Source organism: Ruditapes philippinarum, unplaced genomic scaffold (genome assembly GCF_026571515.1).
Source record: "Ruditapes philippinarum isolate M1 unplaced genomic scaffold, ASM2657151v2 ctg8288_1_1_1_1, whole genome shotgun sequence".
NCBI classification, from domain to species: domain Eukaryota; kingdom Metazoa; phylum Mollusca; class Bivalvia; order Venerida; family Veneridae; genus Ruditapes; species Ruditapes philippinarum.
Window position 1 is genome coordinate 1 of NW_026866372.1, and position 72,089 is coordinate 72,089.

Consider the following 72,089-nt stretch of genomic DNA (forward strand, 5'->3'; position numbering starts at 1 on the left):
ATAATAATAATAATAATAATAATAATGATGATGATGATGATGATGATGATGATGATGATGATGATGATGATGATGATGATGATAATAATTATAATTATAATAATAATAATAAAATATAATAATAATAATAATAATAATTATAATGTAATAATAATCATAAGAATCATAACATAGATATAATAATAATAACAATAATAGAAATTAAGATAATGATTAAAAACAATAATAAATAATAAAAACATATTAATAAAAATAAAAATTACAATAATAATTTTTACTACTACTACTAATAATAATAATAATAACAATCGTTAATAATAGAAAAATATATATTTATAATAATAATAATAATAATAATAATAATAATAATAATTATAATAAAAATAATAATAATAATTGTAATCATAATAATCATAATAATAATAATTGTAATACTAAAAACAAAAATAATCAATATAATAGTAACTATAATAATAATAATAATAATAATAATAATAATAATAATAATAATAATAATAATAATAATAATTATAATGATAATAATCCTTATAATAATAATTAAAGTAATGATTATATAAATTATAATCGCATCATGGAATTTAATTCTTCTTCCTTGTTTTCATTATTATTTTTATTATTATTATTAATATCTATTATTATTATTATTGTTATTTTTATAATTATTATAATTATTACTATTATTATTATGTATCATAAATAGTTATAAATAATTCGTAATCTCTTATTAAAAGAAAATTAAATGTATAACTGTAAAATAATTTGAAAATGAATCATTTGATGAAAATCCAGTTGGATTTTTTTCCAATAACTTTTATTGGAAAAAAAATCCAGTTGGAATTTTTTCCAACAAAAATAATTGGAAATAAATCCAATCGGATTTTCATTTTTTTCAAAGCACCTTATTGGTAATTCAGGGTGTATAATTATGTTAATTTCTATCGAAAACTATCATTTGCCTTTAATTATTATCGCTTTTATGCTTTTTTAAATTTTTCTGTAAAAATCCAGTCGGAATTTTTTCCAGCTTTTAAAATGGGATTTTTTTATTTTAGAGAATAAGTTCTTCAAAACTAGTCAGAAAGTCATTAAAGGATGTATGAATGGTTATTTTTATAGTTTAAGCATTGCTGGAAAAATTGAAATTCCCGTTGGAATAAATTATAATGTTGGAAAAAATTCCAATTGGAATATAAGTAAATTCCGGCCGGACAGCATAATTCCGGGCGGAATACATGAATTTCCGCCCGGATTTTTTTTTAAAATACAATTTTTGATAAGAAAAAAATTTAAAATAGATTAAAATGAAGTCAATTATTTATAATTAACATTAAATCTATCAGATGAAATGATTTTTAAGTGTTTAGGGCAATTATAAATGGTAGTGAAGTTTGCCACTATCCCGGTGGTGCAAAGATTTTCCGGTGGCTGTTGTAAGATAAGTTAACTATATTTTACCTGGTTGTTTTTGTAAAGGAGCTGACTCTATTCTGCGTGACTTTGGTGCTGGGACGGTCTGGTGTAAATGTTCTGATGGTACCTTGTGAGCACCAGCCAGGGGTGGCAAGGTACGGTTTAAATCATTTTTAAACTGTAATGGAAATTTTTAGTATCTTTTTAAGTACATGAAAAAAACATGGAGCACATAATACCTGAATATCAGTCATTTTGTAAAAGGCCGACATGAAGTTCACATAGTTTACTTGTACCTGCATAAATGTACTTGCATAAATGGTACATATGCTAGACAATGGTACACAATGAATAATAAAAATAGCGACTTTCTAGTATTACTAGTTTAGGCAGATACTCATTTCTGCATAATTTCAGGCAGTTTACTCCCAAGAAGAACCACAGCACTTCTGTAAACAATATCTTTAACAGAGATAGAATCACAACAACTTAAACAAAGAGAATTAAAACTTTAACAGAGATAGTTTCACAATAACTTAAACAAAGAGAATTAAAACTTTAACAGAGATAGTTTCACAATAACTTAAACAAAGAGAATTAAAACTTTAACAGAGATAGAATCACAACAACTTAAACAAAGAGAATTAAAACTTTAACAGAGATAGAATCACAACAACTTAAACAAAGAGAATTAAAACTTTAACAGAGATAGAATCACAACAACTTAAACAAAGAGAATTAAAACTATGTGTATGTACAACTAAAATGAAAAAGATTGAATAAACTTAAAACAAGATTATTTCATTTATACATTTATATTTCCCCAAATTTCTTATAAGACTCATTTAATTCTAAAATCTATGTTTAAAGCACATATAGAAAAAATACTTAAATCAGACAAATCTGAATATTCCGAAATAACAAAAATTTTCATGAACAAAAGTCTGAACTATAGAACATAAGCCTCCTAAGTGAAACATGAAGGGTAAACAATGGAAGCATTAGACAACACAAGGGAAACATTATGTTACACTTACAGATTCGTTGGTTTTTCTCCGCCTATCTCTTGCTGTAACACTGTTGTTAAGGTCTATAGAACCATCAGCTCGTAGACTATGATTGAGCATTCCATTTAACTTTGGTTCCCCTATCAATTCATCATCTGAACTAAACTGGTTATCATCCTCTCTATTTGGTTTGGCTAAACATATCATGTGACACCCTCCACACATTACCTGTGCATAGGAACAATATATATAAATCACCGACGCTATATACAAGGGCAGTAATTATTATACAAGTATATATCTAGCATATTACAACATATTTAAAGTACAGTGTAGTTTGCTAAAAAATATCTTGTAATTTTGTGCAGAACTGGATTTAGTTGCTAAATAATTAAGGGTAAAACAATGAATGATAAGTATAAGAAATGAAATGATATCTATGATATCTAGCAATGCAAAAGGTTACAATATATTGCATCAAACAGCGACTGCAGGAAAATAATAATAAGAATCAAAGATAGTACTAAAGAACTTTAGTACTTACTTTTTGTACAGTAAATTTTGAAAATCTTTTCACTCTAAGTGGTATAAATTGATTAGAAAAACTTTCTTGTCCTAACGCTAACTTCCCATGTCTTCCATCCCCGAATGTGTATAACTGACCTTTATCTGCAATATAGATATAAACATCATCAATATTATTTCATACTTAACATATATTACCTTCACATTAATGATACAAGTTGGAAAATCTAAAAAAAAAAAAAAAAAAATCATGTCATACCTATCCCTCTCATAGTATTATTTAGACTATCTGCTAACAAGACAGGTAAACCTGAGGGTTATTGAATATGAAAACGAGTTAAGAAATCTTTGGTTTTAAGTTGGAATAAAAATTATTTTGTCTCTGCTTGGTTCATTTTATATATCATCACCTTTGTGCAATAACTGGTTAACTCCTATTAAATTTAGAAAGACTTAACCCGTTACTGCACTCAGGTGACTATATTTCATATACATGATGTGAAAAATTAGCGCAAGTCTGTTTTAGTGTTTCCTTTACTTCTTAAAAGGTATCCAGACAAATACATTGTTATTCTACAATAAAAGTTCTGGCAGTACATATCTTTAGATTGTTTGATGCAAAAAGAAAAGAAAAACACTAAAACTAAGGAAATGTTAAAAACCAATGTAAAACTTCTTCTAAAATACCTTTATTAAAACATACAACACAACTGGACATAAAGAAACAGTTCACAAAATTGCAAGAGATACAAACAGATTTGAATTGTCCCGAATGTATACTTGAATTTCTGCTAATAAGCGTATGTTAAGGAACAAGTATAAGTTCCCCCGCACCTTATTGACAAACAGCACATGGCATTGTGAACATTGAACATAACAAATAAATTGACCAGTGACACTATTAAGACATAGACAATAATACAACTTACCTGATATAAGAGAAGAATGGCTTTCACCACATGATGCATATTTCACTTTAAAATTAATATTAAGTTTTCTTGGCGTAGATATTTGTAAAAAATGTGTTCCATGACCTAGCTGGCCACTTGCACCATCTCCAAATGTGTAGACATTGCCACTTTCTGAAATCACATAAATGTGTAACCTGTGTCAAAGATTACCTATACTTACTTATTAATGAAAGTTACATATTAAATTAGGTACAAATCTTAAAAATATCTTGATATATCCAAGCTCCCCGAATCATTTTTGTATAACATAATTATATAAGAAGCAATTACCAAATCATAACAAAAGTCATAGGGTAGAATAATAATTATATGTATCACTTTCCCACATCTAATAGACAAACATTTCAATCAGAATAACAACTGCAAAATCATTATTACCATTCGTGGAGCATTTTAAGGGATATGTCCATCCACATATTTAAGATCCAACTAAATGTGATTTTGTCAGATGTTGTCTGCTGTATGAATATTTACTTACACTGTAACGCTTCAACATTATGGATTGTCACCTTCTGACATCACATTAGACAAAATAGTAAACAAATCATATGACGTATCATAACATTACATGTCTTCTTCAGTGAATAAAAATTGTTCACTTTCCACTTTATAACCACTTATATCACTCACAAAACCAAGCTAATGAAAAATGTCTACATAACAAACTTAAACTTATGTGTATTTAATATTACCTGTGACAGCTAAAGTATGTGACCCACCACACGCCACTGATATGACTTTTTCAGGTATATCAACCTTTTGTGGAGTATCTGTTTCATCAGGGTCATCACCCAACCCTAGTTTACCACCCTCACTCTCTCCAAATGTGTATAAATCTCCTGATTCTATAATACACAATATATAAAATGATATCTTCTATATTAATAATTATAATACAAAGTATGATATAATGTCAAGGGCAAGTCACTTCATTGATCTTAAAAATATCAGAAGTGAAATATATTGATCATGTGCAATAATGATACATAAGACATATGATAGGCAGATTTAGTACCTTATTTATTTGACAGAAACAATTAATGATTAATGCTTAATATCTGTTTAAAGCATGGGTACAAGTTAAAAATGTCAGAAAGCCAGAAATTCCTAATCCAGCATTAATCTAATTGGTTTTATATAGAAGAAGAGTGCTTTAAGGTGAACTTCAGGCAAAGGCGTAAAAACATGTACCAATGCAGGGTTTTCAATTTTATTTCAGGCAACAGATGTGCCAGCAAAAACAACTATTTTGGACAATGGTCAAGAGGGATATTTTAGTCTACAGACTGAAATCACAACCGATTTTAACAGCATTTCAACCGATGATATGAATTGCCAATATGTTAATAATGAAAACCCTGCCAATAGTTTTAAGAAACACCCAAATTAAAGTAGGATATAATGACTTACCAGTGACAAGTGCTGTATGATAATAACCACATGATATACAAGTGACCACATCTTCTATTTGCAATTCTTCTGGGTCTGGACATTCTGTCTTACCCCCTAGACCAAGTTGTCCTTCACTTCCCCCACCCCACACAAATACTGCACCATCCTCTACAAAATATGAATATAAAGTGAGTGATTATTCCTAGAAGGTGTTTTATCTAGTTTAATCTACATCAATTGAATAAATAAACTTATCAAACATGTATTTGAGAAATATACAGGCAAATAACAAGCTGCATGATATGTATTGAAAGAAATTTGTGTAAATTTGAACAGTCAAATATCTTCAGAAAATACTGCTGAACCAAAAACTTTTATCTAAACAGATATTTTTAAGATGCCTGAAACCTTCAAGAGAAAATCCAGCCCCTTTGAGCGGCCCGGATTGCTTGCATGTGTTTAGATGTCCGAATTAGTACAATTTGTAGTACATCATAGTGCAATTCAAAGTGTGTAGCAGCAAACCTTGCATTAACAGACGAAAAACCAACTTTAAATTTAAGTTTAATATTTAAATTGCTGCCCACCTGTGAGAGCTACAGAGTGATCTGCCCCTGCTGCTAACATTCTATACTGTTGCTCTACTAGACTGTCAATACATTTAGGAACATTGCTAGCTGGAGAATCTTCTACACCCAGCTGACCCTCACCATTGGCACCAAATGAATAGAGCTTCCCTGATTCTGTAAACAATATATTTTCTTCGATGAATATGAAAGTACTTATATCAACAACAGTTGTTTGTAAGACAAAGGGTTGACTGTAAGTAAAGAGGCATAACTCTGTAAAAAGGTAACTCAGAGTTACGGGACCTGTTCCCATCATGGAAGATAATCATAGAGAACCAGTGAGTAAATTTCTACCCCACCAATTAAGTTGTTTTTCAGAATACTCAGATACAAATTAATTTGCACGCAAATCTTCCCAAAAGTGTGATGGTGACACTGGCCCAAGACTGAGTACAATAAGTTGAATAGCACGCTATAAATAAGCTAGTGTTTAAACTTCACAACACTGATGCCAAACTTCATCTTCACTAAAGATTATAAAGTCATAGCTGATACAGTATAATATTCTCATTCTATCTAAAAAACAAGGGGATATTTGTAGCTCTTGTCAAACTATAGTGATTATTTCCAGATATGCACTGAAGTATCTGTACACATACTTCAACAATGATAGCTGATGAAAATCACAATAAAAATTATAAGAGAAATTTTACTTTCTTTAAAAACATATTTTGTAAATATAAAAAGATAATATCAAAATAATAATGATACCATAGTAAAATTATGGCACTAAAATAGTTTAAAACAGAAAATGAAGTAGTTAAATGTAAACTTATAAAGACTAAAGATACTGCTTAGAAATGTTAAGAATTACAACTTACCTGTTGCAACAATTGTATGAACTCTTCCACATGCTACAAGCTTCACTTTCTCTGTCTTTAATGCTTTAAAATGCAAGCATTAGTCATTTAAAATATTACAAAATAAACATTAAACTAGACATACAATGTATGTTCATTGGACATCATAGGACATGGATGCCCCCATATTCCACTGTTTTGTAAGTATACAGATAGATATCATGACACACTGACACTGACAAGGGCAAATCTATATACCTCACCAAAACAATTAGGGCATAAACATGTGCTATAACTAGAATATATCAGTTTCAGTGTCATTTGTGGCTCAATATGTAAATTATGGTCGCAGAACCTACATGTTTAATAAATGGTAATGCCATAAAATACAAATACTGGTAATATTGCTGCTAAATTATCAGCTTACAAGTCAAGTCAAAAAAAAAGAAAAAAAGAATAGTATGCTTAGTCAAATTTAAAGAACAATTTACTGTCTGCAGTTTTTTTATAAAGATAAACTTCAAAGTTCAAACAGATTCTAAATTTCTTGTTAAGGAAATTAAAATTAAAAGCAACTTACATTTGATACAGCTTGGCCTATCAGCTGTTTTACTGGTTCCCAGACCAAGTTGACCCCAATCATTGGAACCAAATGTGAATACTCTCCCAGTCTCTGAAATATATATTAGTACACTCACCTTCTTTCTATTATATAATGCAGTAATGGGTATGGTAACAAGAGCTGTCCGTAAGACAGCGCGCTCGACTTTTTTATTGCTTGCCAATAAAAAAAGTTTTTGCAGTAAAAGGCAATACAAGAATCTCTGTATTTTTATAGTGAACAATGGCCATGAGCATTAAGATATTTAGTGAAGAATTATTTTACTGAATTGTGTGATACCCTTGAACACTGCAGCAAAGTTTGAAATGTTTAAGTCAAAAGAGGGCTGGTAAGAAAGAAAAAAAAACTGAGTTGAGCCTTAAATAAATTTAATAGTATTAAACCCACTTTGAGAGAATAAGGTATTTTTACGTCACTCAGAACACCTTGGTAAATGACATAATAACATAATTTTTCAAGAAATCTATGCCAAGGAAGCAGTATATTTTTGTACAATCAGCATAATATATAGATTTGACTTTGTATGTGAAAGTATTATAGTTACCTTATAATACAAGTAATAGATAAATTTTATCAAGCTTTTTTAGATGTTGTCAGTTGGTCACAAGTGGATCTCTTTCACACAGGCTGTTTATATGACATAATTTATGGTAAAGTGAACAAGTGGATAGGAATGAATTTTTTTAGATTTTTTAAGTTTTTTAGTGCTTGCCTATAATACAAAACATTGACAGTTAAGGGCCATAATTCAAATAAAATCTTTGACAGAATTACCTTCTCCTGGACATGTTTGGGAATCATGATTGTAAACAAGTATTCCAACTTTCAAATTAATATCTCAAACAGTTCAGTCAAAAAGTGGACTGGTACTAAAAACTTAACCAAGATTCTAAGTCGATAAAAGGCCTTAATTTTTAAAACAAATCCTTGACAGAGTTACCTTCTCTTGCGTACAGATGGGGGTAATGATGTGAAATAGCATTAAAAGTTTCAAAGCAATATCTCAAAGGGTTAAGGCAATAAGTGGATTTTACCCATATTCAATGTATTTTCTAAGTCAAAAAGGGGCATAATTCTGTCAAAAACCTTGACAGAGTTATGTCCTCTTGTCTGTTGATGAAGGTCGTGATGGTAAACAAGTATGGTCAGTTTCAAAGCAATACCTCCAATGGTTTTGAAATAAAGTGAGGTGGTACAAAAAACTTAACCAAGCTCAATACACTTTCTAAGTCAAAAAAAGGGCCATAATTCTGTCAAAAACCTTGACAGAGTTATGTACTCTTGTCTGTAGATGGAGGTTATGATGGTGAACAAGTATGGTAAGTTTCAAAGCCATACTTGTAATACTTCTGAAATAAAGTGGGGTGGTACGAAAAACTTAACCAAGGTGTGACGCCGACGCCGACGCCGGGGCGAGTAGGATAGCTCCCCTTTTCATAGAAAAGTCGAGCTAAAAATGCATATTTAGGTATTACTTCAACTAACCACTGCGATCTGTCAAAAGTAATATATATGAAATGAAGCATTAGTAGTTTCAATATTCTTAATGCTGCACAGTCCATTTGTAACATTTCAGATGATGCACAGGGTATATCCCGTTGAATCTGCACAAATGTAGTATCAATTTTTCACTCCTATCCTTGCACTTTTGCACAGACTGAACAGTTACTTCTGATCAATCCCACTGATAATTTGTATACAAGTAGGTCAGTATCTTTACATAAAGACTGTCAGGGTAGATATAATTCATACTGTCTATATTTGTATACCTGCAACCAATGCTGTGTGTTCATCTCCACATGCCACATCACGTACACGGTCATTCCTAACCCAGAACTTGTTCGGCAAATTGTCAGCAAACTTGCTTTTGCCAAATGTAAAGACAGCTCCAGAATCTACAAAAAAAAAAAAAAAAAAAAAAAAAAAAAATTATTTTTAATAAATAAACACTTCTATCAAGTAATACTACTTTAATCACAATGCACCTGTCATTTGTAACCTTTATCAAGAAATATAATAATATCATTACAATAATTACATATTTTATACTATTATCATTACTTTGTTAAAAGCTTATTTATTACTTTGTTAAAAGCACTTATTGCCATATACAGATTCCAAGGAAAGTTAGGATGTCTAACAGGTATGGTAGGTCTTTGGTATAGACTTAACAATCTGACTGTTTGAATGAAAAAGTACTTCAGATTTCCTGATTTCAATGAAAAGTTTTTGTTATTCCGCATAATCCACAAAGTGGGTAGTTATGCATGGTATCATAAATGATCGGTGTATAACTGATGATGTGATGTAGTATCATGTACAAGAGACTATCAAATAAAAATAAGATGTGTATTAATTTCAGTTTGGGCACAAATCATGTAAGGGTAATATGGTGTTTTTAGCAATCTTTTTTCTGCCTTTTAAGATTAAGCACCTTCATTACAGCCCCTACACCTTGTACATACAGTAATACTAATACAGATTTCGATTTTGGATGTCTGAGAAAATTTGCATCCAGGGTAGTGCTTTTGGGTAAAGTTAAGTACTACAGTGGTACTTAGTATTACCGTAAATCTGTTAGAATGAAAAGGGACTTAATAACACTCATTGACTTTTTACTAGTACTGACACTTAAAAGTGCACAGATATTTCCATCTTTAAGTCTATAACTAAAGGCAAAAACTTTTAAGCCAATTTGCAATGTTTATAGACCGAAGCTCAATGAGTTGACATGTTTGGAAACTGCAATATCTGCAGGATGTGGTACTGGCAAAGAGTACTATACAAAAACTTTAATAAAAAAAACTGATAACATATTTAATATTATGACTGATTTAAAAGGTGTATCTTTTTCAACTCAATTCATGCACAGCCTCCTATCCCTTAAAAAAAGACTCGAATTTTCAATTTTCAAACCCCTGGATGAATAACCCGATCATATTTACAATGGATACAGAAAACTACAGATGCAACAAGGTAAACAGGTTATGAAAGCGTTTGTAAAAGTGACCAACTCCAAAAAAGAGAGAAGTTTAGACATGAAAAAAATGGTCCACTTATCATTTCGTTGCAAATGCAAACTGGTTTGACATCAAAATGTAATGACTGATATTATTTATGAAATTTGTTCATATTCTTTTGACGCAGAGACGGTTAAATCGTGTTCATAAGGAAAGACATTGCATAAACTGAATAAAGTTTCACCAGGAATATCGGAATCGTCTTCCGCCGCCATATTTGTTACCAACAATAAAGCAGGTGCTCGTGACGTAAAGTGAATTCGTAATAATGATAGTTTGTGAAATATGAACAAGGGTTGTGAAAGACTAAATATCTATAAATATATTTCATTTTATACTCAGAAATAACTGATTTCCGCCCATTTTATATACACATTGAAGAATACTATTGACACATAAACCAATATAAAGGTTTGAAAATATAAATAAGGAACACAAAATAGCTTCATAAACATTTCTATATTTATTTAGTAGCTTTTAGCCTACTGAAAGTAAACAAATATGGCCGACATTGGAAAGAAAAAAATCTGGCTTCGATTAAAACGATTAGATACAGGTAAACAGAAAAAATAGGTGTTTGGATTCATAATCAACAGTCTTTTTAATTTACGCTGGCATATCTACATCATCTGTTTTCATATTACGTTTGGAACCGTCAGATTAAAACAATGTTATATCAACCGGCCCTAAGTCATTTCGACCCAGTAAAAGCCAATGTTAGTTCTGGCTTCCAAAACTATATAAGCCGCTTTTTAACATTTTTGTTTTTCATCAGATGCGGCAAGACCTTAAGCTAGTGACATGTATGCAAGGTGACTGTTATAAATCATGGAAGTGGCTAGCCGTACGGGCCCGTGAGTCACGTACGACTAGCTAGGACACACTGTATTGGCTAGCCGTACAGCACTTTTCAAAATTATATGGAAGTCGAAAATGCATATGTTATTTTTTGTCTTTAAATAGGATTTTAATCAAGTCTCCACATTAAGTGATTTGTCCTAGTGTGTTCACTTTAATAAAGATGCTCCCCCATTTTGTTACAAAAATGAATACGAACAAGCGTTGTATAATCTATCTTGATATAAGTGTCAATGATGCATGTTATAAGTTAAAACATCCTTGATTTTCATGCTTATGATTTGTTGTTTTATTTGTATGAAAGATGAATTGTTAAATCATTTTTGTTAATTTAAAGCACATGGATCGAATAAATAATGATTGAAGGGGAATAAATAAATAAATAAAAAAGAATATTGGAAAAAAAACACAAAAAAACCGGTGAAATCAAAAATAATTTAATAATTTTCAAATATAGATAAATATCAAACATAAAAGCACAATCAATTAATTAGCCTTAATTAAAGCCTACCCAGGGACTGGCAATAGAATTTTAGAATGTGTTTCACAGAACATGCAAACATTCCTTAATGATGGACAAACTTCTATACCGTGGGTAATTGACGCAATTATCAGAGCCTAACAACAATTATTTTCGGTGTTTTTTTTTTTTGTTTTGTTTTTTCAATTCAAAAATTAAACTTAATGAAACAAAAAAGGATTGTTATCAAAATTTTGTAAACTATTCCAATTGATGTTATTTAACTGCAACCAAACACTATTTTTTCTCGACGTCTTGAGATGACAAAGATAGATATTCATACTTTCTTTACTCAGTCTCACTGTAGCCAACAAGGCGAATAATCTCTAAATTTAAAAGTAAACATACGGAGACATTTGCTGTTTCTTGGTTAAAATCCTAGCTTAAAGTCATGAAATAACATATGCATTTTCGACTTCTATATAATTTTGAAAAGTGCCGTACGGGTAGCCAATACAGTGTGTCCTTGCTAGTCGTACGTGACTCACGTACAGCTAGAACTTTTGGCTAGCTCACTCTTAGTACCATTAGACATTTTAGCCATTTCTATCGCTTATTTTGCCTCAGAATTTTCAAACCCATGTTTTGCTATTTTGATAAAAAATTTGTATGAAATCCAGAGTTTTCCCTTATGCACTGCAGCAGGGAAAGTAGTGCATCTAAAACAAACCTTGATGTAGTATTTCCATTCCTTAATAGTAATTTGGTAACTTTTGTATAAATAAAATTTGATCTTCTGTATAATTTGGCACCTTTTCTATTCAAGATACCCAATTAACAAACTTTACAACTTATCCCTAATAGGGCTCTCCTTAAAAAAGAAGCCTACAACAATATATAATTGATTTCAGTAGCTAAAATTCTGTTTAGATATTATGGGCCGTATTTATTATATAGGGACCCCTTAAAAACTTCAGTGGACTCTTTATCTTAAGATCACACTGATTTTGCTAAAAGAAATCTTTGACCAGGTAAACCTAGAAAATGTTCGTCAACACGACAGTACACTCTAGAACAATCCTTGCTGCTGTTATGATGTAATTTGGACTCACCCTTAGAAATAGCCAGGAATATTTTTGTCTGTCACACTAGAAGTTCTGAGTATATCACTCAGATGAACAATCCTCAGTTGTATGTATGTTGATGATTTGACATTATCATCGGACGTCTTGACCAAGACTCAGGTCTCTAATGGTCCCTTACTGTGTACTGTCTCCACAATGTGCACCAGCTTCAATCATGATCCACCATTTGTCAGTTCCGTACAACCTTGGCATGTGAAAGATGTTTTTCTAAATTATGCTGGTTTTATGTCTTACAGATATCAACAATATGCTTTTCCACAGGTTTAGTTGACAAATATGTTTGCAATTGACTGCTTGGCCCCAAAAAAACCACTTTAAAATGAAGACTTTGGCCAGGCAAACAAACTACCCAACTGCAGCTCATGTCCTGAAACTTGTTAAAGACGTTTTCGGGAGTTTTAATATAGACATATAGGCAAAATTAAAACTGTTCAATAGAATTTCTTTAAACTTGCCATGTTGTTAGATTATGATAACAGAAACATTTTAAGCGAAAAAAAAAATTGGGGTCACCGTTCTAGTTTTTGAGTTATCTGCCATTGAATTTGACTTTTTTGTTAAATTCAAGGGCAGATAATTTACAATGAAGGGAAACAATACAATTTTTTTTCTTATTTTCATGAAGCTTACCTTCGTTTTAGTTGATATACAAAATTTCAAGAACAAATTTAAAGTGGGTAGTTTTTATTCCCACTTCTTCTTTTAACCTGTGGCCTTTTTCTTAAAAAAAAGGCTTATTTTTTAAGAATTTAAATATCCTTATTTTCATTGAAAAAAAATAACAGAAACGATGTAAGAAACTGCATGTTATTATGTATTGTATTCAACAGTAAAAAGAAAAACTTTATCCAGAATTAAAAACAAGAATTCTTTTACGTATGTATACGTATGTATAAGTTATCTGCCCTTTAAATGACCTCAAATAAGAAGAAAATTCTGATTCAGAGGCAGATTACTCATAAACGAGAACGGTGACCCCAATTTTTTTTCACTTAAAATGTTTCTGTTATCATATTCTAACAACATGCCAAGTTTAAAGAAATTCTATTGAACAGTTTTAATTTTGCCTATATGTCTATATGAAAACTCCCGAAAATGTCCTTAATGACCAATAGGGATACACAATTTACCAGTACAAAATTTCAAGCTTAAATTAATCAAATTAAACAAAACACGAACATTTTAAATTGTGCATCTATAGTTTCTTTTTTGTTAGTATATATATGCAGTTTTCATCTGTCTATTTTTTTGTTTCTTTTGAGGGTTCAGGGATCTCCCCTTTTCCAGAATTATTGAAAGAAGTCACTTTCCACATATTAGTTCTGGGGAATAACAACAGAGATTTATATATCCTGTTGGTTCAAACAAAAAATCTGACCAGGCTCTATACTATTTTGTGAGTCAGTTTTGTATTTTTATACTAAAATCCACTATCCCCTAAACATTAAACAGACTGCAGGGAATTTTCACCATATTGCCAGAGTCAGGAATATTAGGCCCCATTTCACATTATGAAATAAGATTTTTTTCCAAATTAAATAAATTCCTTACAACATTCTGAAAAGATCAGTTGGTTTCAACTTATAAAAAAATGAACTGTTATGACTTTTTTCTTAAAATAATTACATATTATATGATCATTATACTCTGGGACTATTAAAAACATTAAAAGTCGTGTTCATTGCATAAGGTGGTTTTTCAACTTTTTCAAAATATTCCGAAAATATTGAAAAATATTTCCTGCTTGACATTCCAAGGCCTTGTCCGGAAATAGCAGGATAAAAGCACTTAAGACTGCTCCCAATTCTTTTAAAGGCAAAATCCATTATACAAATACTGGAGGTTAAGGGGTAATAACTGTACCTAGAAACATAATGCTATGACATTCTCAGTAAATGGAATGTGTAACACTGGGGATCAGGAATAATTTATAACAACCTCAAGGTTCAGTATTAATGAGAGTTGTACAAGTGCAGATATTCTCATAGGAAAGTTATTTCTGCATCTTTATTGTGTTCATTATTGCACTGCAGGGTTTTATTATACTAGAAGGCAATTTTCAAATGCAGGGAATAAAATGTCAAAGAATAAAATATTGATGAATGTTGCATGTTTGTCAAACAAATGACTGCCAGCTATTGTAACATGTTTTTGTGCCTTGAATCATTAATGAATTTCGTAACAATTATTTCTATGAAACATAAGATAAGGATAAAAGGAAGGAAGCTGGAAAATGGAGCTAAACAGTTTTTGCACTGAAGCGTGTTATTGCAGGAATTGTTTTTGAAAACAGACTTTTTATATTGAAGAACAAAATAAAACAAATCTTTCAATTGTTTTTGTTCTTTTAGGTGAAGGCCTTGTTACGGATATCTCAGTAATCTGACAATGTTAAAGTTTTAATGACTGCAATTATTTTACAAGATAATGTAACAGTAAAAGCCTAGAAACATGATAACCTTTATGTTGTTGTTCTACTTATAAATCACTTTGAGATATGGTTCTGTAACAATGGCAGTTTGTAAGGGTATAATATTTAAGAAATGATTTATGTACATTGATCAATGCATTTTTCAATGGACATTTATTGAAATATGGCCAAAATTTAAATTAGAAGGGAAGTTTCTAACACAGATCTGGTATTTTTCCCTATTTTACTATTTTATACTAACCAGTGAAAAGGTTAGATAATTCTTTTTGATTTTCATTCTTTATTCCAGAAATAGGGTTTCTCAATATCAGGGCTCTTTTTCCTTCTGTAGCAAGAGCTGTTTAGTAGGGTGGCTTTCTCTCCCCCCCCCCCCCCCCCCCCCCATCATCAAGTTTTTTTTTCTCTCCAAATATACCATATAATAATTTCCCCCCAAAATTAAGGGAAGTGCTGCTTCCCCAACCTGTGAAAAAAGCCCAGCTTATTTATAAAATGTATTCTTAATAATGCATACAGTACTTCAATGTTTATTACAAGAATTTTATGTTCTTTCGAAACAGTAATGAAGATATTTCTTCTAAAAAGCATTATTTCTCATTTACACTTTTTTTGTGTATATTAATTTTAAAAGTGAGTTGATCACTATTTTCATGTTTATTGAACTTCCAATTTATGAGTGCATAAAGAAACAGGAATATTACAACGGAATGAAAAATTTGGAAACCAAGTTCTAAAACTAGTAATCTTGTCCAGGAATATAATGGATGTTTATACAACAACTTAATTGCTTTTAATTTCTTCTTTAGCTTCAACATAATTATGAATTTCATTTTTATATATCAAATAAAGCTATTTCAGTAACCAGTTTCGAATACTTGACCTATTTGAATTACAAATCATACAAAATGTACAATAGGTAGAAAAATAGAATGTAAAAAAAAACAGTTAGTTATTCTTTTAATTTTTATATTGTTGTACAAAGTATTATAATGTTATATTTCAGGAGATGATAATATTGTAATGGTAAAGTGTTGTATGTTGTATTCATGTAAAATTTAATGGTACATTTTAAAGGGACTCTGTAGAGGTTTCTTAACATGAGGGGACAAAAAATAATTTTTTGAGATTAATAGGCCGTTTTATATAGGTCTAGATTAATAACTTGTGTGCAAAATTACAGATCATTTGCTCACTCTGATTATTCTAATTATGAAAAATGACCCAAAATTGAAAAGCGTTTCAAGGTCTTTCACTGAAACTGGACCAAGAATGGCTCAAAAATACAATTTTCAGTTTATTTTTAGCTCACCTGACCACGAAGTGGTCAAGGTGAGGTATAGTGATGGGGCTATGTCCATCATTGTGAGTAATGTGTCGTTCGTCGTCAACAATTGGGTTGTTAACAGCTAGCAGTCACAGTTTTGATTGGATCATCATCAAACTTTGTCAGAATGTTTGTCTCTATGAAATACAGATCAAGTTCGAAGATGGGTTATCTCCGGTCAAAAACTACGTCACAGGAGCTAAAAATAGAAAAAGCTTGTTAACACTCTAGTGGCTGCAGTTTTGATCCAAATATTCTGAGATTAGTCAGGAACGTTGTTTTGATGATTTCTAGGTCAAGTTTGAAGATGGGTCATCTCCGGTCAAAAACTAGGTCACAGGAGCTAAAAATAGAAAAAGCTTGTTAACACTCTAGTGGCTGCAGTTTTGATCCAAATATTCTGGAAATTTGTCAGGAACGTTGTTTTGATGATTTCTAGGTCAAGTTTGGAGATGGGTCATCTCCGGTCAAAAACTAGGTCACAGGAGCTAAAAATAGAAAAAGCTTGTAAACACTCTAATTGCTGCAGTTTTGATCCAAATATTCTGGAAATTTGTCAGGAAGGTTGTTTTGATGATTTCTAGGTCAAGTTCAAAGATGGGTAATATCCGGTCAAAAACTACGTCACAGGAGCTAAAAATAGAAAAAGCTTGTTAACACTCTAGTGGCTGCAGTTTTGATCCAAATATTCTTGAAATTTGTCAAGAAGGTTGTTTTGATGATTTCTAGGTCAAGTTGGAAGATGGGTCATCTCAGATGAAAAACTAGGTCACAGGAACTAAAAATAGAAAAAGCTTGTTAACACTCTAGTGGCTGCAGTTTTGATTCAAATATTCTGGAAATTTGTCAAGAAATTTGTTTCGATGATTTCTAGGTCAAGTTCAAAGATAGGTCATGTCCAGTCAAAAAATAGGTCACATGAGCTAAAAATAGAAAAAAAATTGTTAACTCTCTAGTGGCTGCAGTTTTGATTCAAATTTTCTGGAAATTTGTCAGGAAGGTTGTTTTGTTGATTTCTAGGTCAAGTTTGGAGATGGGTCATTTCGGGTCAAAAACTATGTCACAGGAGCTTAAAATAGAAAAGGCTTGTTAACACTCTAATGGCTGAAGTTTTGATCCAAATTTCCTGGAAATCAGTCAGAAATGTTGTTTTGATGATTTTTAGGTGAAGTTTGAATATAGGTCACCTACGGTCAAAAACTAGGTTACAGGAGCTTAAAATAGAAAAAGCTTGTTAACACTCTAGTGGCTGCAGTTTTGATCCAAATATTCTGGAAATTTGTCAGGAAGGTTGTTTTGATGATTTCTAGGTCAAGTTTGAAGGTTGGTCATGTCCGGTCAAAAACTAGGTCACAGGAGCTAAAAAAAGAAAAATCTTGTTAACACTCTAGTGGCTGCAGTTTTGATCCAAATATTCAGGAAATTTGTCAGGAAGGTTGTTTTGATGATTTCTAGGTCAAGTTAGAAGATGGGTCATGTCGGGTCAAAAACTAGGTCACAGGAGCTAAAAATAGAAAAAGCTTGTCTTGTTAACACTCTAGTGGCTGCAGTTTTGATCCAAATTTCCTGGAAATTGGTCAGGAAGGTTGTTTTGATGATTTCTAGGTCAAATTTGAATATGGGTTTTTTCCGGTCAAAACTAGGTCACATTGCCCAAATATGGAAAAACCTTTTTAACACACTAGAGGTCACATTTTTGACTCAATTGTCATCAAACTTGGCCAGGATGCTTGTCTAAGACAATGCTTGGATGCAGTTGATTGGTCAGGGGAGCGACCCAGGGCCATCATGGCCCTCTTTTTTAATATATTTCTTATTTATCTTTTGTATATATCTTTCTATTTTAAGTACCCAAGCTGGTGTAAAAAAATCAAATTTTATGTTTTTAAGTTACCTCAGTAGAGAAATTATGGTACATTTTAATGTAATATATTGGTATTATATTACATTTTAATGTAATGTATTGATATAAGGGTACATTACAATGTATTTTATTGTATTGTATTGATGAAATAATATATATTTCAGGAGATGATGGTAATGGTATGGTACATTGTATTGATATAAGTGAAGACCAGTCTGGAAAACAAATCAAGGAAACCATTCTACAGTCATGTGACCTGTGTAATATCAAAAATATTGTTCTGAAGGTACTGCCATCATTTATCTTTTTTAATGTGACCTACTTGCATATTTCTGCTTTGAAGAAATGTGACATTTTCTAGCAGTGTAGCAGCCTTAGATAAGAGTTCTAGGGCCATAATGCCCCTCTTGTTGTAATATACAAGTTTTTCATCTTTGATATTTTGAATAAGTTATATTTCTCAGATATTTTCAAGACTAAAACAGTACTTATTATTATGATTATCTCTGTTATGAGAGGTCTGCTCATTGTTTAACTCTGTTTCAAAGTAAGTTTTATTTCAGTAAATGTTTGTAAACCTAAGGTCTTAGATCTGAAAAAAGTTAGAGAGATATGTATTCATGACTTGTAATGGAACACAGGAACCAATGATTGTATTTTTTCAGTTAAGGAATCAAAGAGGTTCATTAATACCTATAACATGGAATGTGTCAGCTAACTCAAGCTCAAGGTATGTTTTATATAGTATGAAGGTCTTTTTTCAAGTTATATTGTAACAGTATTGAAGTACATGTATATACAAAATGCATGTATGTTGTAGGTACTGCTTTAAAATATACAATATGTTATCACAAAACTGAAAAGAATCTTTACATTACAGTATAGTAATGATAACATTTAGTAACAGTTGAACCCTGTGATATCTCGCATAATTATGGTTTACCATGTGACTATGTCACATACATTTACGCTAATTTGTAAATCACTGTGTTTTAATGTTTTTGTCCACTTCTTACAAAATGTTTTTGTTTCAAAAAGAGAATAGAATGTATAAACCATTTTGAATCAAGCATCGTAATTTTGTAATTCATACGGTTATAATTTGCATACTGTTTTCTTTAAATTATTTATTTATCTATATTTTTAATTGGGCATGTCTGCTCTATTTACAGGCCTTATGTATTAGAGGTTGTTAAAGTACATCAGAATAGTAAGTTTATATATATTTGTATTTTTTCCAGATCAATTGACTATATTAATTATCACAGTATACAATCATACACAATTTGATAAAAGATTGTTTTTAATTTTTGTTTTAAAGAAAATTTACAGAAGTGAAAACTTACATTATACAGGTAACAGTTTAAGTATTTGGGATGTTTACACATTGCTTCATATTGTTATGGATTGTTATGGATCTGGTATTTAAACAATCTTATTAAATTTAGCTTCTTAATGATGATTGGTTGAGCTACATAATGTTGTACAAGTAATAGAAAGAGCATCGAAACATTAGGCTATCTGATTTGTACAAGGGGGCACAGCCCAAGTATAAGTTAGCTTCCCGATTGTTTTTATGTTCTTTCTATTTTGTATCATAAACAAAAATAAAAACATGTTCCCTTTTGTCACAATATGAAACCTCAGAAAAATTACTTTTTAGTGCAGGATTGCAAACACAATTAGAATTAAATTTTCAATGCAACTTAATCATTATAAGGGGCTTCCATGATCAAGTGGTTAAGGTGACTGACTTGTTCCTCATTGTTTGTTCCAATCTTTCAAGAAAATTATACATGTGAGCTAGCCAACCAGCTAAAAGGAGGTTAGTGGTTCTACTTGGTTACATGTGGGCTGAAATAAATGCTTGTCAGGGAACCAGAGAACCTTCATAACCAGTAAAGAATGGCCTTATCAGTGGCATAATGACTGTCATCTCCCAAGTTTAGAAAAACAATAATTACTAATAGAAACACACACTATTATATAAATCTGTCTCAAAACACTAAAAAGTTGTAACATAAATGCACCTGTTCAGAAATTTCTGAAATGTTTGAATAAACTTTGAATCTTGTTTATGTATATGTATTAACTTTATGTCTTCAGTTCAAGCCCAGCCAAGAAGTATAAAAATCAAAAATTATAATGAAACTACCAGAGAGAAGTTGACAGAAATAACCAAAAGGGTTAGTATACACTTTATCATATACTTGTAAATGAAATGTATTGATGAAATAAAATGTGTACAGTTAAATTTATTTCCTGTATTTTCACTGTAAAAAATTATTTTCACTGCTGTGAAACATATTTTCAGTATTTTCATTGGTACACAGATCTTGCCAGATACTGTTAACCTAAATTTTTATATCTTTAATGAAATCCCTAAACTCTCAGTACATAGTTCAAAATTCAATTCTATTTATTGCATACTTAGTAGTATTTTATTTTGTAGATTGAGAAACTAGAGGCAGCAGCACCAGACCTGAAACAAAGGAGAAATGACAAAATAAACAGGGTAAGCATATTTATTGTAGTAAAGTATTATGTATAATATACCATTGACAAGCTCTTTCTTGTTACTGATTCATGAAAATTGGCAATATTTTAAAAACCAAGCCGTTTACTCACACATCAAAGTTGAAAGTTTAACATAAATTTTTTTTTTACCCTATCTGTTTTTTTGTTTATTTTCCTTTGTTTTTTGTTGTCTTCGTGCAAAATTGTTAATGTAGCCAAATATTCAAAAAATTTAAAAAGTTATCAATATTAAACTTAAAATAATTGCTTATCATGACAAGGTGCAGTTGATGGATAAAAGGCATAATTCTGAAAGCTATATTTTTAGCTCACCTGTCACAGAGTGACAGGGTGAGCTTTTGTGATCGCTTTTCGTCCGGCGTCCGTCCGTCGTCCGTCCGTCCGTAAACTTTTACTTTAAATGACATCTCCTCATAAATCACTAAGCCAATTTCATCCAAACTTCACAGGAATGTTCCTTTGGTGGTCACCTTTAAAAATTGTTTAAAGAATTTAATTCCATGCAGAACTCTGGTTGCCATGGCAACCGAAAGAAAAAACTTTAAATATCTTCTTTTAAAAAACCCTAAGAGCTAGAGCTTAGATATTTGGCATGAAGCATATTCTAGTGAGTGTCTACCAAGTTTGTTCAAATAAAAGCCCTGGGGTCAAAATTGGCCACGCCCCAGGGGGTCATTGATTTTCCCTATATACATATAGTAAAAACTTAAAAAATCTTCTTTTAAAGAACCCAAAGAGCTAGAGCTAAGATATTTAGCATGAAACATCTTCTAATGAGTGTCTACCAAGTTTGTTCAAATAAAAGCCCTGGGGTCAAAATTGGCCACGCCCCAGGGGGTCATTGATTTTCCCTATATACATATAGTAAAAACTTAAAAAATCTTCTTTTAAAGAACCCAAAGAGCTAGAGCTAAGATATTTAGCATGAAACATCTTCTAATGAGTGTCTACCAAGTTTGTTCAAATAAAAGCCCTGGGGTCAAAATTGGCCCCGCCCCAGGGGGTTATTGATTTTCCCTATATGCATATAGTAAAAACTTAAAAAATCTTCTTTTAAAGAACTCAAAGAGCTAGAGCTAAGATATTTAGCATGAAACATGTTCAAATGGGTGTCTACCAAGTTTGTTCAAATAAACTCCCTGGGGTCAAAATTGGCCCCGTCCCGGGGGTCATTGATTTTCCTTATATGTATAGCAAAAACTTAAAAATCTTCTTTGAAAAAATCCAAATAGGTAGAGTTTAGATATTAAGCGTGAAGCATCTTCTAGTAAGTGTCTACAAAGTTTGTTCAAATAAAAGCCCTGGGGTCAAAACTGGCCCCGCCCCTGGGGTGTCAATGTTTTTAACTATATTTGTATAGTAAAAACATCAAAATCTTCTTTTAAAAAACCCAGTGAACTAGAGCTTAGATATTTAGCATGAAACATCTTCTTATGGTTGTCTACCAAGTTTGTTCAAATAAAAGCCCTTGGGTTAAAATTGGCCCTGGTGGGGGGGGGGGGGCTGGTCATTGTTCATTGTTTTACATTATATGTGTGTAGTAAAAACTAAACATCATGAAACATCTTCTAATGGGTGTCTTGTAAGTTTGTTCAAATAAAAGCCCTGGGGTTTAAACTGGCCCCGCTCCGGGGGCCTATATACAGGTGAGCGACCTCAGGGCCATCATGGCCCTCTTGTTTGGTGTTATCCTCTTTAACATAGAATATTTGTCATAATTGGTTGCACTCAACAGTTGATTGTTCACATTACATGGGGTTCTAGTTTTTCAAGAATTTGGACCTGATGTATAATTTACGAAAACAAAGAAGGAAAATTAATGATTGAATATATTTCTATGACAATTATTTTATATTCAGAAGTTAAGAATATAGTCAGATGATGTTCCTGCTAATGAAGTTTTAATAAAAGGCCGACTAAGCCCCAAAAAATGATTTAATTTCTAAAAAGTTTTTTTTATTTCCAGTGTATTGTTACAATTTACAGAATGGTACTCATTGGCCATATCCCTGTTCCTTGATTTTGCTAAATGTTTTTTCACCATTAGTAAATTATAATGATTTTGTACGAAGGTCAAAATACTAAATGTATTTTGTTAACATTTTGCTGCTTTAATGTCAAATTATTTCACATTTAGTGATTTTTCTTAATAAAAGTGAAAAGCATTAAACATGCTTAAATTTTATAATAAACTTGCTTTCCTTTTTTTTGAGACGAAATTTTGTTGTCATTACTGAAGCTACACATATATGTGGTTTTTACATAAAATCAATTTTTCATTCTAATGGGTATTATAATATATCAGCTGTTTCAAGTATGATAATCAATTATTTCATTGTACATTAATATTTACAGTAATGTGTTATTTATGAGTGCAAATCGATCTCTATTGATAATAATATACAATTTCTTATAACTGCATCATTGATCAGAGACTTGACTTTTAATCCGCAGAATTTGTGTGATGAATTTGTCCGCTTTTGAATATGAAACAGTCTCCCAGAACTGCTTTTAATTTTATTTCTCAAAAGCTTTTTACTTTTCTTTACTTTACTTCTACTCTATAGTTTTCAGAAAGTTACTCATTGGCAAATTATCTGAACCATCTTTTTCTTCTTTTTCTTTTCGGCAATTAGTACAGTTATAGTGATTGAGTATTTTATATGGGAGTCAAAATACTACTATGTTTATATTTTTCTACTTATATGACAAATTATTTTACATTCATTGCTACTTTTTTCAGGTAACAAGCATCTAATATTCTCTAAAACCATTATATTAAACATTATTAAATTCATGTTTGCCCTTTCTACAAAAGTAAAAATTTATTATACCCCCAAAAACGAAGTTTGGAGGGGTATATAGGAGTCACCCGGTGGTCGGTCGGTTAGTCGGTCCAGTGGTCCGTTGCATTTTCCTTGTCCAGAGAATAACTTGAAAACTAATGGTTGGAAGTCAATATAACTTCATACAATGGTCAAGCACATTGAGATGAAATGCAGTGAACAAGAAACATAACTCCATCTTGACTAATTACAGAGTTATTGCCCTTTGTTACTTTTCCTTGTCCGGAGCAGAACTTGAAAACTACTGGTTGGAATTCAAAACAACTTCATATAATTGTCAAGCACAATAAGGGAAAGTGCAGTGCACAAGAACCATAACTCTTTCTAAAGTAATTACAGAATTACAGAGTTATTGCCCTTTGTTACTTTTCCATTGCTTTCTTTTGTCCGGACCATAACTTGAAAACTAATGGTTGGAATTCAATATAATTTCATACAATGGTCAAGCACATTGAGAGGAAGTGCAGTGCACAATAACCATAACTCTATCTTGACTAATTACATAGTTACTGCCCTTTGTTACTTTTCCTTGTCCAGAGCATAACTTAAAATGTACTGGTTGGAATTCCAAAAAACTTCATACAATGATCAAGCACACTAAAAGGAAGTGCAGTGCACAAGAACTATAACTCTGTCCAGAGTAATTATAGAGTTATTGCCCTTTGTTACTTTTCCATTGCTTTTTTCTTGTCCAACTTGAAAACTACGAGTTGGAATTCAATACTATTTCATACAATATTCATTTATATTGAGAGGAAGCACAGTGTACAGAAATCATAACTCTTTCTGGACTCATTTAAAAGTTTTTGCCCTTTGTTACTTTTTATTGTCCAGTGCATAACTTGAAAAGTAATGGTTGGAATTCAATGAAACTTTATACAATGGTCAAGGGCAGTGAGATGAAGTGCAGTGCACAAGAACAATAACTCTACTTGGACTAATTAAAGTTATTGCCCTTTGTTACTTTTTTGTCCTGTGCATAACTTGAAAACTTGTAGTTGGAATTCAATACAACTTTATACAATTGTCAAGTGCAATGAGAGGAAGTGCAGTGTACAATAATCATAACTCCATCTTCAGTATTTATAAAGTTATTGCCCTTTGGAAAAGCCCTTTGTTCCTTTTCCTTGTCTTTCTGGACTTATTCATGTAATTCAATAAAACTTCATCAATGGCCAACCACATTGAAAGGAAATGCAACATACAAGAACCACAACTATCTTTAATTGCCCACAACCATAACTGTATTTCAATTGTTTTACAAGGTATTCTGTTACTAGTAACATCCTCATTTCCGAAGCAGTCTTGCGGGGGTATTAATCACATTTAGTGATAGTTCTAGTTTGATTTGGAGGCATAATGTGCATTTAAGGTATGACCATCCTAATGGGCACTGTTAGGAACTGAAAACTTGACAACATAGGTCAGATATATACCTTAAAGGACACCTGTACAAACTTTACCGTATGGAAATAAAGTTATGGCCACTTAAACTTAATTATTTTCAATATCAAAAATAAAAGTTAAGCTGCCAACAGCATAGGCCCTTGTCAATTTGCCTGGCTCTGTACTAGTTGCAAAGTAAAATCACTGTTTGTTCCAGCAGGCTTAGGGTTGAAGTGTTGTGTCTATTTTATGCTTGTAAGCTTTAGTTTTATATTTTGAATTCCATAAAATGCAGATCTTTTCTGCTGCAGTGACATGTTGTATTGATAAGAAGTATGAATGGATAGATAGCTAGTTTCCCTTTATAATAGGGGAAAACGAAGAAAAGAAAACAAAATTGTGCTTTAGATAGTAGATTAATTAATTTTTTTCTCAAATGTTCATTATACTCAGCTTCAAGGAAGAGTGGTGCCAGCCTGTTTGGTTCTCTGGGGAAAATTTATCTTTGACAATAGATCTCAGACATCAAGTTTAATGATTATTGGTCTCTCATTGCTGATTCAAAAAATATGTGGAATTAGTATTTAATTGCTGGTTAGTTATCCAGGAAAGCTGTGAGTGAACTGACAGCCGAGATATGTCCAAACAATGTGTTAAAATCGGGGTTAAAAACAAACCAACAAATAAGAAAACAAGAATACTTTAATACATTCAACTTACTTAATGTTAGGAATGACAATTGTATCATCACTATGTTTAATGTGTATATTTTTAGGAGATGAAGGAGGTAGAACAAATGTTAGAGTTTCTGGGAAAACGTTTAAAGGATGCTGAGAATGTCAACTGGAAGGGCATGTTTAAGAAGAATCCCCTGTGGTGACAGATCTTATTTTATAATATATATTATATTGGCTATACATATAGACCGGGTCCAAGGTTTTCTATTATATATGGAGAGCCATTTTAGAATCAAAAACTTTTTCTGGGCAAAGTATTTATATAAGCTAGCCAAATCTTTATTTAACAGGTTGTTCTTAGTAATTGAGTAGAAGTAATACATCTTGTATATTATCAAAAATAAACACATGACATCATAAAAATAATTATAATGATTGTGAACATATAGATATATCAGGGAATTATTATTGAGAAAAAATTACTTTAGCTAGAATATGATGCAGCATTCCAAACTTGGTTTTTATTGAACTTTTTAAGTTATGTTTCAATAAAACAGTATTTATTTATCATTTTTAGTATAGTTTGCTATGCCTCTGTTCATTTTTAAATTGTATTTTCGTAGCTTTGAATTGTAACCTTTTACTGAAAGTTACTAAAAAAAGGCAAACAAAGATTTATTTGAAAAATAAGGCATTTGAATACACTTTGTTATTTATTCACGTTACAGATATACTTAAAAAAACGTTGAAAACATGAAACCAAAATGGAATTTTTCATTGGAAAACAATTTTTTTTTAAACAGTATCAAATGATAAAATAAATGTCATGTAAGAATCACAGCAGATGATTTTATACTGACCTATTTTCTCTTATTGTGAATCAGTATCTTAAAGGTTGTGAGCAAAAATTTATGTCCTCACTTATAAAGAAAAAGGCATATTGTGATGGGGTGGTTTTTATGCACACATATGTCTGTTGTTCAATCATTTACTAGAATAGAAATAAGCCATGGTTTATGTTAATTTCTAGGAACATTTCCTATGACCAGTAGATGACCCCTTATGATTTAGAGGTAATTAGGTCAAAAGTCAAGGTCATGGTTACACTTTGTGTAAAATTCTTGTTTGATGAATAACTTTAAAAGAATAAGATTTGCTTTAATAAACTTGGTAAGGACATTGCCCATGGCTAGTAAGAGGTCCTTAATTAGGTCAAGGTCACAGTGACATGATGGGAAATGCTAGTGTAATCAATAACATGAATTTCCTTAATCTAATGTGTGGGAATAAAATAGTTGTAATACTATTACTATTTATATTGCCTATTAAAATTAACACTTGACCTTTATAAGATGTGTATAGGTATGTAAATATGCAAGTGCGGAAGGCAAATGAAGTGGGACCATCAGTGTGGTATGAACTCATTTCTACTTTATGCAAGAATTTACTTGGAGAGAAATTATGTATTATGAAGCATTATTTATTTAGAATAAATATTCAGGCATTTATTGTTTTTTGTATGCTGTGTTATAATGTACTGTGATGGCTGTTTTAATTATCATATTATTATGTATTATATTTGTTCATAGTAACTTTCTTTTGTGACTTTATATGGACTGGTATATTTATGTTGATTTAGTGACAATAGCGTTGGTGTTGTTATTTTTTAATAAAGTTAACATTGTGGCATTACGGTCTGTGATTGGAAATACATTTGGAATTTTAATTGAATTTATAATTCTGGGACATAGTGCTGATATATTTATATAATCATGGTCTTGTTTGCATATTCTGAAATAGTCTAGAAACAGTTTTAAAATATCATATCTTTTATTTATTGTTTAAGAGGTTAAAATGATCATGGTCTGAATTATCAAATAACAAAAACATTTTTTTTTTTTGTAACTTAAGATATAATTATGTTTTCTTGACTGTTACTTTTATATTTTGTAATGAATTCTTCATATAGATCTGTATTTACATAAACATGGTTGAAATCTTTTATATTTCTCATTTTTTATATCTTGGTAAATATATTATTCTTAATTATATTTATTTAGCTCCTATTTTATAATCTCTACCTCATTTATTTGTAAAAACTTGCTTTATAAAAGATCTGGTTTAATATTTCTTCCTTTTATAGACTTGTGAATTTTTGGTGTTCAAATTTTTTTTTTTTTCAAAGTTGGTTGTTTTCCCTTCAATTTCACTCACTTACTTGTCCACACATTGCTTTCATTAATTGACTGATACTAAATAAATTTGTCGAGATGATTCTTTCCAAGGACTTGCACTCTTTAGAAGGCTTTTAAGGTCAAAGACAATGTTGTTTATACTTCCCTCACACATACCTCGCGACCTTACTGCGTCCTTACTGCGACCTTGCTACGACACAGGACGCAGCACAGTCGCCATGGACGCAGCAAAACTGCAGGGACGCAGCGAGGTCGTAGCGAGGAACCCAAGGACGCACAAGGTCGCAGACCGTCGGCGACTATTTTGAACATGCACAAAACAGTCGCAGAAACTCTGCGTTCTTGTTGAGTCCTGGTTTGGTCGCAAGAACGTAGTAGGGTCGTCGTACAGTCGCAGGACAGTCGCCGGACAAACGCAATATTCGTCGTAGAGTCGCCGTAAGGACGCAGAGAACATGGCACAGTTGCAGCTGGGTCGCCGATGATCGCCGATGGGTCGCCTTTGGGACGCAATACAGTCGCAGTGGAAACGCCATGGACGTAGAAGGGTCGTATTGAGAACGTACTGAACACAAGACTGCAGAGCCCCGGACCGTCTGCGAGAGAAATTTTCTGCGAGAGAAATTTGGAAATTTGAAAGAAAACCAACGATTTTCGAAAGAAAAATGCTATTTTACTAGTTTTCAGGTCGCAGTAAGGTCGTGGTTTATGTGTGAGGGCAGCATAAGTCTAAAGTTTTATTTTCTTACTTTTCATTGTTGTAAAGTAAGGACGTGCTTTTGAGTTTATGAAGGGACTTTGAAGATCATGCATTGATGTTACAATACAAATATTCTTGATTGTATGCAATAAGTTTAAACATTGGATTGTATAATAATTTATTGTAATACATTACATATGCTGTACAATATTTCACGTGAATAGACTGAAATGGAAGATGTAATCAACAAACTAATGTTATCTTATATTGAATCTTATTTCCCAGAGAAAACAATTGAAAAAAATCTCATGCAAGTGTTACTTGAAAATTGAAATGTTATTACATTGGTCTGACATTGAAAATAGATTTCCCCATGGAATCTAGTTTCTGCTCAATAGATCAATATCCTAGTTAATTAAATTACTAGTATTTACTATGATCATGTGTTATATCAACAGCTGGAAAAAATTGTTTAACTTTTTTGTCAAGTTGATTTGATTGAGTTTCATACAGGATTTGAAAAATAAAAAAAATAAAAATATGAAATGAAAATACAATAATGATATTGAAATGTTCTGAGATATAGCAAAATAATTTTCATGTACTGCCCCTAGGTATTGAATGGGTATTACCCATTTCTTAATGTACAATCGTTAACAAGGCATTTATAAAACATTATGTTTCAATTTTATTTACTTCTGTTTTGTTACTGATACCAATCATTCAAACAGTTTTACATATAGTCAATTGTCAGGAATAGAGAGAGAAAGAGTGAGAAAATAATTGTTTTTAAAATATATGGGAACAGTAAGTTTTAAATTTAAGTCAACAGTACATTGATGTCGTAAATTACCCTCGTTATACAACAATTTCTGTGTTAGATGTTAGTATATATTCTTTGAAGTATGAACAACAAAAAAACACAATTTATATAGTTATATCAGACAATAATATAGCTAAAAGTACATACTTAAAAGCAAAGTGTAGACAAACATGATGTGAGGATATTTTTATTCATTAGAACTGTCGATCATTAGATACACACTTGTTTATAAGGCTATATACTTGGTAGAAATGTTGATAATGCCTGAAATCATGAAACCTGTAATTAGCAGTATGTACACAGTTATATAAGCAGTTTACCCTGTAATTGTCTATTGTACTGTGTTAATTACTAGTCAATAAGTACACACTAATGTTACAATTTCTACTAAACTCTTTTATGTTCTTGCACTTCCCTGACTGTCACGTTCTATCTATTCTATTTTTTTTATTACACAAGTGTTGTTTTGTCAATGGATGTAAGAATATAGTCATGAATTTTCTAGTTTCAAGAAGTATGCTGCTATCTTCCTATCTCTAGTTTCCGCCGCCTTTTTATGAACACTTTAATGGCAACAAATACTGAACTTGTCCTTTATTAAATTCTTTAGGTTCATCAACATTTTTACTTATGTGATGTCCATAATTACTTTATGATGTTCACCATAACTTAATGATGTCCACCATTAATTTATCGTGTTCACCATTTCTTTATAATGTGCACCATTACTTTATGATGTTCACCATTACTTAATGATGTTCTGTCAGTTCACCATTACTTTTATGATTTTTTACCATTACTTTATGATTTTCACAATTACTTTATGATGTTCACAATTACTTTATGATGTTCACTATTTCTTTATGATGTTCACCATTACTTTATGATGTTCACCATTACATTATGATGTTTACCATCTCTTTTTCTTTATGATTTCCACCATAAATTTATGATAATTGTAGATAAAATCAAGAATTTCAGCATTCTGGCAGTAAAAAAGTTTGGTCAAGCTTCACAAATGTAAAAGCTGGCAAAAATTAATATAGATGGCATACTTTTGTATAGATGGCATTGCATTTTGGAGATTGACTGCTACTGAAAAATATTTATAATATGTTATATAATTCTGGAGAGACATGATTCCTGTTAAATATGAAAATTAACAGGTGAACATTGCAGACATGTTTAATTTAGTCTGTTCATGAGATATAATGAAGGATGTAGAATCTTTCACATCCCTATAGCATCTGCTTTTATAGTCACATATCACACAATCAATGGCTAAAAATACAAATGTGGTTCTAAATCAACCTTGGTTGTTTTAAGATTTTGCTTTTTGAAAATTTTACTTTATAAAAGCAATGTACATTTTAATTTAAATGTGATACAAGCTGTGGTATGATATATTTAGATTATTGTTGTTGTTTCTTTTCTCGACTTGTAACTTTATTTAGTTAAGTTTAAACAGAACTTGTAGCGATATTGTTAGTAAAAAAAATATACTTTGAACTGTGGTAACTTTCTTGTTCTTAATTGACACATACCAGAGATGTAGATGTTATCTATGTCTCTGCATCTACAGCCTGCATTTATTTGTACATTTTGCATGTACATATTTTTAACAAAAGCTTTATATATGGCCTTTGTTTAGGTTAAATTTCATGTGATTTAAAACTGCACATCTTTGAAGAAATGTTACAAGGTGTATAAAACATTTAACTAAATACTAATACTAAATAGATCTACGATATTCCCCACCCTTTCCTATTAACATGATGATGTTTTTTGTTTGCATATTTTCACACATTATTTCTAATTTCTTTATGATATTTAGTTCCTAAGATAATTTCAAATCACTTTTCCAGTTTTAAACACCAGATCATGATGTGATAATTTACTATGAATTCCACTTAAGTAGCGGTCTCAATCTCAATGGAATGCACAGCAACATTTTACCAAAAGATATACAAATACTTCATTGTTAGTTGATTTTACGTGAAGTAATTTGGATATGAACACAACAGAAAAAAAATGGATGAAAAATTTCATGATTTAATCATGGCAGTGAAGCAAAACATATTGCATTTCATGGCAGACAATAACATGGTTCTGCTGTAATGGAACTCTGTTTCAATGTTGTTTACTTTCATAATTTCAAATCAATAAAACTTCAATTTATGTGACAATATCATGCATTGTGTTCGTGCATTTCCATGTAATTAAAACTCGATGTGAAATAATTTTGTGATTTAATTAACGCATATCGTGATAACCGCACATTCACCTCAGTGTCCTTGAATTACACAAGTAAGGGAGAGAAACTCGTATCCAAATAATAGTGATCAAATTCATGAGTTGTTTCCCATGTCCTATCAAGATTGCCCTGTGAACTATCCGCTGTTCAATATTAATACATATAGCCATCGCAACACATCGCTCGAAGCAGCTGAAAGATTATACTGTTATGTAATTATGCACATTTCAAACTTGACATAGTTTAAACTAAAAAAGAAACCACTCAACCACGGATTTACTAATTGGGAAAGAAGCTAAAGTACATTTTTTCTTTTCTGTCTCCTTAGTAATGTTTTTGTAATCTGAAGACTCCAAAGACCCCTCTGAAAGGACGTACGAGATATCTCTATTTTAAACATATTCACGATCGACCATCTCCCGTACACACAACTTTCATCGGCCCCAAGGTATATATCATAGATTGGGACCTGATATCATTCTTAATGTAACTGGTACGTCGCTGGTTCGAACATTATCTAATGATTGCCCATGAGAAAAAAGGCGGGAAAATAATCCCTTGCTCTATACCCCTTCCTTTAATGATAACTAGCAAACGCACTAACAACTGCACCCCTAGGCCTTACCGCATTAACTTTATATATACTGCCTATGGTGTATGTCTAACCACAGTTCCATATATATAACAATTAAGATATTTATGCAAGTGATAAAAGATAATTAATTCTGGCAAGATTTCTTAATGATCACGTTTGGCATTTTTATGATGAAGCAAATTATGTAATGCAAATGTGTTATAAAACTCTTTGTATCCCAGTCTGTTTTTTTCCATTAGAATGCTTTGAATATCTGTGCAGGCGAATGAAGAAATAAATAATTGAGATCCGTTAACCACAAGCCTTGCATAATTTTCCCATCTAAATGCGATCTATTAATTTATTTAATATAATAATATTATTCTGTATGATAATATTTCTTGAAACGTGCTTTCAGCAAGAATATCTCACTAGAATCACGATAACGCTTGGACTTAAAAATTCAATCTCAGTTTTTACAAAAAGTGCTCATAAAGAGCTTAGAAACAGATATTAGGGTACTTGACTTAATAATGAGTAACCTGGGTTTGAGGACTGAGAACAGATTTATTCAGTTATTAAACATAAGAAAGAAGATTTTATCAGTTGAAGAGATGTTAATGAAGCAAAAAGTTAGATTGTAATTTGGCAACGCTTTCAGATAGTTCCCGCTTTATAAACGTTATTACCGTACTTATTGTAAAATGTGGGCTGTACGTGCGAATCTGGTACTTTTTGTTTTGGTGATTTTACAGTAGACAATGTCAGATTGGACTCCATATCAGATAAGGTCATCTTAATTATGCCCCCACTTCGAAGAAGAGGGGGTATATTGCTTTGCACTTGTCGGTCCGTCGGTCCGTAAGTCCGTCGGTCCGTAGACCAAATGGTTTCCGAGTGATAACTAAAGAACCCTTAGGCCTAGGAACTTCAAACTTGGTATGGTGATTGGTCATGACCAGTAGATGACCCCTATTGATTTTGGGGTCAAGGGGTCAAGGTCACATTGACCTTGTATGTTAAAACGGTTTCCGATCAATAACTAAAGAACGCTTAGGCCTAGGAACTTCAAACTTGATATGGTGATTGGTCATGACCAGTAGATGACCCCTATTGATTTTGGGGTCAAGGGGTCAAAGGTCAAGGTCACATTGACCTTGTAGGTAAAAACGGTTTCTGATAAATAACTAAAGAATCCTTAGGCCTAGGAACTTTAAACTTGGTATGGTGATTGGTCATGACCATCAGATGACCCCTATTGATTTTGGGGTCAAGTGGTCAAAGGTCAAGGTCACATTGACCTTGTAGGTATAAACGGTTTCCGATCAATAAATAAAGAACGCTTAGGCCTAGGTACTTCAAACTTGGTATCATGATTAGTCATGACCAGCAGATGATCCCTATTGATTTTGGGGTCAAGGGGTCAAAGGTCAAGGTCACATTGACCTTGTAGGTAAAAACGGTTTCCGATCAATAACTAAAGAACGCTTAGGCCTAGGAACTTCAAACTTGGTATGATGATTGGTCATGACCAGCAGATGACCCCTATTGATTTAGGGGTCAAAGGTCAAGGTCACATTGATCTTGTAGGTAAAAACGGTTTCCGATCAATAACTAAAGAACCCTTAGGCCTAGAGACTTCAAACTTGGTAAGATGATTGGTCATGACCAGCAGATGACCCCTATTGATATTGGGGTCAAGGGGGAAGGTCAAGGTCACATTGACCTTGTAGGTAAAAACGGTTTCTGATCAATAACTAAAGAATGCTTATGCCTAGGAATTTCAAACTTGGTATGATGATTGGTCATGACCAGTAGATCACCCCTATTGATTTTGGGGTCAAGGGGTCAATGTCATAGTGACCTTGTACGTAATGACCGTTTCTGACCAATAACTCAACAACTCAAGTTGCCTTGGTTGATATTTCTATGTGCTTTTGGTATACACATTTGAAGGTATTACGTAATATAACAACTTGGCTGTCATTAATGAGGCCTATGTGATTCATAAAATTTATGTATATATTTTTTGGTAAGATTTTTAATAACTTGAATTGCTGCACACAACCTATGGGGTCACAATAATTATTACCTTGTGACTAGTCATGACCAGTAGATACTAGATTACCCTTATTAATTGCTTGTTCACTGGGTCAGAAGTCATGCATAATAACCTGATCACATGACAAATTGGCTGCCGATAGGGGGCATACATGTTTTACAAACATATCTTGTTATTGTGAAACAGATAAGGGGAATAGATGGTTCACACTTGCTTATGTACTTTCTAAAGACGTAAAATTAAAATAGTTTTGTCCTACTTAAAAATTATCAAACTAGAAGTAAAGGCAAAGGAAGTAAAGGAAACAAAAATGCTCAAATTGCCATGAAACGTCCTTAATTATTTATGGAAAAAAATCATGTTAAATACTTAGGACAACAATATAGGAAATTTCCTCACACCAATACCAGACTTATAGAATAATTACTGTAAACTAATTTTTTCGCCCTTCAATTTTTATAACAAGTTTTAAGATGAGAAATTTTTTGAATACGCTGTAAAATGTAAATATTAGATTTCAAGATGCAGATATGTATCTGGAATTAATATTCTGCCGTTTGAGATCTACAGATAGTGTTTACAGTTTTCTAAGTACTTATACACGTGTTTGTTGAGAGAAAATGTAAAATACTTGAAATATTGAGTTTTTGCCAAATTACAGAATGATACTTCGAGTGTTTTAATATATTTTTCAAGCGTTCATGCGTGCAGAAATTGTCTGATCTTAAGAAGTTTGGTGAAGCCATCGAAACATATTCATTTCTAAAAGAGCTGTCTATGACTTTTACAATTCTAATGACCCTAAAAAATTAACGTATGTTGCTTAAGGAAACAAAAGTGTAGATTTTTTAGCGAAATAGTCATATTTTGATATGCAATAAATGCCATGTCATGTATAAACAGAAATGGTTTGTCTTGCCGTAACGTAAGACACGACGAAATTTCATTACTCAAAGCACAATTTAAAATAAATCATTCGTAACGGGAAACAACATCTGGTACCTTGACACTTTAGTCGTACCATTATTTTACCATTATAGTGCCATTATTTCAATATAATAATCATAAAATGAGCCGTGTCACGACAAAACCAACATAATGGGTTTGCGACCAGCATGGATCCAGACCAGCCTGCGCATCCGCGCAGTCTGATCAGGATCCATGCTGTTCGCTTACAAACCCTATAACAAGTAGAGAAACTGATAGCGAACAGCATGGATCCTGATCAGACTGCGCGGATGCGCAGGCTGGTCTGGATCCATGCTGGTCGCAAACCCATTATGTTGGTTTTGTCGTGATACGGCTCAAGTATCTTTTGTTTATGGCGAACCTCAATATTTCGGACAACGGAGTGAGATGTACAAAGCGACATTATCAGTATGACCATGCCAACATATTAGAGTAGAAGATATTGACATCTTTGAAAAATTACTTTCACTACGCATTCAACTAAAAATGCCGAGAAGCTGATAAAATATCTGCGTTTAGATATCCTACGCATAATTTTATAACATCTATACTTTACAATATTTTGAGGTTTTATTATATTCAAAAAAGAGATCCCTTTGCCAATATTATATAGAGATTAAACAGCGTGTAACTGACACACACTTGGTTATTAATATTCATAATAGCGCGATATCGCTCGGTAGGAACTATTTAAATTAACAAACAACATTAAATGGAAAATTGAAAGCTTTCCAACAATAAATACCAATAGATTAACCTATCAATTTGCGCCGAGGACTTAATTGAAATATTTTTTCCTCTCTATTATTAAAATATCATACAATTATGAAAAGTAGCACGCCGGGACTAAATTGAAGGCCGTACAAAGTGGTGATATCATCATATCGCCTTTCAAACACGGGTGTCAATTTATAATTCTTTGCTCTTTAAGCAATATTACACTTATGATTCTATTAAATCTGTACAAATTATTATCATGTAAATAAAAGATACACTTCTCTATTTCAATTATAATATAATTGAATAGTACACTGATTTAAAGATAGCTCTTTGGTTTGGATGAATCGGAAATAGCTCGTTCAATAAAATTTAAAGCGAAAAAGTAGTCCGTGTGAAGAAATGATGTCCATCGAAATAAGTCAAAGTATCAAGTGGTCTTTTGTGGTGTAAGAGGTTCAATAAGCACGTGCTACGGTGAAGCGGATTTAAAATACTTTCATTTTTTGTCGCAGATGTGCATCATCTCTGTTAGTAAAACCAATTATTGTACCTGTGAAAATTGTGGAAAAACACAAACTTCAATGTAACAGATGTATTGAAAGGCTATTGCATTGATATTGCATTATCATACATAATGTAAATCATACAATAGTGGATTCGATTGACAATACAAAACATACTATACAAAACATATGGTATAAGAGCGACATGCGTATGTTATATACGTAATAACCTATGAAAAAAGTAGTAACAATTTTTGGTATAAATTCATATATAATAAATCATAATTATGGCAATATACAAGATAAATGTTAACATAATATCATAGAGACTCTATTATAGTACAGTATTTCAATGAAAGATCTTATTTTTACATTTACTGTATGACTGTTTGGAAGATCGACTTCGGCGGGTCTCGATTTGTTGACATGAACAATGTTCCAAACACATTAGTTGCACAAAGAAATGATCCGTTGATTAATTATTGAAATTTTCCACTGAAACCGTCTTGCAGTTGTAAAAAGGATTAAGGACAAAACGTCATTAGTCGACATGAATGACTTATTAGTTAAACCTACCTTAACCGAAAAGGCGATTCATCTTCTGCAGTATTCTACTAAGGGCAATCTATATTGAATAAATCATGTTGAAAAGATTGAAGAAAATCTTAAATTAATTTAGACATCATGCTGAGTGTAGATGGCTGAGGTGCGGTTACTTTTACTGAATTACCGCCACTTTAATCACTGTAAATGAATTTTCAATACGTGTCACTGATGTCGAGCTGGTGAAAGAAAAATCCAATTTTGCATATCTTCATTAATTACTTATGCGTCCCCTAGTGTTATGAATTCAATTCTGGCAGGATTAGGTGATAGTATTTGTTAAATTCGGCGTTATTTACACATCAATCAGGCAGCTTCATGTCCCACAAAGCAATATTATTGAAGTGACTTTATTCTACTGTGTTAGTTCACCGTTTGAATAGCCAATCTGATCAGCCTTCAACGACGAAGTCAAGCGACTAAAAGTTATACAAATGTATTCATTAGGGCTTCGGGAGAAAGATTAACGCTTAGAGTATATTCATTTTCAAGTTTAAATTTAAACAAGATATGTTTTCTCATATAGTTTGGTTACCTGAGTTCAGTGAAAACGTTACATTTAAAAACGTATACGGAAGCATAAAATAACTTGAATACTATGAATGTAGTGTCTCGAACATGAGGACACTGCCCCTTCCCACTGTTAGCTTGTAGTAATAATTAGTTGGCCATTTCCACGAGACTTTTTCCATGGATTTCCATGGATTATCTTTTATTTTCTTCTTTTGTTTTTATAAAATTATTTCATGTTAAAGACATATGTTTATTACGAACAATCTGAACTGTATGATAAAACTATATCAGACGAGTCCGCATCGTTTTTTTTTTCTAAATTGGACCAAATAGGCGAGAATTCATACAATAATATGCATTTTCAAAGAAGTTCAAGGCGGCGACGTGCCATCATAGATTTTCTCATAATAAGGCCTTGTTTGAAAATGAATATGACGAAAAAAAAATAAAAAAAATGTCAAGCCGACCTTCAGCAGTTACGACATTGAAGTGATTGTTCGACGATATTAGAGACCTTGACCCGCCTGATAAAATATGTCTTTAAACAATTATTCTGCAGAAGTGTTTGAACTCGGGCCAGTTTTTATGCATTAAGCCATTCATATCTTAAACCCTTGTTGTATTAGACTGTTGACATACGGTAGACGGATGTGCAAATAATGCACTTCTTTTTTCAGGAGACTGGGCGGTACGGTGTCCCCTGGAATTCCATTATATTTGCCAGCATGCATAATTTGACAGTAAATGTCCTGATCAATGTAACGAGACGAGTATTTACATATAATTGACATTTTTATTTACATAGTATCCGTTAGATCTCCATATTGAATAATATGTTGAGAGCTCTTCACAACAGGTTCGGCGACATCAAAAGACCGCAGTCCTCTTTGATCAAATATCTATTTCCATTAAACATTCTATTGTTAAAACACTGCTATATCTGTCAGATTTGAGGTGTTGATCAGCTCTACTCTCTAATCACGATACAGACAAAATCTGTCAAGTTGAAGAACAGACAATATAATAGGCTTTATTATTACACAGCTTTATTAATTCAATCAAAATCAAGTGATTGACAGATATAGGCACACCTTATACCATTTGTTCATCGCACCCATAAAGCCACTGTTAATAAGACCTATAAAATCAGAATCTGATTAACTTTTCAAGGTCCCAGAATAGCTTTCATATCATGTCTTCTATACTTCAACTTAGGTTACACCCCTTCGCTTGCTACTTCTTTTTCTTCCACGCAAAAGAACATACTTAAAATTTCCGTCTTATGTGTGCAATATCTTAATAAATTTATTTTCTCTGTATCAAAGTGTAACTACCAGATAATATTGGTATAAAAGTTAATTTGTGTTATATAGGAGTTCAGCCAAAAAAGAAGGATAGAATAGTGACAGCTCGATTTTGACCAAGAGAAGGATATCGCACAATGTAAATTCATCATTCATTAAAATGGATGGGGATTTATGCCCTGCGACAGTCCCAAATTTGAAATAAAAGCAAACCTCATCTTTCCGCATGACAATACCCGGTCAACGTTTGTTAACCATACCATTAAGGTATCTTCTAGCCGCCGTACATTTCCAGGTTTGTCCCCACATTGAACATCTTTGGAGTCAACGCAGGAGTATAAAGAGGCTCCAGAATCCCTCCCGATACTCTTCTCCTCGGTACGTGTACGCCGTTGGAAGACACAGGGCATCGGCAGATGATTGAAGAACCAATGCTACGTGTAAGACGGCACGTTCGCATGTTTTCTTCAGCTCGGAGTAACGTTTAAGGCGGCACGACTAAGCTTGCATGAAGTTAGCTGCCGGTGTCCTGACTAAAGCCGAGGGGAGTGGCTCTAAAAAGTAGGCTCTGAGTCGACGAGGATGGTGTGCTATGTTGTGTGAGCCCAAGATGAGACGGCTTGAACGGCAGGCCTTTTGCTGGCACCAACAGCCCTTTTCAGGGCTACCATTTCATATTGTCTCAGGTTACTGTACAATAAGTTCTCATTGACCACCGTACATTGACCTAATTTTGGCTCCAAATTCATATCTTTGGCTAATACTCGGTGGAAATTGCATGAAGGTAAGTTATCACCACTTTGTGCTTCAAAATTAACTCTTTAAGGGCATGACTGATGACATGTGAGTGGTTGGCACGGATATATTGAAAAATTAGTGGAAATCGTTTTAAGGTGGATGTAACATCAAATATTTCAGTTAATCTAGAATTACTGGTTAGAATCAGATGAAGTTTCGTTAAACAATTATAAATTATTCAATGTTCTAGACCCTGCGTTATTATCAAACAAAAGTACATATAATTGTAAGTGTATTAATAATAAAAGTGTTTGTTTTCGCCAAATTCTTCCGTGATTTTGATTTTGCACCAAATATGTATTTAATCTCGGGCAATTGGTGTACTTTAAATGCAAATAAGCTTCAGTTGTAACAATAAGGCTTTAAACCATGCCTGTTACTACTTAAAAGGCTACCTGTTTTCTTACCGCCTTTATATTCTTTTTATTATCCGAAAAATTGCTTTCACAGGAAGTTATACTAGAACTTTCTTCTCAAGTCTTTATTTTCTTAGAACATTTACACTTGATTTTACTTTTCATTAGTGACACTGTTCAAGTTTAATTATTTTAATTACATCAAGCCGCAAATTACTTAAGACTATTCAGATTGAACTTACTTTTATTTTGTAACATAAACCATTTATTTAAGTTTATTGTCTTAATTTCTAACCCTTACCGCGGATTACGAGAAAATAACAATGGAATTTTTGAATCAATGGCTTAATTTCGCTTCGTTGCTAAAATCTCAAAGTGGATTTGCATGTTGTCACAGTTTTTCTAAATCATAAAGTCGTATTCTAACTTCCTTTAAGGTTAGGAAACCGCTTTACATTTCATTAATTCAAACAAGTTAAGGTTGCATTTTAGTGCTTACTGCTATTTCAGACTCCCAACAGAGAATGTCTGAATAAAAAGCCGACATCAAAGGGTTCGGCTCCTCTGATCTCTGACAAATACACACTAAAACTAATTGAGCGTACTCTAACGCCTGCATGGATATAGTTTATTAACGTTCTGCAAGATAAATTGAAAATTGGCAAATATTGAAAGGGATATTATATAACAGAGGGAGCGAGGTTAACAGAAGCTAATATTTGCATTCGTTAGAACGGTATTATTATCATTGTTCCTTTGGTGAACAGAGGAGTCTCGGGGAACGCTGTTACCGATTATTTTGCCAAGGCTAATGGGACATTACATGCTTTGTACATTCTTTCTTCTTTTGAACAAATCGGTATAAAATAATATTCGCTAAAGGTTTCATAGCGGCAAATCCAGATAAACCAAAAAAGTCTCGATAGTGGTGGATTTATATATAACAATGGTTAATTTAAACACTAGTACCAGCTAAGACAACGATATTGATAATATAATCATAATGATAATATATTTAAAAGGAATTCCACTTAGGTAGAAAAGTCAGAACACATAAAATTAGAATTTCTGACATAGATCAGCTGTGGCACTTAAACCAGAAATATATGCAAAAGATAATTAAGAAATATACATTGAATTATATTGAAAATGCTATTCTAAGCCAGACTTGAGTAAAATTGTGCCAGTTTGCCTAATACGGTTAATTATTCTGGGAAAACAGAGTGGGCGAATGATTTGAAATTTTGCGCACAACTAATTAGTTTACACCTCCATCAAATGGCACATTAATCTGGAAAAAAATAGTTCCAGTTCATCGTCGGATACCCACGGCCGAACCATTAACATTTATCGTTTACATGTTAATCAATCGTGGGTATCCGACGATGTTTCCAGTTTAGTAATGTCAAAAAAACAACAACAAAACAACAACAAAAAAAAAGAACAAAACAAAAAGAACAAACAAAAACAACAACAACAACAAAACAGTAGAGTTCCTTAAACCTAACCTGTGTGTAGATTTACAATACCTTAATGAGCTAACATATGTGAAAAGCACATTAAATAAATCGCAACTAAAGTTCGTCTTGCCAACATTCATTTAAATAAATGCGCGCGCCTGCGCGTGCGTGGTTAGTAATTCAGCCATCAAACGAAACTCTAATGAAGTTAGGGTAAATATCCAAACATTCTATCAAATATTTATAAACCAATTTGTTTTTATATCTCTCAGAAAAATTATCCTTATAAATCTATAAAAATGCAAGTGTCTTGTGTTTTTTCGTGTATTCTGCTATTTATTTATTCAATTACAATGTATTCACGTTATGTTTCAGAGAAATATGCTAGATATGCATATAATATTTCAAAAGAGAAATAATTTATAGTTTTATAATACCTCATCATCCACTGGCACCGTTCTGTCGCCGTTGGGAAATCTCAGAATATTTCATAGTTTGTCCAAAATAATAAAGACTGTATAATGAAGGCAGATATTTGCATTAAATTCATTTAAATCGATTGATGGGCCATTATATACACCGACTTTATTTTATCCACTAAATATTTGACGGTCTAAATTAGCTCGACACAGGCTGATGGTGAATTTATTTGATAGCTTTTTATGTGCTATTTCATAATCAAAAAAGTTTCAACTTTATGCGTCCGAACATTCACCAACAGAAACAAACTATTTTAATGATCTTTCGGACACAATAAAATTGATAGCAATTATGTGCTTATTCTTGTAAACGAACAAAATAAATGATGCATTTCATTTAAGGATTTGAATGGCCTAAGAAGACAAAGTTCGATATATTTTACAGTAAACACTTAGCAGACAGCGGAAATGAGCGCAATCTTATTTCTGTGTTTGATTATTGTTCTAAGCAATTTGATTGGTAAAACATTCGTGTACGCCCGAGCTGCGCTTGATTGACAACAACATTAAAGGCACATTGTCTCATAACTTCTTTCAACTAGCACAGTAAACAAAATATTAATGTAAAAAACATAGAAATTACTTTTGCTTATAGGATAAGAGAACAATTTCTGATTTTGGGAATCATGTGTATTCATGAGGGTATCCATTGAGGTGTATATTTATTTAAACTTAACACTGTGACTGTTTCCCGGTTTAGCATTATTTCAAAATAATACTGTTGCCACCATTTCCCTGTAAGTATACATGTATGGATATCATTAACTACTAAGTGCCCACAGTAGGCAATAATTTATTATGTTTCCATAGATGTATCTCATGCGGATAGCTATTTTCATTTTTTTGTCTAGCTGACTGATATTTTAAACGAACATATTCTACTCTTGTGTCTAATTTTAAATGTATATTTTTAATCTTACTACATACATTTGTGAATATATGTATATGGACTAGATCTAATTCTGGACACATCATTGAATATTATGAGTCATCCATGTAAGTAAGATGTTCAAAATCCCACCTGCACGGAACCCACGTGATGTACCCTTGAGCACAACATAAGATTTACAATCAGACAAAATGATTGATTGTATCAGATATTGTTATAATGCGTTATAATTTCCAGCATTTATCATTATATTCGGAATGAAAAACGACAACACATATAAAGTAAGATACTATTTTACAGTTTACCCGTGGGGTCTCTAACGGTTTCTACAAAGGGTACACGATTCATGAAACAAATTTGCTTTCATCTAGAATTAGACGTGATAAACGCCGGTAGTGGTTGTAACGTTTGAAGCTGTAAAAACAATACTGTAGTGACATTAATCAGCACCTTGTGTCAGTGTTAGGGTTAATTTACTACCGTAATCTAGTGACAGCCATTATTTATCACGAACATAATTGTTTCAGCTTAAAGGCCTGTTTAAACCATTTTCATACTTTTAGTCAATATAATGGGTAAAACCCTCACTTTAACAATATAAAACACACAGCGTTGCAAATGAATGACAAAATTGATATTTTTGTTCAATTATTTTTATCACAAAATCTACAATATTGAAAAAATATACACAAAAGATGTCTGTTATAGAACTAAATATCAGAATATCACAATTCTAACGATATCGCAATACAATTGTTTCCAACAAGAATGTTTATGAGGCGTGTTTATGGTCAAGATCGTTGCTGGAATACCTCCTTAAAATTTCGTCACATCGGTAACACGTCACTGCACTTTAAGCTACTTTTTGACAGGATCAGGGCACGCTGTATGAAGCTGAAATTGCTGTTTTTTTTCTGCAGGTTCTTGACCACTGATATTGTTAAAAGTTTTAACATATTCAAACCAATCTAAACGTTAATGGACCTCATGTATGACATTGATAGTAATACAGGCAACGTTATTTATTTCATTTAACACAGTTCAACTACTTAAACATTGATGAAGAATTACATTTAGAATATTATTGTTTTGAGAGAATTGCCCTCCACAAATAAAACTCCTTGCCGCTGGTTTTTGTTGCTGGTCGTGTGGGGGATGCGTTCATTTAACGCCGCCTTTCCTTGTTGATCTTGTCTATCATATTTTCTGAATACAAATTATTTAGTTTTCAACTTCTAAAAGAAGAACATGTATCCAAGCGATTATTAATGGTAAAGAGTTTAATCTTTTGGCGGTTAACTGAATTACTGGAAGGTTTCTTGATTATGTTGAACAAAACAGCTGATGTATCACAGCGTTGTTTATAAACATAGGTATTGCTTATCCCTACAAAACTTTCTGTATTCTCACTTTTATTTAATTTAAAACTGAATGGAACATGTGTTAAGTTTAAGAAATACGAAAACATTCAGTTCGTCATATTGTTCATCTGACATTATGCAATACATTTGTATGTGTATTTATGTAACTAATACATACACACATACAAAATTAAGTATTTATTTAGCCTTTGCTTTTTGGTATGGCATAATTCTGCTGACGGAAATTAAAATGTAGCATTTTTGCTGTGCTTAAGATTTTTCAATGATCCCTTCTATTTCATTGACTGGCGGCTTAGTCAACTATTAAACAATGCATTATTCGCTGAACAATATAAACGTGGTATCTGGATTGACAAATATATATTTTTCTTCGACTATTCTCTTATCTTCCATATTCAAGTTCTTTCTATCACAAACTTCAAAAAGAGTTATCGTAAAACAAACTACTCAAGGAGTGTTATCGAAAGTAGTGTTATCGAAAGAAAAGTTCGAAATTTATTCTTATCACAAATCATAAGTGTTTCTAATTCTAATATAATTTAGCATACGAGCAACTTGTGCACAAATGTTACATGCATTACTTTGAAGAGTGAAGATAATAAAGTTGCATTAACAAAGTCATCAGCCACTCTAAATTATGTCTACATTTAATGTTCCTTTATTACATTGTTTAATATACCTTCTAGACGTTAAGAGGCTTGGATTTAGAAAATATTCGCTTGAGATCTGCATTCATTACTAGAAGTATGTATCTCTGCATTTTCATATGTTTATATGAAATTATATTAACTCGTTCCGTCAGCATGACGGCGTAGGATTTATGTTGGCATCGGTACAATACCCCTCTTGTTCTGGATGGAAAATATTGCTATTAAAAATCTGTAATGCATTTGATAATTTAGATACTTTAAATTTCTATTTTTTTTTTTACTTATATTAGATCGCGAGGCACCTATATTCTATTTCTCCAATAAATGAAATTATTCTTGCATAAAAACTGCGCATGCAGGGATACATTAACGAATGACAAAACATGCATTCACCCTACCCCCGTCTCATCTCGCCGAAATTTCCAACGGATTCGTAACGATTTAATATGGCGTATTTACGAAAGGTTCGTTTGTGTTAAAATTCGTAGATATTTGCTATCAACCCAAAAGTTTTGAGCAGCCACAAAAGGTTTTGACGAATGCAGCGATCGGATATATTCGATGAAGGTTCACAGGAAGTTCGGTAGGTGTGCGTTAGACCACCGGTCCTTTCGTATCGATAATAAATCGCGACAGATCTTTGTTCAGACTTATCGTTGTGTCCGTAACGAGTAACTATCGTAACTAGTATCTTCAAACTACGTTAAGATACCGAACTGATCGAACAGGTGAACGGACCGCCAACGAATCACGTCTAAATTAGGCGGAAAAGGACAGCATTTACACGATGGCTCGGCGTTAATAAAGATCCCATGCAGTGTCTTCCGCAACATTATTGTTTTTCTCAAAGTTCAAAAGGAGATTTTATGTATGAACTTTGTGGTTTTGGGAAATGGCTTCATACTCCTTGCTCATGCTAGGCTGCACATATTGACAACTACCTGTAAAAAGCTTTGATAAATCGACGTTTACGCGAAATTCTTCACCATGATATTAGTATCAGATAATATAAGGTGAAATTCCTCATTATGATATTCCTTTATTACATTGTTTAATATACCTTCTAGACTTTAAGAGGCTTGGATTTAGAAAATATCCGCTAGAGATCTGCATTCATTACTAGAAGTATGTATCTCTGCATTTTTATATGTTTATATGAAATTATATTAACTCATTTCGTCAGCATGTCGGCGTAGGATTTATATTTAAGAAATGATTGGCATCTGTACAATACCCCTCTTGTTATGGATAGAAAAATATTGCTATTAAAATCCTAAATGCGTTTGATAATTAGATACCTTAAATTTCTAATGGTTTACTTATATTAGATCGCGAGGCACCTATACCCTATTTCTCAAATAAATTTTCTTATATTTAAGAACCCACGAAAATGCCCGTTTTGATAAAACCACGAAATTTCATGCTAGAATACTAATAATTCTATCTTAAAAACTGCGCAAGCAGGTATACATTAACGAAGGACAAAACATGCATTCACCCCACCCCCGTCTGACCTAGCCGACATTTCCACCGAATTCGTAACGATTTAATATGGTGTATTTATGAAAGTTCGTTAGGGTTAAAATTCGTAGATATTTGCTATCAATCAAAACTTCTATCACCCCAAAAAGTTTTGAGCAGCCACAAAAGGTTTTGACGAATTCAGCGATCTGATATATTCGATGAAGGTACACAGGAAGTTCGGTAGGTGTGCGTTAGACCTACAGTCCTTTCGTATCGATATCAGTAACAAATCGCGACAGATCTTTGCTCAGACTATTCGTTGTGCCCGTACCGAGTTACTGCCGTTACCATTACCATCAAACTACGTTAAGATACCGCACTGATCAAACAGGTTGACGGACCGCCAACGAATCCGCAACATTATCGTTTTTCCCAAGGTACAAAGTGGGGTTTTATATATTAACTTTGTGGTTTTGGGAGATGGCTTCATACTCATTGCTCATGTTAGGCTGTACACATCGAAAACTACATGTAAAAAACTTTGATAAATCGGATATTTACGAGAAATTCCTCAATATGATATTAGTATAAGTTAATATAACGTGAAATTCCTTATTATGTTATTAGTATAAGTTTATATAACGTGAAATTCCCCATTATGATATTAGTAAAAGTTAATATAACGTGAAATTAATCATTATGATATTAGTTTAAGTGAATATTACGTGTCAAATCCTTATTATGATATAAGTGAAAGTTGATATAACGTGAAATTCCTTATTATGATATTAGTTAAAGTTAATATAACATGAAATTCCTCATTATGATATTAGTAAAAGTTAATATAACGTAAAATTTTTATCATGATATTAGTATAAGTTAAAGAAACTGTTAACCATGTAACAGGGACAAAGATCTCTAAATATACTACCCTTCTTTTGACACTTTCACCTCAAACTTATATTTTATATAGCAGAAATTGAAACAAATTCAGATTGTTTCTCAGCGTTGAAGTTAAGTGCGATACAGAGATTAAAACTGGTACTTGTTTTGAGAAACCATCTTGAATAAACAAAGTTCTCATTTCAGAATCAAAGTTTACAACATCAAAGAGAAGAACTAGAATTAACGAGGTTATAAATTATCCAGAGTTTATTTTTTTGCTTTTTATTGAATTACTTGAAAAGTTTGTGAATTGGTTGAAGAAAGCAACTGACAGATCACTGCGTTGTTTATAAACAAGGATACTGCATAAATCTACAGAGGTTTTATTTTCTCTTTTTTTGTTCAACCAATTTAAATCTGAAAAGGCAGGTCATCCGGTCCACGAAAAAAAAGAACTCCTGAGAACTTTCGGGGAGTCAAAAGGAAGTTGTTGAGTAAAACAAAACAAGAAGTAATCATTGAAAAATATTAGAAAGAAAAACCCCCGACAATACGAAATTAATTTCATGTCACGAATGTCTCGTTTTTTTAATGTTAATTCAATTCAGTAATTTGAGTAACATGTTATTTTTACATGCATTACTTTGAAGAGTGAAGATAATAAAGCTGCATTAACAAACTCATCAGCCACTCTAAATTATGTCTACATTTAATGTTTCTTTATTACATTGTTTAATATACCTTCTAGACTTTAAGAGGCGTGGATTTAGAAAATATTCGCTTGAGATCTGCATTCATTACTAGAAGTATGTATCTCTGCATTTTTATATGTTTATATGAAATTATATTAACTCGTTCCGTCAGCATGTCGGCGTAGGATTTATATTTAAGAAATGATTGGCATCGGTACAATATTCTTAATTGAGAAATATCGCAATTTTATATAAGCATTTTTATTTCACATGATTCACTTGATTGTTATGATATGAAAACGTTAGAAGTTAACTTACAACGCACATAAATTAGATTTTCTCTAACGTTCATAATCATGTCAAAAATCTATTTAAAATGATTTCATTTATGATTTTTTTAAATGCATTCTTACCTCCTGATAAAAATGTAGACTACAAAATGTTATATTAGATACTTGTATGATCTGTTCGGTGTTTCTTTTAAGGGATGAGTAGTAAAAGTAGATAACAAGCCACGGTAAAATGTGCATTGAATACATCTCATGTATGCTCATATCCGTATGTAATTCTTTTTTTTATATTAATGTCAGCTTCGATTTACTGTCATTTAATTCTAGGTATAAACATATACCTTTAATCATATTTTAGTTTTCATTACTATTGTGGGGTTGCAAGAATAGTGTGCATTTTTTATTCTTTTGAAACTACTTTCCGCTCTTACACGCATGTTATATACGAAGTCAATAAACAAAAAACAAAAACAAACAATATTAATGTTATAAGGAAAATGATATCGAAAAGTTAACTCTGAATAAAAAGGCAATTATTCAAGATTGTGTTCTTGATATAGTATAAATAAAGTAAATTATTGAAATGGTATATTATCAAATTTTGCTTTGTATTAGCATAATCAAGCGCATACATACATACATACATACATACATACATACATACATACATACATACACACATTATTTTGAAAGGTAATTAATAATAATAATTAAGTTACATTTACAAACTCATCATCACTCTTAACTATTTCTCCGCTTAATGTTCCTTTATAACTATGTTAATATATAACCTCTATTCATTTAGAGGCTTTGATTTATCTGATACCTTTATGAGTATTTTTGTATTTGTCCGAGTTCATTCTGCCGAAGACCAGTTCAAATTTAAATTTAAACACTGTAATTCGTCTTCGAGCAAATATAAATTCTATAATGCTTTGGATAGTAACGATTACTTATTATTTTGAGTGAAATACATAATGACTCCATTCTCCAATTCAATTTGTGACAATATTAAAGTGAATAAGTCCATAAATAGAAGTTATTTTTTACTATGAACAATTATATTGGTAGTGTTTTGTATTATACGACAGCCATGACATATCATATACGTATATCCACGCAAATTACCAAAAAAAGAAGAGGTCAAAATATGCAAAAATACCCCTTACTGTAGAATTATGGTTAGTAATATTGGAAAATCAGTTAATAATCGCACATAACATGCAAATTGTTTATTTAATCGTGTTTTTTTCCTTTATTAAACATCTTGGTACATTTTTCTCAACTTTGATCTTCTTGAAACATTTTGGCTCATCATGAACTGTGCAGCTCTAAATTTCAAAAGTTATGAATATGTAAACTTATATCGTACCTTTGCAAAAAGCTCTTAATTTGGGCTATAAATGAGGTTTTATCATGATTCTGATTATTGTCCATTATTATTTCGTCGTTGAGAACTGCTTAATTAAATAAAACATTATAATGGCATTCCCATCGTTTTGTAATAATCTATCTGGAATTACTTTCATGTTGTTTATAGCCAATAACGTATTTTGACGCACAGTATCAATGCTTGGATACCCCAATCATATCTGCCCCTGGACCCCTACTACAACCCTGAAAAAAATAATTCAACACTCTAAGGCTAACTATAAGGTACCAAATACAAAACCAACAATAAAATTATAAAAAAAATTCAACTATTGAAATTATAGTAACGGTTATAGAAAGGTGAAAAGCCTACTATATACTCATTTGCCAAACAATGTGGAACACGGGAAATCGTCGTTTCGGCGACTCAGGCGTATTCCGGCGGCATATCACTGCATCATTCATAAACATCAATAAAAAGAACTAGAATTTCACAGCTTTCCTAACTCAAGTCCAACGAATATCAATATAATTCCGATTTGTTTCTGTTTCATGGTATTATTTGACTTGTCGCTGCCATTTTGGATTCTGACACCTGTGTGATATATGCGATCTGATTGGACGTCCAATTTGGCCCCTCTAAGCCTTAGAGGTTTTAATTATTTTTTTCAGGGTTATAGTAGGGGTCAAGGGGCAGATAGGGATGGGGTGTCCAAACACTGACACCTGTGTTTTGTCGTTAAACTGTCCGAAATTTGTACATGTGTTCATAATAAACATTCTTATTTTATCTGTTTAATATGTATTTAATTCTTTATGTTGTACTTTTAAAATCTGAAAAATTCAAGTTTAATGAAATCAGATGTTACTATTTGTTTACAAACATCTATTTTACGTCAACTGTCTTAATGCAAAATAGTATTATAATTTTGCAATTAAAAAATATTTTATTTATCAACGGTTAATATCCTCTATTTTGTGCAAACATATAAAGTATCATATGAACGTTTCAATTTTGCTTCAGCGTCGGTTTGAGTTATGGCTTTATGCTTTTTCATACCCAACATAAAAATAGTTCTGAAACCTTTCCTCCAAATAGGAGTAAGTAAAACATATGCAATACTAAAAACACACAAAAATAAAAATAGAATAAATAAATTGATCTATAGTTTCATAATGCGAAAACATTACGCAACCTAAGGACACAGTAGCCAGATCAAAGAAACATCTTCATTATCAAAGAAACATCTTCATTACCAAAGAAACAAAAATACTTATATTGCACTGTCTCATAACTGAAATGCGATGCTTTCCATTCACTTGAATGAATGCCTTAAATGAAATTAGATTGAAAAAATTGCCGCCAGCTGCGTCTTATGTAGTAACGGCATTAGATGCGGACGCCACTGAAGTGCTTTAGGAACGATATTAGACGAAAACGCCACTGAAATGCTTTAGCATCTACATAAGATGAGAACGCCACTGAAATCCTTTAGCAACAACATTAAATGAAGATGCCCCTGAAATGCTTTAGCAACAACATTATATGGGGACGAAACTGAAATGTTTTAGTAACTGTACAAGATCAGGAATAAACTTAAATGCTTTAACAACGACATTAGATGAGGATACGACTGGAATGCTTTTACATTCTTTAAACTTAAACCCTTGTGGTATCAACATCTAAGAAAATCTGCAAAATGCCAATTTACCTATAGTCCATTATCATTTACCAAAATGTAACGGTTAATGCAAATGTTACAAACATGACTGTGAAAATGTATCTACATTTAATGTTCCTTTATTACATTGTTTCATATAACTTTTATACTTTTAAGAGTATTGGATCTGCATTCATTACTAGGGGTATGTTTTCATGCATTTTATGTGTTTATATAAAATTGTTTTCCGCCAGAACGTCGGTGAAGGATTTACATTTAAAAATGATTGACATCAGTACAATACCGTCATATCTCTAGATAGAAAAATATTGCAATTACGTCAATTCTCTGATGAGGTAAAATTATACTTCTCTATAACGCATTATCCAAATTATCTAGCTTTGCAACAAACATTACCATTAGCGAAGTTTTGCAGAATTTAGTCTGCCTCTTTCTATTTTGATATTATAACTACAGCATATACCATCATACATATGTAAATTCTCATTAAAGTTTTAGATAAACATTTTACTTAATACCAAGTTAAACGTTGGATGTTATAATATGCAAAGAAGCCCTGTTGATCGGGCACTGATCGATCAGTGTCAGCTTTGAATACTATTAGATATAGAGATTTTTGACAGGTTACATGACCCAATATAAACAGATGTGAACAATTTAACCCGGGCTGTTAGGCGATGTTTATATTGTAAGTTGACCTTCATAATGCTACTATGTGCATGTCAAAACTATTTATAACGAATTTAAACCACTGAATGACTACTTAAATTGCTTCCTGTGATGAAGTCTTTATTACATTTGCATCATAGAAAATATAAATGCCACGAATAGCCAATAAAAATCATCGTCATACAACTGTGCAGTATTATAAGTCTTTTACTTCTTCATAAGATCTTATACTGTTGACACCGCAGTTATAGATTTATACTTATTCCAGATTACATAAGATTATAAACAAACAACTCTTAGCCATTGAAACCTGACAAAAGAACAATAATGACCAACAACAGCGTTACTGTACTCATATAATATCAATATGATTGAAGATCCTTACCGTTTTTTACTTGTTCATACTAAATATAGGCAGCTACGAATCAAAATTGTCATCCCGTATTTCTACAAATGACCGTCTATTTAAATTATTCATTCTACTAGTTTTATGTGGACAGATTCTACAACATTTATTTATAGCTTTTTATGTTTGGCTTTTAGAGAAAGGCAAGAATATCATTCCCATTTACGAACTTTAACACTAGATATCTTTGTAACTAATTTTAATTGTCTATTTTTGTTCTACTCATAAAGTTGATATGCACCACTATATATGTTTCTATCTGTATGGCTATATATATATATATATATGTTTGTTTTATTTAATGCCAATAGCCGATATTCTCTGTTCTGTAAGGTCTATTTTTTATATTAATGAAACATCAAAGTTTATATCATAGCTTATCTTTATCTATTCAACAACTCAATTTTCTTTTGATAACGATGATTGCCTTATTGATTTCATGCCACGCAGCTTTTAATGGCTTAAAATAATTGACGATGAACTTAAAAGAAACTTAAAATTAGTTGTTAAGTAAACATCCGATTTATGAAAAAAGTCCATACACTTGATTAAAGTTACCTTATCTTACTTTGTTTAGCATTGTTATGACAGATGTGTTTTGCAATATGTTCAACAAAAATTTACAGAACGATTTTGTGTATGTCATTTTAAGTAGGGAGATTAGAAATATAAAAAGTTTGTTATCTTAATACGAAAGTATAAATTTGGAGTAAATGGAATTTAGTTTGCATTCTATGGAATCAGTTTATAAATTTGTATAAAAATGTGCTTACATGTTCGAATCTAGTTTACAGTACCATTGTTAAAAATATTTTTTTTAAATGTTTCATTCTTTTGATCTTAACATGTACTATATCTGGAAAGGAGAGACCCATCAAAGGCAAAAGTAACAAAAAAATAAAAAATGATGATAATTGCATACTCGGTTTGATTGAGTCTGGCCATGTGAGATAAAGCAATATTCTGTTTTTCAGTATTAACTAAAAGTTTTGAAAATGAAGTTAAATTAAAAAAATCCACTAATTCCATATGCAAACATGACACAATGTGGTGACAATAAATAAGATAGGAATTAGTAATTCTGAAATATTGGTAAAACAAATCTAAGCAACGAAATGATTAGTACTTTCGTTTAGTATAAAATATGTGATGCAGATTCTATTTAAATATGTCCTATACGTACATTTGATATACTTATTTTAAGCTGGAATAAATAATGTGTATTGGGTAACAATTGGGGTTATTTTAGATAGGTATAGTTAAATTATGTTGACAAACATTATATATTTATATTTAAGAATCGTAAAGATAAACGCATTATTGTTACAAAATAGCGGGATAGAGCTCATTGGAATCTCTACAAATAGCTGCAAACAAATAAGATATCTTTTTTGACCATCAAAATGATATTTCTATTTGATATCTCCCGACAAATAATGAACAACATGTCGCATTCATTATGTATGTTTTGCAGTCTGTTTTTCAAACAGAATGTGGCTTAATGTTTTCCATCAGTCAGTTGTCATTGTTCAGAAATGTTATGAATTGTTTGTCGTCAAGGACGATTCTTATTAGATCAGGTATGACACGTTAATACGGCAGGTAAAGAAGTTGCCACTAATCTGCTGTCCTAATGTGCGTAATGTGCTTGAATGGCAGCTTGACGTTCAAAGAAGTTTTCATTTAATGCACCATATGTTTCATTTTAATCTGGATGTATAATCTGTTGATTTAGTTTTTTTATTAAAATTTTGCATTATGTCAATTAACTGAAACGGATCTAGGCAATAGAAATTCTACGGTTAACCAAATTATGTCATGCCTTCCTAATACTATCAACAGTAATCAGCGAATATTTCTTACAAATTGCTGTCAATTTATCTTATAGATAATGTACAGGAAAATATACGGAAGCCCATTGAGGCCGTTTTGAGATAGATGTTAGAAGTTAGATGTTAGATCTTAGAACATAGATCTTAGAACTTAGGTCTTAGCTCTTAGAACTTAGAGGTTCCATATTGGCGGGAACACGCCATATTTACTGCAAGATAGACAAGAAGATGTAAGTGAGATAAGCTTTTTATTATATTTATTTAATTTTTTTTAATTTAAAGAATTGCAGAGTTATAGCTAAAACGTTAAAAGTTTAAGTGATTATATATTTTAAATAAGAACCGGGTAAAAAGCAACCATTTTCAAAAGGAGGCAAAGGTCGACGAAGCTATCTTCAACAGGCTGGTACAAACTCCATAAGTGGATATTTTAGCCAGTTCTAGCTATTTTAGCCGAACCTGGCTACCAGAAAATCTACGATGAGTGCACAAGCGATGAACCTGTTGCCTATATTTATGTTATTATCAATTATCAAATTTAAAACAGTATTTAAAATTGTGTATCTGTTAGTTTAAAAATGTCGGTTTTCTAATGTATATTAAAATAATTTGATTATTTATTCTATTTCAGAATCTTCTTCATCCTTTTTCCGGACGATGAAAATGGTTTCTAAATTAGTATCTAGGTTTGGAGTTTGGCTGTTTCTTATTACACCAGTAACAAGTGTTGTAATCACATATTTAGCTTCCATTCGCAAGGGGTGCATTTAACAAGACTAGAACCGAACAACTTTGTGTGGAATGCAAATGGTTACGACAAGTTAAAGTCCTGTTGATTTTGCATCCTCGGAGCGATCTGTACAGTCGACTCATTTTATGGCTCAAACAGTATCAACAACTCGCCGGCAGTGAAAACGTCATACTACCCAGACACATTAGAGGAACTGAAAATTCTCAAATATAACGGCACAGCATGGTTGAAAAGTTTGAATTAGAATGGATTAGATCCAAGCAGAACTATACATGTAAGATAAACCCAAAGGAGTTTTTGAAATACCTTTCGGAAGACCTGATACAATGTATTTTGTACCTGGAATCTATGGTGGGCATAACTTTGGTCATCGTGTTGAACAAGAAGACATACAGATGTGCCAGAACTTTGTGGATCACTTACACGGCCTCATTGAAACGAAACCGAGAAACTTGTTCGAGTGTTGTCGTCGAATAACAGAAAGCTTTTGAAGCCATTAAACGAATCGTTAACATTGTACCTTGAATTTTTACAGATGATTGTGGAGCATTTACAATGACTTATAATGAACATGTAATTGGGTTTCGTGTTGGCATTCATAATTATTAATAATACATTATATCATTGATTAATTATTATATTAATTATATCATTGATTATATATTATATTCTAACATAGATTTATGTGATTTTAGACCCCCAATATTATCCTTTTGTGCTAATGATGCCTGGATCTTTTGAAAAACCTATTGAACTGTTTCAAGATTAATGTGTGTGTGGAACGCCTGGTGAAGTCAGAGCTTCAATAAATGGTCCGATCAAATTGTGTGTCTATTCTACATTTAAAATTTCATTTATGTTCACTTTGTATTAGCGGTAAATTCTTCCGTGTTTCCATTTCTTCCAGGTCAAGATCACAGTGGCCACTCAAATAAAAGATAACCATTGCCCTAATTTTAACGAAGTGCACTTCTGTATTAATATTTGATGACATTATCAGTGTTTTAATACTGATTTGGGTTACCATGATAAATATGTATATTAAAAGTAATTACATAAAATGCCATTTGCTATAATTTCCTAAGGTGACAAAAGTGCATAATTCTGCACAAATGATTGATGGCGTGACTTGCTCTTGGCTTCAAATGGGTCAGCAGTATATTCACAAGGATATTTCATTACTGAATAGAAACAATATAATCTACGTTTATGGTCGTCAAATTGGCAGGGTACCGAATGATGGCTTATCAAGCAATTGTTGTATAACTAGGCTAAGCTATAATACGAGATATAAAGCGTGCTGAAAATAATGAAAGAATCCATAGCGATTTTATAAAAACCTCATGCAATTATTGTGGCTAAAGTTGCATGTTGCCTTAAATTGCAGTGATGAGGCAAAACAGTTTGCATAAGTATTTTTGGTTTATATGCAGTACGTTTATTGATTGTTTTGTGCGTGCGTGCGTGCGTGCGTGCGTGTGTGCCGGCCTTTTGTTCAAAGAAGTTACAGCATCAGAAGAACCATTTCAACTGATTTTCACACGATACATCTGCACTTGCGCATGCCTTTCAGACTAGTTATGACGTGTGTTTAATGCACGGGCCAACCGGTATAACAATGCGGTACAGACAAAATCAGAGTATAACAAAGCTGAGACCCTATCTCGATCGATCGAAATATTGGGTTTCAAACAGATGATCCAAGAGGGGACCGTGGCAGTGAAGGACCTACAAATTTGCCTAAACATGGTCCAACTATCTTAGCACTTAGACATTAGAAATTAGTTCTTAGAACTTAGACATTAGAACTTAGACATTAGAAATTTGTTCTTAGAACTTAGACATTAAAACTTAGACATTAGAAATTAGTTCTTAGAACTTAGACATTAGAACTTAGACATTAGAACTTAGTTCTTAGGACTTAGTTATTAGAACTTAGACATTAGAACTTAGTTATAGAATTTTTTAAAAAATCTGTTTTGAAAGAGGTAAAAGAAGGAAACATAACTCCGTTATCATACATAAAACTTTATTCAAGTAACAGTTATCAAACATAAAACTTAATTCAAGTAACAGTAAACTACAAAACATGAAACAAGGCGCATATCTCATTTATCACAAAAAAGAATATAACAGTCTCGACAAGAACATGTCAATAGCGTGCAAACTTCAGAAACTATAAATACTTCAGCTCTGTCACAATTACATTTTTTGTAAAGATCAATGATATCTGTAGGTCTACATCAAATATTTATAGAAAAAAAAATCGAATGAACAAAATACATTGTACTTATTTTTTAAACGTTTTGTTAATAGTTTAAAAAATATAGCGTTTCTTAATCCGTCAGTTATATTCAAAACATATATGCACATGAACTTTAAATTAAACCAGAACGATGAACTAAGAACTTGGATATACAGTTCTGTAAAATGCCTTATTAGTTTAATGTGTCAAGAAAGTATAACGCTATCAATGCGGGCGAGTTGTTGTTGTTTGTTACTTCGAGACATAAAATGTGTCGACTGTACCCGTCGATCGCTCTGTGGATGCATAATCCATTTAGCTTTAACTTATCGTAACCATTTACATGCCACACAAAGTAAAGACCTTTTGAGACATATCTTTGCCGAGATGATCGGTGGCTTTGCGTTCATTAGTTCCTTTGGGATCGCTTTGTGGCAATAGCCTCATCACAGAATCTCTACACATTGCAACCGGTAGTCTGTCAGCAGTTTGTGGTACTCCTCTGGATTACTACAATAATGGGGTCCCTTCCATCGTCCTTTGGTGTACGTGTTTTGCGTTGGATAATTTTGTTAGCTTTTAGTATTAGTTTAATATTATTGTAAAATAAACTATGGATAAGTAATTCTTAATCAGTTCTAGGCTTGTTAAATGCGCCCCAAACATCCATGCCCATGTACAAACAATTTTCGTCGTCCGGAAAAGGAATAAAGAAGATTCTGCAAGAGGAAAAATAATCAAATTATTTTAATACACATTAGAAAACGACATTTTTTAAAACTATTAGATACACAATTTAATTACTGTTTCAAATTTGTTAATTGGGGAATTATATAAATACAGGCAACAGATATATCAGTTTCAAAACTTGTGTCCGCCATCGAAGATTCTTTTGGTAGCCAGGTTCGGCTAGAATAGCTAGAACTGACTAAAATAAATACTTATGGAGATAATTTGTCCCTGCTTGTTGTAGATAGCTTGTTCGACCTTTGTCTCCTATTGAAATTGGTTGTGTTTTGTTCATAATATATCATCATTTAATCTTTTAACGTTCTAGCTATTTCTCTGCAATTCTAAAAATAAAAAATAGAATTAAAGAATTATAATAAAAGGTTTATCTTACTTACATCTTCTTGTCTATCTTGCAGTAAATATGGCGTTTTCCTGCCTATACGGAACCTCTAAGTTCTAAGAGCTAAGACCTAAGTTCTAAGATCTAACATCTAAGTTCTAACATCTAAGTTCTAACTTCTATCTCAAAATGGCCTCAATGGGCTTCCGTAAAAATATGCTCGTTTATAAAATATCTTCATTTTTATGTTGAAACTCGTTATGCTCATATTACAATATTCAAATTTAGTGCAAATACAAAATACTTCCACGTTTTTTATAAGATGTTCTTAATTCTATACGATGTGTCACAGACTGCAAATTAGGAAAAAAAATCTAAGCCAAGATATCAATGTATTTTTTAAAAAATATCTCAAGCTGCACTGAAAACAACATGTTGCTGTAAAATTAGCACTATTTAGTCTCAGATCAAATGCGGTAATTAGACTTTGATGTTTTTTAATATCATAAGTGAAGTTTGTAATCGATTCTGTAATCGATTTCTATTTATCAATGATCCTTAGGTAATGACGGTTTGATCAATCTAAACCAACCATATGTTTATTTTTTTGTAATATGCATATTTTGCACGATCATTAATTAACAACCTTTTCACTCCGACAAAACGCAATTATTTTGAACATCTCTCGTCAATACTATGATGTTATAGTCGCGTGTCAATTGTATCTTTTAATGAGTTATAACGGTAAAAATATAAAACATAACGTAGAAATTATAAAAAAAGAAAAGTATGGTGACATTATCGTTTTTGTAAAGATTAAAGAAATCTTGTACCAGAGATAGTAGCATCAACTAGCGTGTTTGATGTAACTGTTTACATTTTAAGCGATAAAGATTAATCTTTGTTCATTTCATAGTTATTAATTGTGATAATGCTTGTCAATAACTGTATTCCTAATTTTAATCTGATGTATTTGAAATAATTACAATGAAAAATGACCAAAGTATTAAACTGATATAAAATAATACGCGCTTGATAATGTATATTGCTTAGAACGGCCAAATACTGTTAACGTTACATATGAATTTATGTTGTTTTTACAAAGCAAATATGGGAAGGACGTAGAGAAAAGCTGAAGGATGAGTCATAAAAGTGATACAAATTTTCGACATTAAACGAATCTTAAAATTATTGTTTGACATTTGTTATATTAACATGTGTTATTCACAATCAGTAAAAGAAATCATTTTGCAAAATAATACTCTGTTTTAGTGCATGTTTAAAATTAACAAGTAACATTATTCTATTATCTTAATAACGAAACAGTTCTTTATTTTCTAATATCTACAATATGCAAATATCTACAATATGCAACAATCGAAATCAAAGCACTAAAGACAATGGATTCTTTATGTCACAGTTATTTTTGCAATCATAAAAGCAGATGTACGGTTAAAATACTCCTAAAATCACAATTAAACAAGAGGCCCAACAAGAGCAAGTGTGAGCACATTGTACTTCAGGTATACTCTTTATTCGTTGATAAATAAGACATATCTTTAACCAGCAGACAACGACACCCATCTTGCAAAAGTATGGCAATCTGTGAAAGCTACAATTCTTTCTGTCAACGAGAATCATATTTCTGTAAAAAAAGAAAATATTCTATTTTTAAGAACAAATTGTTATTTTTAGTCGTTCACTATAAATATAATTCATTTACTGGAAATAGTACTCGTAAAAACCAAACTACGAACAAGATTAAATAACGGCTTTAATGCATAACCCTGTTTGACATAAAGGATGTTATGGTGTTATTGCATGCATCATCTCATTTTTGTTGTAAAATATAAGTTCAAAATATTTTCCATTTACATGTACATTTCAGTAAACTTTTATTACTTCTAGACCCATATAATCAATAATATATTTTTTATTCTAAAAAATTCACTAAAAGAATATAACACGTTGCACCCTTTTTCTAATAATGTAAGTTCCCCTAATTATGCTTACATATTCAAGTATTACAAATATTTACTCTGCTTTAAATCTCTTTTTTTTTTTTGCAATGCAAAATAGATTGAAGACCTAATTCAAGCCATAAAAGCATTTATAATGAAGAACCAATCCTGGAAATGAAGTCGAAGAAAGAGTACATTTATCAGTGAATCCCTGACATACTCGTAATTTCCTGTAACAGCATTTATAAATGCATTACATGTCTTGAGAAATATGTAAATTGTTCGTTTTGACATAATGCAAATAGTATAATATTTTGTCATAAATATAAATTATTAGATAAAATGGATAAATACATATTAATCACAGCATACCCTAACATACTCAAAACTTTGGCTGATTAAATTATTTTAGCCACAAATTTTGCTTGCAATTACATACACAAAGAAGATAAGCACAAGATAAGTATTTATGAACAAATAACAATAAACACTTTATTTCCAAAAAGTTAAGTACACTTTGGTTTGTCATTGTAACAAGTTTGTTTTGCACAGATCACGCAGTATTTAGCAATATCCTTGTCCGTAACAGCGAGTCTTTAATCGGCCTCCAACAAAGATATTCTCCTCCCAGCATAGCACAAGTGTTGAACTCAACATCAAACGTTAAAATGTGTTTGCTTTTACTTTTATCAAGTACACGTGATCAGATATATTCTTATCGCTCGTTTTTACATTTTTATTTGTAAATAAACAAATTATGACACTCTATTGTTTTAAAGTTATTATAAATTCATATGCTGATAAACAAAAGCTTTCGGCTTTTGTTTTAGATAACGTTATCTCTCGATGAATGTATAGTGTAGAGGTGTAATGATAGTTTTGTAGTTTTGAGACTATATCTTCACACATAAAACACAAAATAAAAGAGTTTTGATTAAGAAAATAGCGTTAAAGAAAGGTTGCTCACTTAAGATAATACTAGATTATACTTTATCTTCACACATTAAAGAGATCATGTCGTTGCATTAATGTGACCTGATTATAAATAAAGTATTTGTTGTTGACATAGCATCAGAAAACGAAAGGCGAAAAGCTTTTCTTAGTGACTACAACTATTTTGATACAAATTGTAAATAAGCACAAATAAAAAAACCCAACTAAAACATGAAGACTATTTAAATGTTATAGGAAAGGAAATATTTAGTGAATGGCTTTTCAGAACACAAGAACAAATTGCTCAAATTTAGACAGCTGCATAATTGCATCGTTTGGTGACCCCCTTTTTTTTCGCTTAAAATGTTTCTGTTCTCAAATTCTAACAACATGCCAAGTTTAAAGAAATTCTATTGAACAGTTTTAATTTTGCCTATACGTCTAAATGAAAACTCCCGAAAACGTCCTTACAGAAACATTCTGTATAATTAAAATCTTTTATTTATGCTACAACTCTTAGATCGTAACAAAAATCACACGATGAATATTCTTTTCTTCTTGAGAGCATTGAAAAAACACTATGAAACAAATAACAAAAACAACAACATATATTTTGAAATCACAGACCTGGTTTTATTGATGCTAATGGAAAGTGAAACATCATTCACGTCCCCTAGTACCGGCTTATTTTTCTATTTGTTGCTTATCGCAACTGCGCCTTTTGCAACTTTGAGTTTCAGTAAGCACATATACAAAATTGAGTTTTTATTTAGCCGTTGCATTTTGGAATGGCTTGGACTGAATGGGAACAATTAAGAATAAATCATTGCTGACTGAAATTAAAACGTATTTTTTTTGTCGGTGCCTTAGATTTCACAATGATCCTTGCTATTCCATTGGCTGGCCGCTTAGTCAACAATTAAACCAATATGGTAACATTGAATGCATTATTCGCTGAACAATATAAACGTGATATATGGATTGACAAATATATTTTTTCTTTTACTATTCTCTTATCTTCCATCTTCAAGTTCTTTCTATCACGAACTTACTTCAAAAAGAGTTATCATAAAACAAACTACTCAAGGAGTGTTATCGAAAGTAGTGTTATCGAAAGAAAAGTTCGAAATTTATTCTTATCACAAATCATAAGTGTTTCTAATTCTAATGTAATTAAGCATACGAGCAACTTGTGCACAAATGTTACATACATTACATTGAAGAGTGAAGATAATAAAGCTGCATTAACAAACTCATCAGCCACTCTAATTTATGTCTAAATTTAATGTTTCTTTATTACATTGTTTAATATACCTTCTAGACTTTAAGAGGCTTGGATTTAGAAAATATTCGCTTGAGATCTGCATTCATTACTAGAAGTATGTATCTGTGCATTTTTATATGTTTATATGAAATTATATTACCTCATTTCGTCAGCATGTCGGCGTAGGATTTATATTTAAGAAATGATTGGCATCTGTACAATACCCCTCTTGTTATGGATAGAAAAATATTGCTATTAAAATCTTTAATGCGTTTGATAATTAGATACCTTAAATTTCTAATGGTTTACTTATATTAGATCGCGAGGCACCTATACTCTATTTCTCAAATAAATGTACTTATATTTAAGAACCCACGAAAATGCCCGTTTTGATAAAACCACGAAATTTCATGCTAGAATACTAGTAATTCTATCTTAAAAACTGCGCATGCAGGTATACATTAACGAAGGACAAAGCATGCATTCACCCCACCCCCGTCTGACCTAGCCGAAATTTCCACCGAATTCGTAACGATTAAATATGGTGTATTTATGAAAGTTCGTTAGGGTTAAAATTCGTAAATATTTGCTATCACCCTCAAAACTTCTATCACCCCAAAAAGTTTTGAGCATGCACAAAAGGGTCCTATCGTATCGATATCAGTAACAAATCGCGACAAATCTTTGCTCAGACTATTCGTTGTGCCCGTACCGAATTACCATCAAACTACGTTAAGATACCGCACTGATCAAACAGGTTGACGGACCGCCAACGAATCCGCAACATTATCGTTTTCCCCAAGGTACAAAGTGGGGTTTTATATATTAACTATGTGGTTTTGGGAGATGGCTTCATACTCATTGCTCATGTTAGGCTGTACACATCGAAAACTACATGTAAAAAACTTTGATAAATCGGATACATTGTGTATTTACGAGAAATTCCTCAACATGATATTAGTATAAGTTAATATAACGTGAAATTCCCCATAATGATATTAGTAAAAGTTAATATAACGTGAAATTCCTTATTATGATATTAGTAAAAGTTAATATAACGTAAAATTCATCATTATGATGTAAGTATAAGTAAATATTACGTGTAATTTCTTATATTATGATATTAGTTAAAGTTAATATAACATGAAATTCCTCATTATGATATTAGTAAAAGTTAATATAACGTAAAATTTTTATCATGATATTAGTATAAGTTAAAGAAACTGTTAACCATGTAACAGGGACAAATATCTCTAAATATACTACCCTTCTTTTGACACTTTCACCGAAAACTTATATTTTATATAGCAGAAATTGAAACAAATTCAGATTGTTTCTCAGCGTTGAAGTTAAGTGGTATACAGAGATTAAAACTGGTACTTGTTTTGAGAAACCATCTTGAATAAACAAAGTTCTCATTTCAGAATCAAAGTTTACTACATCAAAGAGAAGAACTAGAATTAACGAGGTTATAAATTATCCAGAGTTTATTTTTTTGCTTTTTTATTGAATTACTTGAAAAGTTTGTGAATTGGTTGAAGAAAGCAACTGACAGATCACTGCATTGTTTATAAACAAGGATACTGCATAAATCTACACAGCTTTTATTTTCTCATTTTTTTGTTCAACACATTTAAATCTGGAAAGGCAGGTCATCCGGTCCACGAAAAAAAAAAAGAACTCCTGAGACCTTTCGGGAGACAAAAGGAAGTTGTTGAGTGAAACAAAACAAGAAGTAATCATTGAAAAATATTAGAAAGAAAAACCCCTGACAATACGAAATTAATTTCATGTCACGAATGTCTCGTTTTTTAATGTAAATTCAATTCAGTAATTTGAGTAACATGTTATTTGTACATACATTACTTTGAAGAGTGAAGATAATAAAGCTGCATTAACAAACTCATCAGCCACTCTAAATTTAATGTTTCTTTATTACATTGTTTAATATACCTTCTAGACTTTAAGAGGCTTGGATTTAGAAAATATTCACCTGAGATCTGCATTCATTACTAGAAGTATGTATCTCTGCATTTTTATATGTTTATATGAAATTATATTAACTCAGTTCGTCAGAATGTCGGCGAAGGATTTATATTTAAGAAATGATTGGCATCGATACAATTTTCTTTATTGAGAAATATTGCAATTTTATATAAGCATTTTATTTCACATGTTTCACTTGATTGTTAAGATATGAAACGTTGGAAGTTAACTTACAATGCACATAAATTAGATTTTGTCTAACATTCATATTCATTTCAAAAATCTGTGTCAATTTATTTAATTTATGATTTTTAAAAAATGCATTCTTACCCCTAGATAAAAATGTAGACTACAAAATTTTATATTAGATACTAGTATGACATGTTTTGTGTTGATTTAAAAGGATGATTAGTAAAAGTAGGTAACAAGTCAAGTTGCGGTAAAATGTGCATTGAATACATCTCATATATAAACATATCCGTACTTACTTCTTTTAAATATTTATGTCAGCTTCGAACTGTCATTTAATACTAGATTAAAACATATACCTATGATCATTTTTTAGTTTTCATTACTATTGAAGAGTTGCAAGAATAGTGTGCATTTTATCTTTTGAAACTACTTTCCGCTCTTATACGCATGTTATTTACGAAGTCAATGAACAAAAAAAGGCAATTATTCCAGTTTGTGTTGTTGATATAGTATAATTGAAGTACATTATGGATATGGTATATTATCAATTTTTGCTTTGTATTAACTAGTTTACCCTTTAAATGATACAATAACTTTAATCAGATTTAACAATAAGCATAACCAAGCACATATATACATACATACACGCACGCACGCACGTACGCACGCACGCACACGCACACGCACACGCACACGCACACGCACACACACACACACACACACACACACACACACACATACATACATACATACATATATTCATACATACATACATATTCGACAAAACTATCTTATTTATAGTTTGCTTATTTAATTTCCATTATCTATAAAAAATATCTGAGTTTATCATTAATAATCATTTAGCAAAGACATTTGAATTAGGGAAGCCATTGTGTATGATTTGTGCAGATGTAAGACACATTATTTTGAAAGGTGGAGATATGTTACATTTACAAACTCATCATCACTCTTAACTATTTCTCCGCTTAATGTTCCTTTATAACTATGTTAATATATAACCTCTATTCATTTAGAGCCTCTGATTTTAAGACACCTTGATGAGTATTTTTGTATAACAGTTCTTTCTGCCGAAGACCAATTAAAATTAAAATTTAAACACTGTAATTGTTCTACGAGCAACACTATAAATTCTAAAATGCTTTGGATAGTAACGATTACTTATTATTTTAAGTTGAAATACATAATGATTCCATTCTCCAATTCAATTTGTGACAATATTAAACAACTTAAATTGAATTTGTCCATAATAGAAGTTATTCTATACCATGAACAATTATACTGTTTTGTACCATACGACAACCATGACAAGTTATATATATCCACGTAAATTACCAAAAAAGAGGTCAAAATGTGCAAAAATACCCCTTACTGTAGAATTATGGTAAAGAATACTGCAAAATCAGTTAATAATCACAAATAACATGCAAATTGTTTATTTAATCGTGTTTTTTTTACTTTATTATACATCTTGTTACATTTTTCTCAACTTGATCTTCTTGAAACATTTTGACTCATCATGAACTGTGCAGCTCTAAATTTCAAAAGTTATGAATCTGTAAACTTATATCGTAGCTTGCAAAAAGATCTTAATTTTTATAAATGAGGTTTATCATGATCCGATGATTGTCCATTATTATTTCGTCGTTGAGAATTTACTGCATAATTAAATAATACATTACAATGACATTTCCTTTGTGTTGTAATAATCTATCTGGAATTAATTTCATGTTGTTTATAGCCATTAACGTATTTTGACGTTAAACTGTCCGAATTTTGTACATGTGTTCATAATTAACATTTTTATTTTATTTGTTAATTATGTATTTGTACTTTTAAAATCTGAAAATTTCAAGTTTTATGAAATCAGCCGCTAGCATTTGTTTTAAAACATCTATTTCACTGTCTTAATGCAAAAACAATATTCTAATTCTGAAATTAAAAATGTTTTATTTTTCAACGGTTAATATCCTCTATTTTGTGCATACATATATAGTATCATATGAACCTTTCAATTTTGCTTAAGCATCGATTTGAGTTATGGCTTTTTCATACCCAACATGAAAATAGTTCTGAAACCTTTCCTCCAAATAGGAGTAAGTAATTCATATGCAATACTATAAACATACAAAAATAAAAATAAAATAAATGAATTGATCTATAGTTTCATAATGCGAAAAAATTACGCAACCTAAGGATACAGTAGCCAGATCAAAGAGACATCTTCATTATCAAAGAAACATCTTCATTACCAAAGAAACAGTAATACTTTTATTGCACTGTCTAATAACTCAAATGTCATGGTTTCCATTTACTTGAATGAATTCCTTAAATGAAATTAGGTAAAAATAAATCTGCCACCAGCTGCGTCCTATGTAGCAACAACATTTGATGAGGATATCACTGAAATGCTTAAAAAACAACATTATAGATGAGAACGCCACTGAAGTATTTTGGTAACGACATTACATGAGGAAACCAATGAAATGCTTAAACAACAACATTAGATGAAGACGCCGCTGAAATGCTTTAACAAATACATTAGATGAGGATACCACTGAAATGCTTTAACAACAACATTAGATGAGCATGTCACTGAAATGCTTTAGTAGCGACATTAGATGAGGACGCCGCTGAAATGCTTTAACAACAACATTAGATGAACACGCTTCTGAAATGCTTTAACAACAACATTAGATGAGGACACCACTGAAATGCTTTAACAACAATATTAGATGAGTACGCCGCTGAAATGCTTTAACAAATACATTAGATGAGGATACCACTGAAATACTTTAACAACAACATTAGATGAGGACGCCACTGAAATGCTTTAACAACAACATTAGATGAACACGCTTCTGAAATGCTTTAACAACAACATTAGATGAGGACACCACTGAAATGCTTTAACAACAACATTAGATGAGGACGCCACTGAAATGCTTTAACAACGACATTAGATGAGGATGTCACTGAAATGCTTTAGCAACGACATTAGATGAACATGTCATTGAAATGCTTTAGCAACGACATTAGATGAACATGTCATTGAAATGCTTTAGCAACGACATTAGATGAACATGTCATTGAAATGCTTTAGCAACGACATTAGATGAGGACACCACTGAAATGCTTTAACAACAACATTAGATGAGGAGGATTGACTTTAACATCATTGATGAGGATACCACTGAAATGCTTTAACAACAACATTAGATGAGGACGCCACTGAAATACTTTAACAACAACATTAGATGAGGACACCACTGAAATGCTTTAACAACAACATAGATGAGGACTGAAATGCTTTAGATGAGGATACCACTGAAATGCTTTAACAACAACATTAGATGAGGACGCCGCTGAAATGCTTTAACAAATAATTTGAGGATACCACTGAAAACAACATCATTAGATGAGGACGCCACTGATGACACCAACTGAAACGCCGCTGAAATGCTTTAACAAACAACATTAGATGAGGACGCCGCTGAAATGCTTTAACAAATACATTAGATGAGGATACCACTGAAATGCTTTAACAACAACATTAGATGAGGACACCACTGAAATGCTTAAACAACAACATTAGATGAGGACACCACTGAAATGCTTTAACAACAACATTAGATGAGGACGCCGCTGAAATGCTTTAACAAATACATTAGATGAGGATACCACTGAAATGCTTTAACAACAACATTAGATGAGGACGCCACTGAAATACTTTAGCAACGACATTAGATGAGGACACCACTGAAGTGCTTTAGTAACGGCATTAGATGCGGACGCCACTGAAATACTTTAGCAACGAAATTAGATGAGGACACCACTGAAATGCTTTAACAACGACATTAGATGAGGTCGCCACTGAAATGCTTTAACAACAACATTAGATGAGGACGCCACTGAAATACTTTAACAACAACATTAGATGAGGACGCCAATGAATTTCTTTAGCAACGTCATAGAATGAGGACTGAAATGCTTTAGTAACGACATTAGATGAGGACACAACTGAAATGCTTTGACAACTACATTAGATGAGGACGCCAATGAATTTCTTTAGCAACGTCATAGAATGAGGACTGAAATGCTTTAGTAACGACATTAGATGAGGACACAACTGAAATGCTTTAACAACAACATTAGATGAGGACGACAGTGCAATGTTTTAATAACGACATTAGATGAGGACACCACTGAAATGTTTTACCAACAAAATTAGATGAGCATGTCACTGAAGTGCTTTAGTAACGACATTAGATGAGGTCGCAAATGAAATGCTTTAGCAAAGACATTAGATAAGGACACCATTGAAATGTTTTAACAACTAAATTAGATGAGCATGTCACTGAAATGCTTTATTAGCGACATTAGATGAGGTCGCAAATGAAATGCTTTAGCAAAGACATTAGATAAGGACACCATTGAAATGTTTTAACAACTAAATTAGATGAGCTTGCCACTGACATGTTTTAGTGACAACATTAGATGAGGACGCTAATGAAATGCTTTAACGACGACATTAAATGACATGCTTTTACATTCCTTAAACTTAAACCTTTGTGGTATCAACATATAAGAAAATATACAAAATGTCAATTTATCAATAATCCATTATCATTTACCAATTGAAAATAAATTAAAATCAAAGAAACCGTTTTGTAATGGTTTATGCAAATGTTTAACATAGAACTTTGAAAATGTGTCTACTTTTAATGTTCCTTTATTACATTGTTTAATATACCTTTAATATTTTTAAGAGTATTGGACCACTCGAGATCTGCATTCATTACTAGGGGTATGTTTTCATGCATTTTATGTGTTTATATAAATAAAATCCGCCAGAACGTCGAAAAATGATTGGCATCAGTACAATACCGTCTATATCTCTCGCTAGAAAAATATTGCAATTACGTCAGTTCTCTGATGAATTAAAATTATACTACTTTATTACCCTTCCAGATCTTTTCCGCCTTTTTGATTGGATATTGATCACCCGAAAGAAATTGATATTACCGAGCCAGACGGGTAATATACACACTAAATTTCCCCGTTGGGTACCCCACGTTGTAAACAACATGCGCTGTAGCGATGTGCGTACGGTTTGATTTTATGCGATGTAAATTCCGATTTACAAGCACTTTTTAACTGTCAAATGCTAAATATTTACCAAAATAGAGTAATGATATATATTCTCATCAGTATTGAAAACAAATATGACCTTGTGAAAGCTTGATATTAATTCCAAAAAAAGTGCTTTCAACAGACTACTCCTTTTCTCTTGTTTACATTCGTTAGGTTCGAAAGAAAATACGTCATGTATTTATGTGATGTCATGTTGTGGTGAAGGGGTACCCTAAAGGGAATCTTATTTCGACGTTTCTTTAAAAGTAGCAATGATTTGTTTTAAAATTGGCAGGGGAAGGGTAATAAAATTATTATTTTGGTTTTGGAGTGATATATGTGGATATATTACCTGCCAAGATAAAATATCACCCGAGCCGTCAAAATCTTGACAGGTAATATATCCACATATATATCACTCCAAAACCAAAATAACATATACTATAACGCATTATCCAAATTATCTGGCATTTGCAATAAACATTACCATTAGCGTAATTTGGCAGAATTTTGTCTACCTCTTTCTATCTATTTTGATATAATAACTACAGCGAGTACCGAATTCTCATTAAAGTTTTAAATAAACATTTTACTTAATACCAAGTTGGATGTAATAATATGCGAGGGAGTCCTGTTTACCAGGCACTGATCGATCAGCATCAGCTTTGATTCTTGTATAATAATATTAGTTATAGAGATTTTTGACAGGTTGTATGGCCCAATATAAACAGTTGTGAACAACATAACCCGGAATGACAGGCGATGTTTATATTGTAGGTAGACCTTCATAAGGATATGTACATGTGAAATATATTAAAAGCGAGTTAATACCACTGTATGATATGATATGATCATTATTAAATTTGCATCATCCGCGTATATAGATAATTTAAATGCCACAAGTAGCCAATGAAAATCACCGTTACAATCATGCAGTACTATACGTCTTTTAATTCTTAACACCGCAGTTAGAGATGGAAACTTATTACAAAAAACAAACAACTTAGCCATTGACACCGGAAAAGAACAATACTGACCGACAACAACGTCACTGTGCTTATATATAAAATTTATATGATTGAAGATCCGTACCATTTTACTAGTTTATACTACAGGCACTTACGATTAAAAACTTTCACCCCGTATCTCTGTAGTTGATCGTCTATTTAAAATGTCGACATATTCTACAAAATCTTTTTATAAATGACATTGCTCGATTTTTATATTTGACTTTAAGAGAAAGGCAAGGATATCGTTCCCATTTAAGCACTATAACACTAGATATCTTTGTAACTATTTTAAATTGTCTTTTTTTTATACTCATAAAGGTTACATGTACCACTATACATGTATGCATCTGTACAGCTATATATATTTGTTTTATTTAATGCCAATAACCGATTCTCTGTTCTGTAGGGTGTATTTTTTATATTAATGAGACATCAAAGTTTATATCATAGCTTACCGTTATCTATTCAATAACTCAATTTTCTTTTGATAACGATGATTGCCTTATTGATTTCATGCCACGCAGCTTTTAATGGCTTAAAATAATTGACGATGAACTTAAAAGAAACTTAAAATTAGTTGTAAAGTAAACATCCGAATTTATGAAAAAAAGTCCATACACTTGATTAAAGTTACCTTAGCTTACTTTGTTCAGCATTGTTATGACAGATGTGTTTTGCAATATGTTCAACAAAAATTTACAGAACGATTTTGTGTATGTCATTTTAAGTAGGGAGATTAGAAATATAGAAAGTTTGTTATCTTAATACGAAAGTATAAATTTGGAGTAAATGTAATTTAGTTTGCATTCTATGGAATCAGTTTATAAATTTGTATAAAAATGTGCTTACATGTTCGAATCTAGTTTACAGTACCATTGTTAAAAATATTTTTTTTAAATGTTTCATTCTTTTGATCTTAACATGTACTATATCTGGAAAGGAGAGACCCATCAAAGGCAAAAGTAACAAAAAAATAAAAAATGATGATAATTGCATACTCGGTTTGATTGAGTCTGGCCATGTGAGATAAAGCAATATTCTGTTTTTCAGTATTAACTAAAAGTTTTGAAAAT

At 31.7% G+C, this 72,089-nt stretch overlaps 2 protein-coding genes across 2 annotated transcripts; one reads left to right on the top strand and one right to left on the bottom strand.

Annotated features, from left to right (window-relative positions):
- Nucleotides 1-1,476: 1,476 nt before the first annotated feature.
- LOC132732318 (X-linked retinitis pigmentosa GTPase regulator-like) lies at nucleotides 1,477-10,665 on the bottom strand (the record flags this gene model as incomplete). Its single annotated transcript, XM_060718714.1, has 11 exons — nucleotides 10,582-10,665; nucleotides 9,147-9,272; nucleotides 7,336-7,428; nucleotides 6,777-6,839; nucleotides 5,914-6,069; nucleotides 5,345-5,494; nucleotides 4,627-4,779; nucleotides 3,893-4,045; nucleotides 2,983-3,107; nucleotides 2,469-2,666; nucleotides 1,477-1,609 (listed from the first exon to the last, which is right to left on the bottom strand). Coding segments are annotated over exons 1-11 (1,381 nt in total), but the record flags the coding sequence as incomplete, so codon positions are not given.
- Nucleotides 10,666-10,841: 176 nt separating this feature from the next.
- On the top strand, nucleotides 10,842-31,158 carry LOC132732316 (uncharacterized). The gene is made up of 7 exons (XM_060718713.1): nucleotides 10,842-10,953; nucleotides 18,644-18,765; nucleotides 19,145-19,209; nucleotides 19,652-19,689; nucleotides 20,586-20,665; nucleotides 20,932-20,994; nucleotides 26,025-31,158. Exons 1-7 carry the CDS (start codon nucleotides 10,899-10,901, stop codon nucleotides 26,127-26,129), a joined length of 528 nt encoding a protein of 175 aa, XP_060574696.1. The 5' UTR covers nucleotides 10,842-10,898; the 3' UTR covers nucleotides 26,130-31,158.
- The last annotated feature ends 40,931 nt before the right edge of the window (nucleotides 31,159-72,089 follow it).

What these genes read in the sequence shown, in the direction of transcription:
- LOC132732316 (XM_060718713.1), top strand. Translation starts at nt 10,899, where the DNA reads ATGGCCGACATTGGAAAGAAAAAAATCTGGCTTCGATTAAAACGATTA. An exon ending in TGTTAAAGTACATCAGAATA is followed by an intron (nt 19,690 to 20,585) that starts GTAAGTTTATAT and finishes TTATGTCTTCAG; the next exon opens with TTCAAGCCCAGCCAAGAAGT. An exon ending in GAAATGACAAAATAAACAGG is followed by an intron (nt 20,995 to 26,024) that starts GTAAGCATATTT and finishes GTATATTTTTAG; the next exon opens with GAGATGAAGGAGGTAGAACA.